The sequence below is a fragment of the Diprion similis genome, chromosome 2 (genome assembly GCF_021155765.1).
Source record: "Diprion similis isolate iyDipSimi1 chromosome 2, iyDipSimi1.1, whole genome shotgun sequence".
NCBI classification, from domain to species: Eukaryota; Metazoa; Arthropoda; class Insecta; order Hymenoptera; family Diprionidae; genus Diprion; species Diprion similis.
The window spans coordinates 4,793,424-4,852,173 of NC_060106.1; the positions used below are offsets into that span (position 1 = coordinate 4,793,424).

The following is a 58,750-nucleotide window of genomic DNA, read 5'->3' on the forward strand; positions in this document are numbered from 1 at the left end:
AAGGAAGAAGGCGCAGGGCCAGAGTTGAGACCACCCCGTGGTCTGGCGGCTCTTTTGATCTTCCCCACCACCTCGGCCGGCTCTCGTCCGAAGGCAGATCTCTCTCGTGTTGCTCACCTGCGGGGAAGCGCCCGGCGATGTCAGAATCACACCTTCGGCGTCTATCGCCTCACTAATAATCTTATTCGAGGCCCCGTTGCCTCGTCGAACCCGAGTGAATGGATAGGAACATGCCGAGACCCGGACCCGATAATTCGTACATCTACGAGGATACGGATTTTCCCGGTGTAATTCCACCTCCCCCCTTTCCTCGCCTTTGCGGCACTGCACTGTGGGAAGGTATTCATTCTAACTATTTCTTCGCGTCACCGATTCAAGGCCACCTTATTGACTGTCATAGAAAATGCCGTCACCACTTTTAAGACACTGACTTACTATGTTTAGTTCTAATCGCCGATCATCGATGTGATCATTTTTAAACTCATATTTTTATGCTAATTATACCTTGGTGTGGAAATTTTACTCTGGACGCAAAACCGAACTACGTATTATATGTTCCTATCGTGATAAAGTTATATAGTCAAAAGATCACTCATAATCAGCAGTGTCATTGCAGCCATCTTTCTAGATTTAAATTAGGATTGGGATAAAAATTCTCATCAACTACAACGTACAATTTAATTAAAATTAAATATCAATTTTTTTTTTTGTCGACAACAACGTTTCGTGGTAAATTTCATTTCATTTACGTAAGCAATCGAATCACGATATAGGTATATTCTTTGCAATAAATTCTATGTTTAATATTTTACCTGATTTGTTTTTAACGCGCTCTTCCCGGATCTAAGGATTAATCCGACGTGAACAATTATTTTAATCTCTGAATTATTGTATAGATGCCATAAAGAAAACGAGGATTAGAATAAATAATACCTTAGATCCAGCTTCCGTATATTTTAGAATATTACAAGGCATCGAATTATGCGGGAATCTTGGATGAGCAAAGTCACCGGTAATAAGCGAAGGATTGTGGCAAACTTTCTCTCAGAACGATTTTCTATTTTTTTCTGTTTCCAAAAATTCAGGGTAGCTAAATTTCGTACGTAGGTATAAATGAAATAAAAAACTGTGATATAGTATATACTATAAAATACTCGAACACTAATAGCAAATAATGTTTAGCGGGGTTCTAATCTATGGTTTCTCAATCAACTACCACAGTTGTTCATAATCCCTATTTATCCCCAACAAATTTGGGTTTTGACTGCTTCTAAAGTTTCGATCATACAGCTTCGTCGATAGAAAAATAAACTTTCCATTCAGCATCTTACTGGTAATTTTGTGCTCGTTGGTTCTCATCAGAATTCTTAATTATGTATATGAATAATAAAATCGCAGGTCTTGAAAGGTCAACTAAATTTTATCTTTCTTTTTTTTCGTTCGCGTTAATATCCTCGGCTACCGCTAACGACCTGCCGCAATTGACATAAACAAACTACGGATGTTTTTTACACTTTTTGAATGGTAAGCCAGATCTAATAGCTCGTTTCGATTTTTACAAACGACGAACATATCCGTGCCTATTTAGCATCAGAGACCGAAGGTTAGGCAGCGTTAATGAACGCAGTTAAGCATAGTTTTTAAAATCTCGTATATGTCAAATCAATCGGTTAAACGACTCTTTATTGATGATTTGTGATAATCTCGCAATAATGTTCATTTAAAGTTCACCAAAAGTGTATTATACATATGTGTACGCATAAATTCAGTGGGCAGTTAAATCGCACGCGGTCTAAACGAGCCGATTATCGACTGGCACTGGAGTAGAAAATAGGCAGAAAATAGCTGCGGTGAAGAGATTTTTAATTGAGCATAAAAGACGGCTTGACAGCGGAGTGACACTCGTGTACTGTATATTATATCCAGTGAAGCGATTATTTCGTAATCTCAGCGTCAACATAATGCTCCTCCAATTAGCGCTGTCCGTCTAAGGTGTTCCTCGTTTCTCGCCGCGTCGACATTATAAAGCGAACCGCGCGCGCTGATGATTTTCTAGATGGAAATTGCTTCTCCTCGGAAGGCAGAATCTGTCGCTTGAACTTTTACCTCGAATCACGCGAGTCCTCTCTCCCTCGACGATCATTCGATAAGTGGAAGGATCACTTGACGGACCTTGACCGGCAATAAACGTCGTGAAATTATCACACGAACAGTCGATCGCTCACGCTTCCACATTTCTCGCTGGTCGCATCATTGAGCCAGATTTTTGGATCCATCAGAAAGATCAGGCCCTTTTCCTGGGTCCAGGGGACAGCGAGAAGCAGACGTTTGATAGGTGTGTTGCAAGGGCCGAGGATTCGAAGGCGCTACTTAATTATCCCGTACCCTCTAATCTGCGGCAGCCGACACACACGCCATCCACCTTCGTCCCCTGTGCCGCGCCTAACCTCAGCCAACTCTGCAGCCTGACTCAACCCAAACTAAGCCTAAGTCCGGGCTAAACTTGAGTCCAACGGAAAACTCCTCCTTAGGTACACCTACATGCATGTTGCAAGCACGACTTTTTACTACGCGGTGATTCATTTGCGATTATAGGTATGGATTACTCTTTGGGTATTGGTACTGTAATCGAAATTCAGGAGCTTCAAACTCCTTTTGCGAAGGACTCGAGTTTAGGTGCACCAGTTTCAACAATAAGTTGAGATTACTAATGAAACTTTATGATATTGGTGAAGGTTATTTGCAAGTGAATCCATTTCAGTATAACTTCAACACTTCGGATGGTATGATATTCTGTTACAAGTGCGAAAAGTGGGCGACAGTGTGAGTCCTGTAACGACACGCGTCAGATATCACGCAAGACACAGTATAGTTTTTCCATCACCTGTAAAGGAAAGTTTGATTTGAGGAGCAAACGAATGTAACAGAATAATTTAAAAGAGGTAGATGAAAAACAGTGAAGTGGAAACTTAATCTAAACACGTTAACTTCAGGTAGAACTCACGATCAGTCGAACGATGTCGCTGGCGATGCGCAAAGTTCGTGCGTAAAATTAAGTCACCGCGAGGTGCGCATGCGCCAAGAAAGCCCTAGTGTGTAAAATTGAGAATTTCTGTTGCGCGCATCCTCCAGCGTCTTACAACCAGGGCACTTTGCGCACTGAACTTAACAGGATGCGGAAATCTAACTCACCCAGCACGTGCTGGAGAAACTATATCAACGGTTTGATATGAATCTTTTCTCCACATTCCCGGTGTCTCGTCTCTCCATTGCGCGAACTTTACATTCGTTACTGTTTTTAGTCACTGTAATTCTTGAGTTTACAGGTCAATTTTTGCTAATCGTATCTGAACAATCAAATTTACGTTCAACGAATTCATTTCTAACGTGAAAGCTAATTCGTAAAGCGTTTGAAAATGATCACGTCACTGAATTTGATTTATAACTAAGATCTGCGTAGAATAGTGGAGCACAGAAGAAGCTTTTTTACTTTTATTGTTAGTAATGTTGTGACGTGCCGTTAATTGACACTAAAAAAAATCTTACAAATAACTAGACTCTTTTTCAATCGGGTCATAACTAGCTTTCTCCATTCTCTCCAAAGTATCAGTGATGCAATCCCGTAGGAAAATTTCTACTGATTCTGAAGAAAATTTCATTATGCTAGAGTTGCCAAGAAATAATAGTAAAATGAGTATCATTGCAGTGGCAGGCTGAAAATATTGGTTCAATTACAAAAAATGCGATGCAAGTAACTTTTTGATGCATATTACTATAGTTGTCAATATCGAATTTCCTGGTAATTAAAATAATAATTCTTGGTCTGTTGAGTTGACTAAATTTTTTCCGTTTCTTTGGTTCTTAACGTTAATATTTATTCTTGCTCCAACATCAAATATTATTCACCACACCGTAATAAACAAGAAATTATGATACGAATGATATAGATATGCAAACAGAATATATAATCGTAATACGTTCTAGATTTTCTAGAGTTGCAAAATTCATTTTCATTGTGCATACCCGGAATAATGTTTACCAAATATGCTAAGAATTAAAAATAATTAAATATCGTAGATAGTTATATTGAGAAATGCCCAAAATCAGTATTAAAAATCCCAAGAACTTCCGACGAACCTAATTTTATGCGGTAAACGTTAAAACGGGACTGATTTTTATTCGCTGTTGAAATGTTAGAAGACCAAGAATGGTATAATTTTCTATCGAAACGAAGCACTATCGTCTGGGTCTCGAGCCCGTAACTAACCTAAGCTAACCAGCTATCCCTATAAGCGAGGTTGAGGCTAATATACCCGGAGGACTTGTACGTATAGGAGCTCGAAAAGAAGGAGAGTAAAAAAATAAGGATAAAGGAGAAATGGAAGCAGGTAAAAAAAAGGAAGGAAAGAAAAAAAAGCACTCTTCCTTCAGAATCCGCGCTCGTAAAACGACTAGAGGGGGAAAGAGGGTGAACGCGGTGTGACTCGGGAGGTCTAATCGTCGGCGCACGTTTTCAGAAGAATCGTTATTCCCCGCGTTATTCGATGGTCGTGGGTATACCGAATTGCGAGGTGGACCCTGAATTTTTCCGGCCGTTCATAACGCCGACTAATCAGGCCGCAGCTCTCTGCGTGTCCCGGTCGCGGGGCCTAATGACACCTGCGACCGGGTCGCGATGATATACAAGACAGAGGCGCTAACTAACGAAGACCAGTTACACACCGACATCGCGACACAAGGAAGCGACAAGCCCTAATACCCGTCCAGCGGCAGACCGCGAGCCTGGCTAATATACCGCGGTGACGTCACCGTAGAACGGGCCCCGAGCTAGGCTAATGGTGAAGAGGCGCGGGTCCCGCGAGCGGCTCCGGGGCCTGATTACAGGCCCCGAGATCCCCTGTAGACTCTCGCGCGTCGAGGGTATATAACGAAAGACAGGGCGTACCGTGCGCTATAGATTATAGAAAATTTTTCAGTATACCAGCTGTACCGGGTTTCGAAGGAGGTGTTGCAACTCGCGCGTAGCCGGAGCTGCTTCTCACCGCGGATGCTGGGAGACTCGTCCTCCGGGCATTCCTCTTTTCAAAGAAATTTATTGCCAAAGATGGCGTTCCGATTGCCTCTGTTCCGCGCTCGTCTCATCCGGGACTTTCGCATGGCATGGGATCGGAGTCAGACACCTTTTATACTAGTTCCGGTGTTGGAATATGGGTTTAAAACGGGGAGGGCCTTTTTCGCAAATTTCTTGCCATTCCATACGTAACACTTCACCTACAATACACTTATGACGAAGGGCATGTGGATACTAGCTGACATCTTTCGGGAAATGAGGGTGAGATAATAGTTAACTTTTTTTTCGTGTTCTTCGACTCGTTAGGAGAAGTGAAAAAATGTATGAAAAACTAGAATACCACCAGTAACGAATATTTACCTACCTGTTTAAAAAGATCCAATGGTTGGTGGAAACAAGCGATAGCGAAATCTACTAATTAACGTTGAGATCCTGATCTCAGCGTGTGTAATTAGATCATGCATGTATGTATATGTATAGCCGCATCTACTTATGCGCGTTATACGCATAAATTGAATCGTGAAGTGAATGAGGAGGGAAGGGAACGAATTAGGTCGACGTGTAGTTACCGCCTTGCAGCGAGTGATCCGAACGACTACTTAGCCCTGAAGCACCACCGGGTCTTGTCATGTGCCTGAGAAATGGCGAACTACCAGGTACACGATCGAGAGAGGCTAAAGCAACGGGTCATCGACCATATGGTGTTAATCGAAACGTTGTTGCCGCTTGCTGGTGTTAAGCTGCTACGAACAACGTCAAATGGCTGTGTCGCCTCGAGGTATAAATTCAAAATTCAACGAACAATTTTAAAAATACAATTCACACTCGCTGGCTATCTCGGGTCTGTCTGTAATTTGCGGTTCAGATAGATTTGTGTATTGTTATTTCGCTTTGAATACCGGCCAACATTACACGGAGAAACTTTCGGAATTAATGTTTCCTTCATTGCTTATCCATAATTACAATGTACGAATTTACTGGTAATCAAAGCAGAGGTACAAGAAGTTCAAAAATTCAAAGTTCTGGAAGAAGATCATGAAAAATTAGGTACGTATGGACTTTGAAGCGTATTCAAACCGTTAATTGGCGGCTTAAGCTCAGGAATTCAGTCCTTTACACCAATATACAAGTCGGTTCGGTATCGGACCACACCTGTTCACAAATTAGCCACCCAGAATGTCCGACATTAACCTAATTCTACACCTATACTAATTTCACCGTTTGCCTGCGTGTTGGTGCTGTGAAGGACGAAGCCATCGACGCGTTTGTGTTGCGGGTAGCTGACTGGGTGTGTAATAAGCGCTGGTGCAGGGTGTTCGACACTGATCTATGCGCATTTCCGTTCGCGACCCTACACCACGAACCACATCGGTGGGTGAGTGAAATTGTGTTTTGTGGTGACACCCCAAATCCAGCTCAGCCGACTGTGAAACGATTTTATAACTCCGTGAAAAGCTGGCTTTCCAATAGCAAAGTAGTGGAGGGTTGCGGCAATTCGCTTTCAGACTCTTCACGCGTTTCTCACTCTTTTTATATACTTCTGTCTTCTTCATCCTCCATGCAGTTATTATACGGTTCCGCAACCTGCCTTCTTGATTGAATTCTAAGCTCTATTAGAAATCTAGAATGAACAACTTAAAATTTTTCCTGCTCATCGTATACTTACATTGAACTCAATCTAATTCGTCCATCTGTATAATAATTTTCTAATCGCCCCGAACTCGATTTGAATCTACGTATACCACGGTGGAAAAACTGAAGAGAATGAAATTGTTAAAAAAGTAAAATTGAATTTACTAATGAGGTTTCAATCGCGAAAGTTAGTGAAATTATTTCCCCGTGAGCAATTTTTCGCTAATCAAGTACCGACAAAAACAATTAAAACTGGACAAATGACCCGCGCGTGTATTATAATCGCAATAATAAACTTTTGCCCATTAAGTGGAAGCGATGCACCAGCTACTTGTCGAAGGTGAATAAAATTATATACATATCTTGGATTGGTGATTCGGCGGTAGGAAGAAAGAGAGAGTGAGTGAGAGAGAGAGAGAGATGGACGTAAAAGTAGCCACCACGTGTATTGGCGATCCCGCAGGAGACACGGGACCGGTTGCTATTGGCGTATCGAAGAATACGACGAGGGAATTGGGCCCGATCATCATCACCATTATATGGTTTCTTTATTTGGATGCAGCAGCCTTCGAATTACAGGGCGGCATGGGCTACCTTGCTTACTGTTTCATAATACCCGTTCTGCCCCTCGGGATTAATCGGTCGCAACTCCACTTTCGGCCGACCGACGTCGAGGGTTTTGCTTTGACGGAGGCATGGCTGAGAGAGAAGCCAACGAAGGAGGGAGAGAAGAGGTTAAACCCTTGAAGGCGAACGCTTCAAGGTGTTCCGCGCCTTTATCGACCGCTGACAACTGACAATCACCGAATTTAATCCAAATCCTATCCAAGAAATGGACCAGGATTATGGCCTGCATATAATTTTATCTACTGTGGACGTTGGTTCGAATCGCGCGCAGGATAGAGACAACTTATAAAATGAGATTTATTGAGGTAATGAATTTCTGTACTTTGTGCTATTAACAAAAATATATTAGCCTAACGAAGATAAATAAGGATTGAAAATTCCGCAGCATCAGCTTTTGTTTGACACAACAGAAATAGCAAAAACTGATTTTCGAAAGGATAAAACTAACGATCCTGAGATCAGATTCAATCGAGTTTCTAAAGTTGGAAAAATTTTGCACGAATGACAATCCGAACTGTCCAGGTTAGATAACCATGACATTGATTAAATTCACCTATCAGGAATTAAATATACACACACGCGAGTTTCGTGAAAACCCCGAAGTGACAGTCCACGAGGTGTTATTAATCATCCCGTGAGACCTCCTCGTATTAATTATACCGTTAAGTGTCACTCGCAAGCGTAAATCGTGTATACACAGCCGTCATTCGATAAAAGTATAACGTAAATGTAAGCATGCAATGGCAAAGCGATGAAAATTGAACTCACCTTTGCGATAAGCTACTCTCTCAGGTATTTTTCAGGTGGACATCCATTGGTTTCTTCGCGGTGTTAATTCCTGTATCACTCTAAATTGTCAAGTTAGACCATATGCTAGGGCTCGGAAATTACTGTAATTACATGTTGTAATTATCCCGTCTAAAGACTGTTTCGTGTCGCGGATAAGTGACACATGACTTGTAAGTTTGACTACGGTAATAACCAGTCCGATCGTTAATGTTATGCAAGCAACGATACGCGCAGTACCCAGACCTATGTGAGTGCAAATTCATTCAGTATGTATCGACTGAATCATGCGTCCATTAATGTTACAAACAAACATGCCTAACAACCAACGAATGTCACGAATGTAGAACAGACGTTTCCGGATTAGATAGCTCAGAAGTGTAGTCGGTAGAAGCACTGCGATTTAAATTGGAAAGCATCGAATGCGTTCGGCACTTTTCTCACTACTTTTTGTACACGTCCGAAAAAAATCGCACTTCTCAAGAAAGAACAATATATTTCAACAGAGAAACAAGAATCTCAGAGAGGTTTAAAATTGTTTAGTATCAAAAGCCCGGACGCGTCTTTCCCGACGACTGGGACAGCGGATGGGCAAAGAGAGGGTGTGAAACTGCGTTAGCTCGTTGTTATGTTTGGGTATGACGATACCCAGACTTCACGCGAATGGACTCTATACAGAAAGGAGTTCATCTTTAGTTAATAAATTATGTCGTTGAGTAAGCATCCCGGTATAGGGAACGACTTCAAAAAGATGTTTCCACGAATCGGTAACCCGTTATAGGTTATATTATGTTATATTACAAGTATACGTGCGTCGTCGTTACTGCATACACTGTGAAAATTGTCCATCGTAATCCAACGCGCGATACTCGAATTTTACAGTACTTTACGTGGATACTTTTCACGTTATACTAATGAATTCACGTCAAGTAAATAGCTTGTTACAGAAGATGACACTTTTCCAGATACATGTTACGCTTGTCAGATTATAATTAAGGAAGAATTTCACATTTTCGCTATAATTCTTCTCGGCTAATTGAACATCGGATAAAATTGATCCGGAGACGTTAAACCAGTTTAACACCGTAACTAAATTCTTTTTCGCCTCATTTTCATTAAGAGACTCGCTAAATAACAGGAAAAGAGTTATCTTGCTGGTCTGTCAAGTAATGGTAAATTTTTCCGCCTAAAAAAAAATATTTGCAGGCATAACATATTCCAGGAAAACGCATAACCAACGTGAAAGATCCAGCGTTCATTCGCGTAATACAATTTGCAGAGTGGCTAGCGGCTTAACTCGAGCATAATAGGCGCGATTAATCAATGCATGCTTGGCACGGCCTACACGATTGCTCCAGTAATTAACGACGGCAACGAGATCAGGGCTTAACGAATGATTATCAAGATAGACTTGTCTAGTTCACGTAGCGTTATCTCATCTTCAACAACGCGAGTTTAAGTAGGTAAGATTGAAAGATGTGTGTATGCGTGTGTGTGTAATTATTGATTAAACATACGTTCGTACACACCGGTAATTTAAAAAATGCGAAGGTATGTTATAAAAATACGTATCATTGCGCAGAAAAAAATAATACTTCAACGACGAATTTATCATTAAATTTTTAAGCATATATTTTATTTATACTATTATATGTATATATGTATATATATATGCTAAATTTATTTACATATCTCCTTCGTTTATAGATAAATATAGACAGACGCGTCGATTCGATCATATAATTCATTATTAATTTATTCCCCAGTTATTATAATTCGGCTTGCACGTTAAAAGAAGAGAAAAAAAAAGAAGCAAAATAAAAATTGAAAAATGAAGCAAGTAATAATAATAACACGTGTAAAAGAAAAGTAACATTTCTACTGGTAAAATATCAACGTATATTGCAAAGTCCCATCTTTTCACATTATAGGTCTAGGTATACACATTATTAATAACTGTATCGATCGACTGATAATTTAATAGGTATGTATATTATATAATATATATATATAATAATCAATATAGATACGGTAATAAGAATTATTATATTTATCTAACGGCAATTTTCATCTAACAAAAAAAAAAATATATATATATATAATATTTACAAATTATTTACAAATCAGAGCTTCACGGTAGCTCATAAGTTAAGATATTATATATATACTGTTAATCATAATAATAATAATAATAATTTAATCTTCCAAACGAGGAACTTTCCTCATTCTTATATTCTCCCTCGTATTAATCGTACTTCTTCTGTTGTCTTTTTTTTTTTTTTTTTTTCTTTTTTACTTATTTTCTTTTAATAAATTATACATTATGATACAATTTCCTGCTCTTCAACATCCTGCACGTATGCTTCACGCAAAATTGCATGCTGTCTGCGTCACTTTCGACGGGTAGCTATGCTGATTCCAGCGTGTATCTATTATACAGGGGATCGCGCAAGCTCTATCATATTTCATATTACCAATGCCACAGTTCCTGTTTCCGCAATGCAATTGCGTCTTAAGTTATTATTTATCGCTCTGCATGCCGCGTGTTGCGCAATATTTACACACACTATCAGCTCTCGTCTGCGGACACTCGCGGACATTACGACTGTACACATTACACACATATAATATCTATATGTTATAATTCAAAATACTTTTAGTGATACAGGTTACAATGGTCTGACAAAAATTAAAACCGAAATCAGAACTGCGTTCAAAGTAATGCACCCAGCTTCCGCTGTAAGGCCGCTTCTCCTTGTCGACCGGACTTCAGTCGCTTCCCCTACAGCCCCGCGATCGGCCTTATAACGGGAATCGCCCGTAGAGCCGCTGATCATCGGCTTAAAGCCGTTTAATATCTGTTTCAAATACCATCGCGACGTTATGCGGGAAATTTACAACTTCTTAAGACTTGTCGTCCATCGAGTTTGGCAGCGGCCTCTTCTTCAGGATACCCAAGTCTTGGACGTTTTCTAAGAATGTCTTGTGATGCTGGGCGACCAGGAGCGGGTTCACCGTTTGCACGTCCTTCTTGAGTTCCTCCATATCGCGCTTAAGCTTTGCCCTTCTGTTCTGGAACCAGGTGATCACCTGAGCATTGCTGAGACCGAGCTGAGCCGCGATCTCGTCTCTGTCGGCTGGGCTCAAGTACTTCTGGTACAAAAATCTCTTCTCCAATTCGAATATCTGCTGATTCGTGAACGCGGTTCGAGACTTTCGTTTCTTTTTAGGCTGCTGACGGTTGTTGAACAGGTTCAAGTGATTCGCTTGCTCTGCAACGTAAAAGAAAGACAAAAATTAATCATAACGCAATTATTTCGTTATTTGAGAGAATATTTCTTTTCTTTTTTTTTTTTCTTTGAATAACTCTGGCTACTCGCAGCATCATTACTGCAAAAATAACAAAACTAAGAATCGATTCAGCCGAGGTCACACTCGCCGAAATTACATCTGACGGACGTATTGCGGCTTTCGATTTAAGACTCTGTTCCGCACAAAGTCGTAGTTGCATTTCCGTAAATTTGTCTGCACGACTGGTTCGCCAGTCGGCATCAGCTTCATTGCGAAATACTGCAGACGAGGCGGCGGTAAATCCGCGAGCATCAAACGAATTAAGAGTCTCTCGCCGGAGACTCCGAAGAGTCGACCGCAGAAACTAATATCTCCTCGCCTCTGACCGGCCGGGCCGTAGGAATCGTCCGCCTGTTTGTCCGTTCGTTTCTACTTTAGTTTCTCGGTTCGTGTTTCTCCTTTATATACAAGTATAAATATAAGTATATATATATGCACACTTCTTTCGTATAGATTTTCTAATAGATGCGGCGAAACGGCAGCCGTGGTCTAAAACGACGCGGAATTTTGGCTCAAAGATTATTCTCTTCGTGAATATATAGCCTATAAAATATATGGATATTTTATAATTGACATGGTTGTGCCGGAAATTGGCGAATTCCAATTTAAGGCGATAATTCTCTGGTACATTCCGTTCATTTTTCGTTTCTTAACTAACTAAGATACAAATTGCGGTCCTAAAAAAATTAAAGGAAAATAAAGGTCAATACATTTCCGCGAATAGAAATTGCAGAAAATCTGATTTTTAATATATATTTGCACTCGGATTTTCTTCCAAATGATCAAATATTCAAATTTAAAATTTTTTTCAACGTGTTAGTTTGCTTTGCTTGTAGGGAATAGTTGGCGAAGAAACGTATTTCACTCGTTTTCACGGAGTTTATAAGCTATACGTTACAATTTCAGACTCTATACACAGTTGAAAATTTTCATTTGGATTTCGTCTATAAATTACAAGATAAATCTGATTCCAGACTCATACTATCACTCCAATGAAAAAAATTTGCAAAAATTAGTGCGAATTTTGCACAACTACGTATCGCCTCGATTCGACTCGAGAAAATTTCGAATATTGCACCAGAACTTTTGAAATTCGAGATAAAAACGGCTACAAATATTGAAAAGTTTAATCACGGTACATTATTTACGCGAGCTTCTTACACGTCAAATTACAGATAAAGGAGCAACGATATCGAATATTTGAGCTGATATACATACGCGGCTTCCACAATGCCTAAGTGATCGAAATTGTTCTTATAAGCAGCCGGGATTAATCGATGGGAGGGTGGTAATTGGATTTTGAAGAGGAAGACCGAAACGACCTCGTGAGACTTTGTTCTCGCTTTTTCCTCGATTTGGCAAACGATTGCATCGATAACGTCGAGATTTAAAAAGAAGAGGGCGTCTCTACCAAGGCGATCGCGACGTATGCGGTATTCCATCATACGAGAGGTTAGCTGACCGAGTCGATGCAACTTTTAAATCGGAATGTACTGCGGCTGCGCAGGTGTGACCGATGCGGTGCCCTTTGATGTACGTGATGTCGGCACTACTTTGTCCGCAGCGTTACGAGAATCGAGCCCCGTTGTTAGCGCTCCGGCGTTTATCTCGAAAAGCGTCAAACGGGCGCGAAAACATGTCCGAACCTTTTAGCGAGATTAAAATTCGCCCCTTAATCTCCCACCAACCGGATAAAAATCGGTCAACCCGTTACGGAGATATGCGGAGCCCAAAATGTTCGGATTGACTCTCTTAGCTCTCTCTCTCGGATCTCGAGATCAGAGGTCTGGAACGAATTTGTAATACGACTTTTATGGAGAAATTCTTTCGGCGTTGGCCGAGATGTGTGCGCATCTGATTTGTGGCTTGCGGCTGTCTCGGACGCGGGATTCGTTTTTTCTTCCCTCCCCCTCCGCCACCTTTTTTCACGGATTTTGCGATCCCTCGCAGTTCCTTTTTGCTTTACGTTTATTTATTATCATTTTTTTTCTTTTTTTTTTTTTTTGTCTCAGTTTCTTATCTCGTGCAAAATCATACCTATCACTAACGCTTTTCTTTCCGGTACCGTAAAATCTAACTTAAACCTCTGTGAGCAGTGCATTTTATGTTTTGAAAAAATATGAAACCCGTTTAAATTTTCATATTCTTATACGCCTTTGCAATTCGGAATATATTTGACTGATCCATAAAGACGTATTCTCGTCCAACCTGATGTCTGAAAGGTGAAAACAGGAAAAAGGAAAGAGAAAAACAAAATACGAACACATCACCTGCCATCTTTCCCAGGTAATTTTCAAGTTACGAGTGCAACTCCTAGGCAGTTAACCTCTTTCCGTCGTGCGGTGAGAATCAATGCGCTACGCAACGAGAGCGGAGGCGTGTATGCATATATCTACACATGCATGGATGCATGCACATGCACGTATGTATATATATACATATAACTATGTAGCGTGCACCGCGTTCAGGGTGGGGTGTACGTTTGCACGGAGGATGTAAGAAGAGAGGGCGAAGAGGAAAAGCTGGAACGCGGGGTAATAAGGTGACGGTGTCAGCCATCTTGGTTCCGCTCGGACAATGCCCGCTCGAGGAGAACGGAAACGGGCAAAGCGCGGGTAAAAGGCGCGACGATCTTGAAACGATCTTTAAAACGTTAATAGATTATTTGGTAACAGTTTCTTGTTAACCGAATTTTACGGTCAAACAGTAAATACCTGTGTGTACATACAATACATGTACCTATATAATATGTATGTACGTATAGAATCTCACACACATTGAAACACAGGTCTCCACACAAATCTATCACGTCGCCGTTTCATGCAATTGAAAACGCTCCCCGCGAAAAAAAAAAAGCTCTGCAATCCAATTGACGATCCTGTACTATTAATTGACCGCAGGCTTGTCGTAGGCTTCCCTTACATTCGTACAATACGAGTATATTAGTAAGAAACGTGAAACGAAATTTGAGCTAAGTTTTTATTTTGTAAAAGAAATTTTTGCCTACGGATTGAATTGAGGCACATTATAGATACAGGACATTCAGGAATCTAATAAGTAATATTCAATTTCACACGTCACACATTCGACAGATTACTTACAATTTTTTCGTCAATATCGTAATAACAACGTAGTAAATCAGTATATTTCTGTGAGTTTTGAAACCGCATCATCTGCAGGAGCACCGAAACGAATTTTCTAACAAGTCATTTAGCCACAGAGAGAAGCCACAACGACAGACCGCGTCGCGTATATTAAACACGGGAAAGAAATTTGAAAAATTTTGTAAAATCAGCGGGTGGAAGAAAAAAAGAACGGAGGAGCAGGGGGGGGGGGGAGGGGATGCAAAAAAAATTTGAAGGCAAAGCGAAGACCCGGCAATTTTGAACGCGCTCAACCGTAGAGAGAGTCGACAGTCATTTGTCTTCCCTCGACCCAGCAGCAAAGCTCGGGCCCAAGACTGGCCCTCGGGTCTTTGGCCACATGTCAACGATATATTTTCTGCCAGCCTACAAATCGTTTAGTGGGTAATTTTGAAATTGGAACACTTATTTAGACGTTTAGACGCGAGGGGATATATCCGAGAGCGAACCGAGGTTCAAAAAGATTTACGGCATCTCGAATACCGCTTATATAGCTATATACTCAGCTGCAACCGCTTTATATATGTATATATATATATATATATATATATACATACGTCACTAAACTTGATTCGCTCATTCAAGCAATTATGCACGTTCCGGTAATTTCGGTCATCTCGGACCACGCTTGAAATTATAATTCGCAAAAAACCAATTAGAAGAAATGTTGAGGAAAAAAAAGAATTCACGACAAATTAGTGCGCTCATTTTGTTTCTTTTTCCGTCTGTGATTAGCCTGGTTAATCGTTGGTCAATTCTTTAATCGTCATTGCAGATGTCGAAGCGAGATTTTTGGAGAAGAGAGGATCCTGCAGCAAAATGACCAGAGAAAAAGGTAGAGAAAAAGAAAAAACATCCGACTAGTCAACGCCGTAATTGTACAAGCGATTAGCGAAAGGCGTTGAGTCGACAGATTGACGGACGACCGGATAATTGTTCACGTCTCTACTGCAGGGGATATAGCCAAGTGTTTTCCTCCCACTAAAATCCTTGTAATATTGCGGTGATTTTTACTTCACTCGAAAATTGAACTTAATAGTTGTCCGTTTACGCAGGGAAAAAAAACGAGAACACTTTTTGTCGTTGCGGAAAAAAATCGTACAAAACAGTAGATACACACGTTATACAGGGATAAAATTTTTGAACATTAATTATTATCCTACGATTAATGTAAAAAGTGTTATCGTGAGTTATTCACAGCGCCATTGACAGTAGAGTGAGAAAAAGTTAGACGAATTTAAATGTTAGGTGAATTGTAAATACGACCAAGATTTTAATCTTAATTATTCATACGTTTGCACTGTAATTACGAGAAAACATTGCCATTCCACGAGTGTGTCTATATTTTTGTTTTACATTGTTTCGTTCTCTTTTCAATTAAAGGTTAGGTTAGCTGAAATAAAGTAACGTAGCGAATTGAAAAAGGAAAAAGCCGCATTTTATGAATTTCGGAGATGGTTTCAAACAAAGGCGGAGGAAAAGTCTTGGCAAGATTGAAAGCACAAAAAGCTGAAAAGAAAACAGACGTAACGACTGAACAAGAGTGACATAAAAAGGTGCGATGCTCGTTTGTTTCTCGTTCAAAAAGCCCATTGGCAACTTTTTCTTTTTCTTGTCGTGTGGTTTTTTACACCCGCGTTAGTGCGCCCGGGGTTATTTATTCGTTGCCGTCACTGGTCTGTCAGAATTATCAATTAAGCAAGCCTGCAACCGGGCGGCCGTGTTGGGTTTATTAACATAATAGGTCAAAACAGTGCGATATTATTCCAGCATGAGCACATTACGTGTACGTGTGAGTGAAATTTCTCCTTCCTCGATCTTATCTAGGATCGACAGAGACAAAAAACGGCTGTCAAATTAATTCGGCAGTACCTACGGACAGGAAATAGATTCAGCCGCCATTTTGTGTGAGATTTGTCTTCATTAGGGTTTCCTGCGGCGCCTCTAATGCGCCACCTGGCGCTCGTGCCAACTTACCAGGGAAAGGTGTTAACCGGCTGCAGCAAGATTCGGGCATCATGGGACGTTCTTACGATTCTTCCCTCTTTTGAAACGATTTTCATGATTATACGTCCGGGTTGTACGGGTGGTCCGACACCTTCGATCAAAGCGTCCGATGCGAGGAACCGGTTGGAAATCGCTACCATTCCATCCACTACGCGTCGAGGGAAAGTTCGCTCGTTTTCTCATACGCAGATCCATTCATTCATTTTTGCACATCAGTGCTGACGATTGCGAAGACCCCAACATAGCTCGTGAATGGATTAATCGATATGCATGTAGGTAGTACGTGTGTGTACAGCTTACGCTCTGCACTCGACGTCGTTTTTTAGATCGCAACACCACCGAGAATTCTTCGAGTCGTTGAGCTCTTACGGATTCGCGCTTCGCTAGCTATTAGAGGACTTTATCGTGACACAACTTGATCAATTCACATACTGTATCAAGATGTAAAACCTGTCGCTTGAAAGTGGCGAATGGAGCAGATTGATTCTGAAATAAGTCTTAACGATTAACGCTCTCTTGCACCAAGTCTGATCGGCGATGAAAATTAACCGCGTTGCGTTTGTTTTCGAGAAACTGCTACTTTTAGTTAATAAATTCAAGTGATTTGCGAGGATTAGTTTCAAGTAAAGATGTATTCGGAATATAGTTTGGTCAGTCAATTCATCTTTGGAATCTTCCCATCAGATTTTCGGAACAAAGCTGAACGAACTTTGGCTCGAGGTAAATAGACCGATTAAATCTAGAGCCGGGGGTCCTAAGACCCGGTTGGAACTCGCAGCTCAAGTAAAACTCTGGAATCGAAGCACGTACGTTCCGAGTTGATCCGACGGCCCGCGTGAATAATCGGGATGTCCAACAACGAGAGTCGTTATCGGATCCATGGGAGATGGACAATGGCTTTTTATAAGACGATGTCTGCGATACGGTGTGTAAAACACGTGAAGACGTTGAAAATAAAGTTCCGATTTCAACGTACCTATAAGCGGCGTATCTATTTTTAACATAAATTTTTACCGCAGCGACTAAACTAATTTACGATCCTAAAATTTATCTGCGGTCTGGTGAACCGTGGTCCCCGTCGAGAAGCTGAAAGGACGAATAGTCCTGGTCCAGGACAGCTGAGTATCGGGTGCCAAGCCACGTGCGGAACCGCGACAAATAAATGCCTCGAACAATGCGATCGGCACAAAGGTGACTACAGCCAGAGCATTCTCAGAGTAAAAGAAATCGCCTCGTCGGCTAGTCCGAGAACATATTAATTCCCATTTACGAGAACAGGATGTGCGGGCGTCTCGGCTCGTCCGCACCTCGTCCGCATCGCAGGAACCGCGTCCCAAACCGCAGCCCGCAGGAACGCCTGGAGCGTCGTCGCGACGAGTGACGGGACGTCGTCTCCCGGTCATTAGTCAGCTCGTCGTCACTTCTGCAATTAGAAGCTCACAACCGACGGTCATGTTTCCCTGTAGGTCCGGAATTTTCCTCCGCGGGAAAATTACGCAGGGAATTACGGGACGCGATTCCCTCGGGATCATCAGAGAGCTTTGCTCTAGGTTTCCCTTCGAGATTCGTGAGCACCGAAGGAGTTCCTGGAAGTTGAAGTTCGAGTCAGGAAGTTTCGCGGGCTGCGCAGAGAGAGAGGGAGGGAGGGAGTGAGAGTGGAGAAGGGCAGCAAAGATCGAGGGAGAAACCTTCTCGTCCTTATTTTCTTCTGCCTTTCTTTGTTAGTGTCGAACCTTCCAGGTATATAGATGAACTGCAAACAGCAGCTCAGCGCACCCCGTTCAATTTCCCTTAAGCGTTTTTCTAATGATTACAATAATTACAGGCACGTGCAAGAGGATGAGAGGCGAGGACCCCCTTAAGATTATTATTGAAGGCGAAGAGCAAAGGACGCTGGGACGTCGGAAATAGACGCTTAAGTGACGCAAGGAACGCCGAGAGACTCGCGGAGACAGAGAATTAGAGAGAGACAGAGATAGCTGGGAGGCTGCAGCTATCCCGGTGGTGGTGGTGGTGGTGGCTCTTCTCGGCAAGCAAATCGGGGCTAATAGGATCACAGGAACGTTGCAAACGGCCCATGATACCGCTCCGGCTTAAGCGGCTGCAGTCTGCCCCGGAAAAAGAGGAGAAAATAAATAAACAGAAAATACTGCACGGTGGCAAAAGGGGAATCTCCATTCCATTAGAAAGACTCGCGTGTACGTGCGGCGTCCATCTGCATGAAGATCTGGGCCCACCGTGCAGGGAACTGCTGCTTCGGGGAAACCGGAGGCTAATTCAAACCCGTGTGAAAAAACTTCGGATTATAATGACGTGATTCGTCTCGATTCTGGTTTATATACTGTTATACATACTCTTCACCGATCGAAATTTCGTCCAGTCGAAGTAGGAATGCGTAAAATATGTTTTTGCCGTACGGATGCGTAAAATAGGATTTTACGTACCGTTTTGCGGGTGTAAAATACCGTTTTACGCACTGGTATGTGTAAAATAAAAAAGCACCTAGATTCCCCAAATTGTTGTTCCCCGCAGTCATATGATAGTTGAGATTGGATTGATTCTGCGAATTGTCAGTGTAATTCATAAGAGTTGGGCAACGCCTCTTTGTTTACTATTTGCCGAACTCGGACGTCCCCGAATTGTCTCACTCTCATACGGAGCTCTCATTCTGTTATTCGTAATCCAGGAGTATGAGAGTACAAGTTTGTATACGCACATTAGTCGTCAGTCAGAAGCTCAAGAGTGAACACGCGTGTGCTGTGAAATTTGGATTTGAGTTTTTTTTTTTCATACTCTACCGTGGACAGTGATCTTTGTGATGAAGAATTCTTACCACAAGAGTCAACCGCTGGTAAATATAAATAATATAGTATTGTTGTTTTATTTAATTATTGGCTCAGCCCCCCCCCCTCCCCCCCCGGCGGGTTTTCGACCCCTTCACCACCACCAGAGCAATTCAATTTTCGTACAATGTTTTCTAAGTTTACGGCTTATACGGCGAAAAACATTGTTTGTATCACGTGCGTAACGATTTACACCATCGTGCGATCTCGCTAAGCACTCGGGGCGTAAAACCGTGTTTTACACACTGGATACGAAAGGTACTATATCGAGTAAGTTTAAAGTTTTTACAACGTCGTTGAAAGTGACGGCAAAGATTTTTTAACCCTTATGCTGCATACCTTTTGTGCGTAACACTGGTGTCACAACGAGGTCACGGAGGCTTTACACAAACACCATTGCGCAGAAAGGGAGATATCGATTTTAATGACTTGAAAAAAATTCTGGAATACTCTGTTACTATTATTTTCAAAGTACATTAGTCAGCGATGCTAAAATAAGATTTTGAATATGAAGAAAAAAATATAACTCAAATAATCAATGACAAAAACGAATGAATTAACGATATTCACGATATTTCATTATTCATCTTGCATCAAATCAATTTATTTTGGACGTTTTTCACATTGAATATACGGTGAACATGTAGTTGGGTCATTATGGCTCTGGTGTGCAGCGTAAGGGTTAAGAAAAATTCTCGTTGACTTATTTTGATGAATAACGAGTTGATCTGGAAGTTTCATGAATTTTAGAGGATTCGTTTGAGAAAAGCGTCAATTCTAAGCTCCTTCATAAAAATTATTTACGCAGTATTCTGAAAGTTTCGGTAACCTCAACACAAGTTCCTTGAATTGTTTGAAATTCTCACCGATATTTGTTGCAATTTCTTCGAGATATTTATAACCATTTGTTTCTCCAGCCCATTAATTGAATTGATCATCTCAATGAAAAAATATCAACTAGATGGTTAGAGACTTCTATAAAATATACAATCTCATGCATCACGTTAAGAATTTCTGTTCAACATTGAAATAAACAATGAATTACGAAAGTCGGAGATAAACAATTCAACACCTAAGACCATTTAAAAAATTAATCCATTCTTCAAATCCAAGTCCTTTCTATCCAACGATGCTCTAAATTACTGTCTACGCATATATGACTGTAATCTGATATTTACAACGGTGATAAATGAACGCGGTTTCTGTTATCCAACACGCAAATATATAGATACCGACAGCCATTTTCAGTCCGGAACAACAATTCGGGAGCGGACACGGAGTAATTAATCTTTCGTACTTTGAGGGACTAATTACCTCAGGCTAGCTAATCGAAGGATGAAGACAACGGCGTTGTAATACCGTGGGAAACAAGAGGGAGAAGGATGGAATAACAGGGAAGTGAAATGAGGAAGATTGAGACACGGGGGCGGGGAATGGGAAAGAGAAAGAGTAAAGTGCCGTGGTGGGGATGAGTGGGTGGGTTTTGTTACGTTGCTAATGACACACGTAGAAATAATTTTCAGCCCACATCCTGTGCTTCCTCCCCCGCCTTCGTCACCCTCCAGAACCAACACTTAACAGCACAGAGCTGCGGTGTAAAATTCGGCACACAGTCAGGGACGTTGTCTGTACGTGTAACAAATCGAGAACAACAAAAACATACCTACATATATATATATATTGATACATATATGTGTGCATGTGTACGTACCTAATGCCTACAATCGGTCGGATTCGATTCGGTAAAATTAATTTGTTCGGGTTGCTCGAAGCGCGGGGTGTTTTGTAGTCATCGACGCTTCTTGCCCAGCGAACCAGTAACAATTTTCGGGAAACGCTACGCGTCACGTGACAGAAAATAAATAACAAATAGGTGCATGCGCGCACCGGTCCTACAAAATAATAGAGCCTATCGCACCACGGCGTTCTCCCTAATTTTATGGGGCCTCAGGGGTGCGACAGCCTCGTGTCTCACACATGGGACACCTTAGGCTCTTTTCTACACACACACACATTCCCAGTGGATGAAATCGTGCCCCGTGCCGGAGCCTCGACTTGTGTTATGGTGTCCGTGTCTGCATGATTCCTGCAGGCTCGGAGGGCAGGGCGAAATGTCTGTCCATGGTGACATATTAATTACACGAAACAGTCGACCCAGAAAATTGATACTCTTGAATCGATCCCGTTCACTGCACCTGTCACCTACGAATGCAGGTTTTTCCGTTTTATTTCCTCCTGAATAGAACCATCTTTTGGCACGGTAAGTCTGTTCTTGTACTCTGATTGATGCATGTTTTTAAAACCGCCCCATAAGTGGCTCGAGATATCCGTAAATGAAATTTAAAGAATATTGTAGCAATAAATTAGCAACTTTGGGAGGAATTAACGATCACGTGTAAAGAAATAGATCGATTTCTGTAGATGGAATAATTTTTCTCATGTACAGAGCGCGTTACATCCCAGCCTTTGTTCGGACCAACAAAAAAAAAAAAAAAAGAAGGAAAGATAAAACGGATGCGTCCGTCATTCGTTGTGATTGAAAAAATTACGTTTCACAAAAAATGATTCAATTTTTCAAATTTAACTGATATCTAGCGGCTGCTTTGATTGAAATGCGTTAAGCGGTAGAATTTTACTCTATATGCTCACGCGCAGTGTATATTGTATAACAGACGAAGCTGTTAATTGAGAGGTTTAAATCTGGTCTTGAGCATTTTTAGTTTTCCGAACGAAACAGCAGCCAGTCTGGACCGCTCGCGCCGCATCTCGACATCCGAAGAGTTTTCAGTGTGTATGTGTTATGGGTGTTCCTAAATAATACTGAAACCGGTCTCCTCTCCCCATGCGGGCGGCGTGCGCGCGTTCTTGGAGCAATTATATCTCTCATCGTCAGGCATTTGTCTCCGTGTTCCCAAAATTAAAACGCGGAGACAGCTGAACCCGGGCTTTATAAGCTTCATGCATCGTGTACTGGGCGCAAGGTACCTACAAGGGTTGCATGGGGCACCTTACCGCGGTAATTTGCTGTCAAATGTCAAGTATCATACTCTGCGTCACTGGAGCGTGTAATAACTCTATCCGTGAAATTCACATCGCGTATATGAAAACGGTTTGAAGAACGTTATTATCGTTGGAAATAACTCTTTCGCGAGAAACGGTAAATTTCTTATTTACAACGAATTCACGTTTTTCGAGCTGTTAACGGTTTGTTATAAAATTCTAATAACGATATAAACTCCACGATATATGCACGCGAACTCTTCCATATTTACAATCGTACAATTATACGATTATAACAGTAGCCACATATATATATATATATATATATACATATTTATTGTTTCTTCATTACGAATAGAATTTATTTTCTCAAATCGATATTTCATCGTTTGATTTCGAAACGCAGCGCGCGAATGAAAGATTCTAAAACCAATATCCAAGCATGAAAGTGTGTAAATTTGATCACGACTAAATGTCACATCAGTTTTCGATATGATTCTTAGAGTTCATCGCTGATCTTGACTAACTAAATGATTATGTTGTCAAGAGCGTGGCGCAGGATCCTCGAAGTGTTCCAAGATCCGTGAAAAGGGAGAAAATATAAGAATGGAAGGAAAAGACTGGCTCAACTTCGATCGGCCGGTTTTGGGTATGGCCGAAAAAATTTAGGGAACCATTCAGACTTAGGAGGCCAACGTTCATTGAAGAAGAAAGAACATGAGAAGAAGAAGTAGAAAAAAAAAAAAAAAAAGAGAACGAAGTCGATCGGCGCTCAAGTTTTTAATTTCCTGTTCGATTGTACTCGATTATATCCTTTTTCTCGGATCGTCTGCATCGTTTCGATTTGCTTTAACGGCCGTTTAACGCCGTTGATACCTTCCCAGTTCCCCCGATCCACAGAAGCGGCAAAATTAGCCGCAGCACGATCCTCCACAGTGACTATGGGGAAAACTGCCGAAGGGGATTTCGAAACGTCTTATACATGAAGCCAATTCAATTACTGCCTATCAACAAAGAAAGTTTTAAACTCTGTGTCGAATCTGATTGACCGGTACCTTATGCTCCTATACATTATATATACACGTAATCGCAGGTCTTCCACTGATCCCGACACACTTTCGTACCCAGATGTTAAAGGTACATCCTTGTATCGTCTGATAGGCGATTTCTTCACATCTCGGTTGTTACCACTGTTGTATTTAGCGGAGAGAAACTGATCTCTAATTCTTTTCAATCATCTTTGCATTTGTTCAATTTATACGGACAACCAATTATTTTCTACATATGGTGTTTAACGGGTTTTATTGTTGACACCTTGTTCAAGGAGCTCAAACTGATATCGGTAACTGACTAAAGTTATACAAAGGCAGAGAAAATTCTGGAACGTCTATAGAAGTGGAAAGAAGCGTGTCAGAATGGCGAAAAGACCTCGTGGAATACGCAGCATGCACGAATACCATGGACAGGAATAAAACGCGAACATACAACGAGTAGTACGTACTTTTATTGACTCACCGACCAACTATGAAGGCTTGAAGTTACAAACGACATAATTGATACTTGTCGCCGCGAGGTTCCCGCGTATTACTAATAAGCGTATTCATATATACGATCAGTCGTGTCAAATTATTCTGCAAGATACCGCTTCGTGCATGGGGAAATCTATAACAACTGTACGAGCAGCGGCCTTGTAAATTACGGAAATTTTTCGATTCGGATTCATACTTTTCGGAACAGCAATTACAGCGAGAGTATGTAGTACATCAGAAATTATGAATAATATACGTAACAGGCGATCGGATCGTGAACAAAACCGCGTCTAATGCAAACTTATTAATCGATAAACAAATTGGCTGGTATATCGAGGTATTATTTGAACGGTGTCTGAACTAAATACCTTGCACTAATATTCAAATTCGTTCTACGTATAAAATCGATGCCCAATTTTGCATAATAATTCAGCATTCAGAATTATGTGCTTAGAACGACCGGTAGAGTTAGTTTTCTAAGTGAGGTTTTCAACTGAGTTATAGCAAAGAGAACTGGAATATTACAGCGAAGCAGTTTCACCTTTCACGGTTTTTGAAGATTTCAAACTAACTGTGCTTCGACTTCGATTTAGAACGATCCTTCCGCAACTTTTCGCCATACCTGGATCACCCCGTATGGGTCGGATGGTGTTTAATCGTAAGCTGTCCGCGGTCCCCTGCGCGGTGATCCCGGGGGGTAAAAAGCCAGCTGTACCAACAGGCATTAGTTAAATGAAATTGTGATTTCGTTTACATTTCCGGTCCGTGACGCGGCGACAAAGGACGCGATCACTACCGATCTCGACGATCCTTTATCGCCGGTTAGTTCCTGTAACTTTACGCTTCTGCGCCTGTCACCCCGTTGCGTTAAATAATATATACACACACGATCTGCAGCACTTACACAACTAAGCCTAAAGTGATTTTCGCCAAAGCCGTTGAGGCCAACTCGTTTTCCTCCATTCTTTAACCCCCGGTATAAAACTAGGAGCTGATCGGTTTCAGCGATGTTCTTTTCTCTCTTCTCCCCCTTGGCACTGCTTATGGGGTGTAGATGTGAGGAGGAGGACTGGAGTCTCCGTGTGTAGAAAGTATATCCGTAAAATAGAGAAAAATTGAAATCGCGTTGCTGTAGCAAAAGTTCTACGTTTAAAAGAAATCGCCGATCGGTTTGAACCCTGATTGCTTGTTGGCGCCATTCTGGTGACATGTTGAAACTATTTCAGTTGAAAACCCATATGAGATACTTCTTCTTACTGGGGTTTCCATTGGGTCTTCTACATGGGAATGTACGGTGATTGTAGTGAGAGATGCGATGCCCATTAGTAGGCATAATATGGTCGTTCGGAATATGGTCGTTCGGACGCCTCGCTGGGCCCGGGATCAACCGGCGGTTCGCATCGGTTCCAAAACCTTTGATCTTAAAATGGCGCATTATCTGACGAGGCTACTTACGCTCTTGAAAAATTTGATACCAGTCCGCGATGCAATTAGCTGCGGTAAAGAGGCGGCGCTGTGCCGTGCCGTGTCGTGTCGTGTCGTGCCGTGCAGCCGTGCACCAGCCGTGCAGCAACGAGAGGCCGAAACCGGGAATGCGACAAAGGAGAAGACGGAGGATAATCGGGAGGAGGAGGAAACAAGAAGTAGCCAGAGGTGTACAACGATCGGGATGATGGTAACACCGACCAATGCCAATCAGCTGCGTGGTTTCAATACGCACGCGGACACGTGCGTGTACCTGCATCGCATTTATTTTCGTTTCACACTTTCCTTTTTATCTCGCACGATGCGACTTATTGTGCATCTGAGAAAGCAGCGAAATTTCACGTCAAGATTCGGCAAAATGTTATACGCGATATACCTAAAGTGACCAGCCTTTGGCAAAGAATCAACGAAAATTTCACATCTTATTTTTTATTTTATAAAATTGCACCTCATTATTCTCGCCATTATATACCAGCTGGGTTGAAAATCCAAGAAAATAAAGCAACGGAGACAGCTAAATCCAAGTTGCAGTTTTCGAGTAAATGTTTACTGAAATTCATGACGTTTCTCATTTTTACTAACGCGTTTGTCAACATCAATTAAATATATTGAATTATCATTAAGTTAATAAGAAATATCTTGAAAATTGAAGATTTATTTGCCTCCGAAACTCAATTTTTCCAGATCTTACCACTGCAAACGTATCGACTACCGAACCTTTACGCAGACGATTATTATTCGTCGTAAAATTGGAACGATTATGATATGATTTCATTCGATATACGTAACGTAATATAAAAAGGAGGGCATGCAGGCGTTCGGAACGCGGGTTTTAATTCCTTGGCTCAGAGCCACGATATTTCGTTTTATGTTTTATGTTTTACGTAAGCCTCGTTCACCGCAGCCCTGTCATCGATCTAATCCCGGCATAAAGAGGCCATTAACTAAATGACCAGCCAACATACGCGCGTTATGGTCGCACATAAGCTCAAACGTGCTCCGGGGTTCGTACCACTAATAACGTTATTAACACTACACCCCCCTCTTGGGGTGGAGAGCGAGCGAGTAGGGTGACTAAATTAAAACTAACGAAAACAACCGAAAATCGTAAACGGCGCAAAGCTGAGAAAGTGGAAGCTAAAAAGCTCACCACGAGTTCGACGACGGAATGCTGTAAGTTTCAACTAAAATTCTTTGCGGCCTCGCTCGGAAATAAAGCTCTCCGGTTATTTACGCCTCTACATAAGCTTGAGCGAACCACGCACGTTATTCGAGAACCTTATACCAATATTCTCCGTTCACCGAATGCTCACAAGTTTTCCTTACAGGTATAGTATATGGATACAAGGTGGGCCAAAAAAAAACGGACTGATTTAAAACGTGAACAAAGTCCAAACGCGTAGGCCGATTTTGAAAAACTATTGTCCGCTCGATACTGGAAGAGTAAACAATTCGTTTCGCGTGTGAAAATCAGAAAAATTATCATTTCTTGCTGGGATGCATGCTCTTGAAAAACTGGTTTTGCAAAACTCGGTCTGGGGATGAACTAAATTAATATTAAAGAATATTCAACTTGACGTGACTTCCGTTTCATTTCTACTATTTTTTCGATCACTTCCGTAATCTGGATTATTTTGAAATATGAAAAATAAGAAAATTAAGAGAAAAACATACGTTGTTATAATTTTTTTGTCATCCATACAACAAAAATAAATTAGTCTTTAAATCATAATTTAAGATGGTGATTAAGGGGAACATTCTTTGATGATAATTTTCATCATCCTCCCATCAAGTTTTTCAAGAGCGTACTTCTCGGCAAGAAATAAAGGTTTATTTGAATTTCCAAACGCAAAACGAAAGATTTGTTCTTCTATCTTCGAGCAAAAAAAGTATGTGAAAATCAAAACGTGAGAAAGCAAAATATATATCTCTTAAATAATTGACCATTTTCAACATCTTGTGTCTGCACTTTGGCAGTGAAGGAGAAGCCTCGCGTTTAGAAATGTAAATATTTTTTAACACTACTGTCAGAAATTATTTTTATTCCATGAATTCATGATAATGATGCAATTAAACGACATGCGATTTTGATTATTGAAATAAGTTGATTAAAAAATAAGGTCTGAAAGAATAATCAACTGACGCAGCTTTTGGATTTTTCTGCAGGTAATCGTCAAGGTAACCATCGATTTTTTTTTGGTTGATTATTGACTTTAATCATTTCAGTAAAAAGTCGACAAATACTGTAAGCCTACCTCCACGTATCTGACGGTTGAGATTGTTTCTGTTCATCTATAAAAATAAGAGGGACCATAAAGTATACGACCATGGTATCAACGGATTTTCATCCGTGGACGAATCCGTCAGGAATTCGAATACCTTGTGAATCCGTTTATAGAAATATATTTTTTACGATTATTTATTTTTCGCGACCAGTGCAGCGTGAATTGTGGTTTACATGATGGGTCGAACCCACAAATTTGCAAAACCATAAAATTTCACAGCCTGACTCGACCGTTGCAATAAAGATCTCCGCGATAATGACTCTGACCTTGTGGTCCAGAAACCTGAAAAATCTGCTCTTACACTTGTCACATACATGTTTCTGCTCTACGTGATCAACCATATTGCCAAAATCAAATCCACCATGACGCGTACAAGAATTACAGGTATTGATTAGGAACAATTACACTGGTACCAACTACGATGTAATCCGTGGATGAGACCACCGTCGATACCTAGGTGACGAATAATTCCAATCCATGAGGCGACGTTACCTTCTAAATTGTAAGGCAAAGCGGTATAAGCGTGCAGACGATGATGACGAGTTGTACAATTGAAACCGCCTTTCACTTTCGCCCTGCAACCTATGAATGCAAGAATACATTGTAACGGCGAGTCTTTTGAGCCATGGTATACCATTGCTACCAGCCATTACAGTCCATATATTCAATACTTAGATGTAGGTACCCATGCACCGACTGGTATTATGAGGTATAAGGAAAGCCCATCGTTCGTATCTAAATTAGCTACTAAATTAGACATCAATGGCTGTCTCAGGCGTGGGTAGGCCTTATAGCCAATGGGATAACAGTGATAGACATGTGGGAGAAAGGACCTTATAGCTGAGACGAGAAATTAAGATAAGCCTCAAAAGAACCGCGCCGGTCAGACGGACCTATCAGTGATTAGAACCAGAACCCCCAAGTTTCTCGAATACGAAACCTGGCGATCGTCTCCTGCTTTTTCTCGCTCTCTTCCACTCTCTTTCTCTCTCTCTTTACTCTCTCTTTTTACCTCTTCGGTCGAATAAAATGGCGCCAAATTGCCGCGTAGGTACCTTGGAGGAACGCGTCTTTTCTTCTGCCAACGCTTTTCAGACATGCCTATGGAGGGAGGGAAACGCCTCCCTGATCCATGGACTCTCTCCCTAAAACCATCAGACCCGGACACCTGCACTTGCGGGCGTGACAAACTGGCTTATTGTTTTCGCACCTACAAAACTTACGCTAGATTAACTCCTACCCTTCAGAAATGGAATTAGCAGGTGTGGCCTGTTTCCAAAAGGCTTCACACAGCGATACGTTTTCGTACTGCACACTCTGCAACGCTCTCTCTCTCTCTTCACACGCGTGTTTAACGTGTTCATCCCTCGTGCCACGGTACTGTGACCAATTGATGTTTGCTCTTGATCGTTAGGACTGCTCGTCTGACCAGGCAAGGAAGAAACGCGGGATTGTAAATATCTGCCTGAATTTATGTAGGTAGTTGTTTCATCGGTGAAGTTTTTTCTCCTTATACTTCGAAGTTGCTCAAGGCTTCAATGGTAAATATGTCAAAGAGACCTCCATTTTGCACGTCCATGAATCGAACCTTCTCTCGCAACGTCGATTATTTTAATAAGCCAATAAAGAAGTCCTGTTTATTGTACCTACATGTTGAAAATGGCGGAATATCTTCGTTTTTTTTTTTTTTCTTGACAAATGAAATAAAATCATTACACAATTTTGACGACATTATTCGGGATATCGGAACTTCTATTGGCGTATTCGGTAATTAAGGTCAGTGAATGAAGTCATGAATTATGAAGGACCAAATACTTGCTGCAGGGTTTGTCGAACAGCGTAACGGCAAATATGCGGAGTGATGATCCGGATCAAATCAGCTTTAAGGAAAATTACTGCAGTCGGTTCTCCCGCTGATGAACACAAGCCGGAGCTCAAACCCTCGCAAACGACAGATTGCTGCCTTAATCGGGCGTGACGAGAGCAAAACGTTTTCTGTGATTATACGCTCGGGAGGAGGTTATAATATTGTCTACCCTGATTTCATCACCTCAAGATATCCCCAACTATAAAGCGATGGCGTATAAAATCAGGCAAGTCGACCAGAAGTGATCTACAAAAACTGTCCGGCGATTGCATGTAAAGAGAACAATTTACATATTTTCGGATGAATACAATAGAATCTTTATAGCTTTGCTATAAAACATTTTTCAAATTATCGCAATTTTCATTTCTAAAATCTTCATTAAATTATTCTTATTTTTTACTGTAAACGAAAAACCCGGTTCTGGACAAAACATAAAAATAAATTTTCTATCTGTGACCAGAAATTTGAATATCCACTTTTTTTTTTTTCACTACAGTCATTCATGTTGAAATAATTTTATGTTGCTACAGTAATAAATTTATTTTAGGGCCTTATCTAACTGAACAAATGTGGTAAACTAAAAACAAATTATATATTCAACGTCATTTTTTTCAACACGTACTAAAATTTTTTATCAATCATATCAACGAGAGTCGATTCAGCAGACGTACAATAAACACATCGAAACATAGAACAAGATGATAAAATAGAATAAAATTCTTTCACTTGGTCAATTTTTACCGGGCAACATTACGTAACTGAAATAAAGCCTCAGTCCCTTTTGCGGCAATCCTCCCCCCACTAATGGGGCATATTTCAGTCACGGTAGAGGCTCGTCGGGTCGTCACCACCTGCTACAACGAAGACAATTCGCCACGGTCGCATAACTTGGCTCCAAGGATGCGCGAGATAGTTCTGATTTAGGGAGCTCATGGGAGCGTAAGAGGGGGAAGAAGAGAGGAAGAGAAAGAGAGAGAGAGAGGGATAGAGAGAGGGATGAGCGCAAAGAGGGCGTCGGACGGGGGCGCTTAATTATTCTCTGGGAATTTAGCAATTTTCCGTTTTACCGAGTTCGTATACCGTTAGCGAGTCTCTGCCCTTCTAGAAGGGACGGGGCTCGAGGGGTGGAGAGTCTGCTGCCACCCTGGGTACTTGACGAGTGGCGTATTACGTTCTGGGGTGAAACGAATGCGCTGCGAAGACACGGGAGAAACTTGTAATGCGCGAGCGCCTGCGCATCTCCGTCAAAAATGGTTCAGGGGAAGATCAGGACCAGGATCCTTCGTCCATAAAGTAAATCGACCGATTTACGACTGCACCCCCTTCTTAAAAGCACGGTGAATAAAGTCTTCGGTATGCCGCGATACACACTTTATCCTTGATAGGGACGATATTTTTCGGAGACATTGCCTCTCCGCGAATCACAGCACTCCTTTTGATCGACGTACCGAACAGACTAGCTGCTGGAAATTTTGGTCTTGAACCTTGACCATTTTTTTTTCTTTTTTACATTTTTTATTCCGGTGGGGACAAAAATTCGTTGACACCGACGATTAGGGTCTGTAACTGTGTCTTCCAAATTTCTTTCCACCATCTACGAGGAAATTTCACTGAAATTCTATTTCCTCGGAATAAATTGAACGGTGAACGGAATTGAGGAATACATGTCAGGCAGTTCAAGGTACTTGTTATATACGAAACACACGGAGAGAAATATTGTTGTTTCTTTTTTTATTTAGATGCTGAAACAGGATGTAGCATCTGATTCGACACGATTCCAGTTTTTCCACCACTCCAGATTTTTATTGACTCAAAATTGACGTGCAAACAAGTTTTTTCCAAATTTTTTACACGATATTATACGTGCGGCAATTCCTCGGTTGGTCACCGTATTTCAATATGAACATTCACGTGTCAATTCAATCAATCTCTGTTCAATATAACGAGAAGATATTTCGAAACGACGCGATCGTATTTGCATTGTCGACACAGTCATTCTGACACTCGTTTTATTTTACTTCGATATTGAATAAGAGACGTAAGAAAACCTGTCACTGCCTATATTGGATAAAAAATTAGCGGGTCGTTGGTCGATCGTACGATAGTAAAATGTTATTTTAAATTCGGAGATCGGTTGTTAATATTATGCAATATCTTAAATATCGAATGTAATTTGATTTGCACGGTTTATCCATTTTTTTGCAGAAGCAAATTGACTAAACTCCATGTTTATAGTTTATTCATTCCATGCTGAATTATGATTTTGAAAGTGTAAAATTTGATTTAATCGTTTTCAAACTATTTTCTTTTCTCTTTTTCCCAAATTATTCTCCGCGTATAATTGAACGATTCACCTCTGCTCGAATTACTCTATTCAAAATGACGACGCGAGAACTTGAGGATCGAATGCACCGCATCGATCGTCCGCAATTATAGTTCATTACTAATTGCGAGTGCCTCTATATTCTATAACGAGCATTGGCGAGCTGGCGAGTTGGCGAGTTGGCAGTGTTTCAAAGTAATTTCACGGTTGCCTTTATACACAGCGTGGTTAAAAAAATTTCTTATATAAGCTGTCCAAGTGAGACATTTTAAAAGAATTTATTAATATAAATTCATCACTCATGCAGGATATCTGCGGGCTAAGGATCGAAAAGAATCCGATTGTACTGTCTGCTAAAATCTGAACAAAAGACGTACGTAGTGTCCTAAGTTTAGCACGACATTCGCCGAAATTCAAAGTGTTGCGAATAGTTTGACGATGGAGTGGCGAATTAGTACCGAATGAATAATCAACGATAAGAACAACGATCACCGATATGCACCTGCATCGGGTCTTCATTGTTGCATGCGAAATGTTCCTCGGCTTTGTATCGAGTCCTGCATACTTCGTTGTAATAAATTTATGCACCAACTGTCTATATTTTCTTCCGTGCTTCTGTTGCACGTTTAAGTGCAGCAGAACCACCTCGTCTATAATATCAGGTCTCCTTCGCATGTGCCCACATCGGTGAAATATTAAACCGTTTGAACCACCTCGAAGGATCGATCAGACGCGGAGAATTTTCTCCGTTTGAATAGCGGCACGGAATAAAAAGGTGCTAAGACGGAAAAAAGTCTCGCTTATAAGGTATGCGAGAAATCGAAAAGTCGAAATCGGTGCCGCTCGTCATTGTGAATAAACTGTACTGTTTGCGAAGTGTTTGAAACGAAGTCGGATTGACGTTTTTGTGGAAAATATCGATCGTCCAAACTTTCCTTAGACACGATGGCGATTGCCCGTTTTAAATGACTGTGCAAACCCCGAGGTAAGGTTAACGAGGACTCGACTTTATCGCATTATTATAACGAGGTATCGAACAAGCAGTCGGAGATCAAATTTCACCCTTAAGGACGCGCGCGGTATCCGGATGGCTCGAATCCGAGCTCATCCGCATCCATTCAACGGCAACAAGCGCATGGCGCATGCATGGACCTCATTACAGAGTTCGTAATTATTACCGACTATGCGCCACATAGTTCAACCCTCGTCATCCCTGTGATCTTATATAGCATCGCGTCGGTGCGTTGATTAAGTTGCATGTAGCGACGGGGTTGAAATTCCGAAGTTGAAAAGTTGCGAAAGCGCTAAATTCCGATTTTTTTTTGGTGCTGAAACTTGAAGTAAAGAAATGAAACTTTGAAGAAACATCAAACTTTCGAATCGTTCGAAACCTGAGGCGCAAAGTCTCGAAAGGAGAAAATGCCGAAAGAGCGTAACTACGATAAGTTAAAGTTCCGAAAGTGCGAAAATGAGAAAGTTTTAAAATCACTTATCGAACCTTTATTTTTCGGAACTTTGATACGTCGAGTTACCGACCATTCGAAACTTTGTTGTTTCGTAAAAGTTTGATTTCTTTACTTCAAGCTTCGCTACCAAATAATTCGGAATTAGGCGCCTTTGAAACTTTTCAAATTCGGGCTTCAACGCCGCTCCTGAATGTAAAACAAACCGTAACGTGTTCTTAGATCATAAAATTTCGATGGTGTGAAAATCCAGAATATTCGAAGTTCGAAGTGGAAAGTTTTGTGATTCAGTTAAACGTCCAATTTGAATTTCACTTTCATACGCAGATGCCAAAAATCAATTGTATATTTTTCAATTGAACGATGTTTATAGTAATACATATCTAACCAATTAGGTTTCTACTGAAAATTCTGTTTGTTTCTTACTCTTTCGCTCGAAAAAACGTCCCATTCCACAAGGGTATAATAAATTGAAAATCAAACGATGATAAAAAGCGAACTTTGCAGAGCACGTGATTAAAACATAAAGAACAAATCTTTTCAGTCGGCCTTTCCTTCCGTATCACTAAATCGAACTCCAAGCTTTCAATTGATTTCGTAATGTTTAGGATTATTCTACTTCGCGAAATATTAGCAACATTGTTTCAACGATTTTATGGAATTCCTAAGTTGGGTTTACACTCGAGAACCACCCAAAAATTAGAAGTTAGTTTTCTCTGTGAAAAAGGTAAAAAGAATGAAAGAAATCCTCTGGCTACTTTTGCTCCGCTTTCTAATTCTTTTGACCATTCATCCCAAAGCGTCAAAACTTTTCTTTTACAGCCTGAGTATCGCAGAGTGAAATATCCGGCTACCCCCCGCGGTTGGACACGTGCTTGTGTCATTGGCAAAAAATCACGGACTCATTTTTTCACTGGGACCGTTCCATTCGAGAAATGCAGATAGCATGTAGAATGTATTTATCAAAGGTTGTCGATTCTAAAGAAGAAATATTGCGATTCTGATTAAGGTGTCGGCAAGCCAAATTTTGATACTTTTTATTAATTTTACAGTTAGGATGTCGCACATCGAGTATTTATGAAGTTATTGTATTCATGAGTTACGATGACTTCTTCAGAATAGAAAGTAGAAAACACAGGAATTTTAAAACAGGCGCTAATGGTATTTATTGTTAATTTCAAATCTCTTCAAAATTTATAAAAATCTAGTGGATTTGTTCGATTTCACTCTTAGAGGATGCTAAACAAAATATTCAGAAAATATTTTTATTTCCACATATTTATTGGACAGATTTTTCCCTTTTTCAGTACACAATTTACTATTGCCATTTATTAATCATAAACAATATCGGTACAATGTTGCACAATTGAATATTCAAGATGCTAATATGATTTGAAGTACAGTGTTCTAGTGAATTTGTAGAAAATACTCTTCCGAATGAAATAAGCCATCGTAGAGTAGATTCGAACAAATTTACTAAATTTTCAACAATTTTAAAGCGATTTTCAATGATCAAGTATCAAAATATAAACCATTTTGTTTAGAATGATAAAATTTTCTACATCGTATTTCCAAACACCCGATCTTCAAAGCTTCCGAATCTAGGTTGATAAATTCTCAACGTACGATCTCGTAATAAAATAAAACTGAAACATGGAATTTTGACTCAACAACCTTTTTAAACATTAGATTCACGCGATCATGGAAAAACAGACCAAACCATAAATCGATAGAGGGGAAAATCTAGGAGGATTCGTTTCTCGCGGAATAGTAATTGCAAGAAATCGTATCGCAAATACGTATCTACAACTACAAGCTATCTATAATACCCGCGAAACCTTACACCGTCAAAATTACCGGGTGTAATATTAATTTGTCAGTAATGGGCGGTATAAGGTGTACACTATACTGCAGGGCGTTTAATGCGATGGGATATTGATCCCGGTCTCTGAGCTCGGCACAATGCGGCAGGTCTCAGCGGAAACAAACGAGGATCGAGAAGCGCTGACGTGAAAATGAGCTTTCAGTCGGGTGAAGGGACAGGGAAGGGAAAGGGAAAGGGAATGGAAAGGGGCGGGAGGCAACGGGAACACAGCGACGGGAAGGAGAGGCTCGCTATCACGGGAAATCGGGCGGAAAATAGGAATCCCGGGGTGCCGCCGGTGACAAATGGTCGATCCCGTCGAGTCCCACTCTCCCATTTTGCAGGGTTGTATGTGCGCGTTGAGCACTTTCACGGAAAACGCACGACACCAGCGCCGATCTTCGTCCCTGAAGAGACGAGATTGGCGAGCTTTCGGAATCGCGGATTTGCACGGGATAAAGTTCAGGGTTTGACCGAGCATATCGGGTTAAACTTCTGCACACGATCAGCCTTTTACACATCACGCAATACCCGCGATCTGCAACGCCTCGTTATAGTGCATGTATAGCTCGGCGATGATCGCCCGGTTGGTATCGGCAAATATTGATCAAACCTCAGCGGGTGCAGTCAGTGCTGCAGGAGCAATTCACCTCAAGATCATAACCGAGTCTGAACGAGAGGCTAATTGCTTTTTGATTTCACACCATTGTCCGGTGATGTAGTCGAGTGAGCGCGTTTCGCTCGTCAATCTTCATTTCTCTGCATATATATTCGCAGTGTTTCTATATATGTACCTGATTGCGATGACAGATGTGCAGAGGTCACGATCCAATTGCATAGATATAATGAATGGTTCGCGTTGTGTGGACCTTGTAGAGCATAATGGATGTGGAATGGAGAAAATACTTCTTCAACTTCTTCTTCAAGTTTCTACAATATATTCAATGGTATTTAACTTCATGACAGATCATCGTTGTGAACGTATGAAAGAAACCCAATGAGACGAAATTAAAAAAATGTCAGCCGACCAAGTTAACGGAGAAAAGTTGTTCAAGTGTGTGGACAAAATGTTGCAGACAAAAGACGACGGTTGATATCCGGGACGTAAAAAGCTTCGCCGATAATAAGCTGTGGAGTAATGACAGGCGGTAACATTGACAGACCGTACGGTGTCAATCTCGCTGACAAGCTGTATCATCTTTATATATGACAAACTAAAATAACGTAGATGTGATGAAAAAGAGGAGAGAGTATCAGGAGTTCATTAGGATCATCGTACAAGCTCGTTTCGAAGTTTATCTTCCGACTGACTCTGAACCAAAACCGGACGCGACGGTGTTGCAGCGCGATCGAGAGCCTCTCGGTTTAATTAAAAATTACATATTCAAGCGGGCTCAGCAGCACGGAGAGAGCGAGAGGGAGAAAGAGAGTAAGAAGTAACGGATCGGCATAAGACGGCCGCTTTGAAAAAGAGGAGATGATGATCGGCCGAGCTACCGAAACACACCGGAACCTGCCCTGCGCACCTAAATCCAGAGTCGAGCCCAAGATAATAAAGCTACTAGAACGACGGGCGTGCATAACGTGGACGTGGCATATCCAATGCATATACTTATGGGTGTAGGTATGTATGTGGATATAATACACACACAAGGGTGCACATGTTATATACGTCTAATAGAGGGAACGAAGTAGGCTAAGAAGAAGGAGAAGAAGAAGGGAACGTGGTACATAACGCAGCCTATACCTGCAGCGCAAGTGATCGCTGCACTCTCCTACACAGGTGAAGGTGCGCAGGGAGGCAGGTTGGAAGGACGAGTGTGGGTACCCATAGGAACCACAGCTGCCGGTATAAGCAACGAAAAGGTAAGTATGTACTGGCGGCCTTTGTCGGCTCCAAGTTAACCTCGTGATTAATAGATTCTCATAGTTTTTACGCGCGCGAACGTCGAAATGTCGAGAAGGAGAAAAATACTAATTTTAGTCAAGTATGGATGTGTGTTCGCGTGTAGGAAGGCAGGCAGGCAGGCGGTGTTCGGGTGTCTGCATCGAGTTTACACGCACGCTCTTGATTGCACCGACACATCGAGTGTACCTTACGGGAATTAACCCGAACTTGGAGAGAATTATGTACAATATTTACGTCCTAGCATAACCATAAGCCGGGGCAGCCATAAGCATATCGTACTCTCTATGTATATACCTGTGTATATGCTATCTATATATATATACATATATATAGAAGCTACCGAGCGGTTGTTGGGAAATATTATATACACACTAATGAATAAGACTAGTTCTTAATGAGGTGAATTCGAGAAAAGACGATAAATTTTATCCGCAGCCCCGAACGGTGCGCGTACGCGCGTGTGTGTAACGTGTAACATCGACGCACCGCATGTGCATACAGTGCAAGGGATTCTACTAAACGAGTGTACAAAATGCTCAGCACTCGACCCGTGAACGATTAGAATTATAAAAGCGGTCGTAAAGCAAACTATACTTGTATATAAGGTATACCTACGGGACCTGTGTGAAATTCATCCATTGGACAAATATGGCGTCGTTTGCGCACCTGTATAGTACGACTCGAGTCGTGATCCATACACGCAGTGTATATGTATATGTTGGTGTACCTGTGGCGTGTAATACGACTGCGGAACCGTCCGACGTGCTAATGACTACGGAATCGATTAGAGGCTATAACCGTCATTCTCGAGACTCGAATACACGAAGGCTCGGTATCATCAGAGGGGGATTGTAAAACATTAAAACGCCAATTTTAGTCCACCTTGGCTTAATGGTGGCCTTATCGTTTGTCACTGTTCGATACGCGTTGGTATCTAATTACCCACCCTTTATTCTCATACCCGCGCAGCTATCGCTCCGCACATAATGCATGCATGTATAAGTACACGATGAACGTTGTCTTATGGCTATTTAATAATTCTATGGTAAAGACGTGCGGTACTCGCCATTTCCACGTCGGAGTAGCAGGTCTATTTACGAATATATTCGAAGTAATGTCACTCCTGAGAGGCAATCATGGATATGGATACGCGTGTAAATATAGCCTTGGGTTAGGATGTGGTGTTTTACCGTACCGGGGAAAGAATATTATCATTTCATAGAAACCGTCTTTTCATCATAAATTTCAAGCGATATTCCTGCAACGTTCAATTATAGATCGTATTCACTGATATACCAACGCAAACCTTTACTCGCTTTGTATATACCGACCTTTTCCAGTTCGGTTTGCTTCAATTATATTACGTACCACCTCGTTTCAAGCATTGTGAACGTTGATCTCGTGAGGTACTGCAACATTGTGAATTTGAAAAAATGAAACTTCGCTGTGTCCAGTAATTAACAGCTCGAGTTTGCGCGATGAATACATTCGGTATAGCGATCCTGATGGAGAAAATCGTCGTTCTGTCATTCGGAAGAATGATTCAAGTGCCGAGGAATGATCAGTTGTAAACCTGGCAAATCGAATTTGAGAGTCTGAAAAGATCCGAGCGACGTTGGTTCGCGTAATAAATCATCCTGCAGCCCCACCTTGTCCTAATTTGGTACCTAATGTTCATTTGGCTGAAGTAGCATCGTGACTTCCGTGAGTCTGCTAATTGGTTGTTGTACTTATACCTACGAGTCCTACGACATTGAGCAAGGATGAGCGGGAAATTTGATTGACTGAAAATGGAACCGCGAAGTGGACATCGAAGGAAGACGTCAAAGGTTTGAGCAATGCAATTACCCCTGCAACTCATTCGTGATTTATCAAATCGTTTACTGCATCTGGTTGGTGGAGAAGTGGAAGTACAAACCGAGAGCCCGAGTCTGCTGCAGACTGTTTTTCCTTTCTGTATTCGGACAGGGTAGCGATAGGTGGACTGCAGGAGCGTTAAAGAGAAGTAAAATGGTTGGTGGTGAGGAGAAGTAAACGGGAGTGGAAGAAGCGCTCGCGGAATAGAGCCATAAACTTTTAGTGTTCGCTATTGCTATTGTTATGGTCTGAATTTCAAACTACCGTTTGAGAGATGAGACGGTGCTCGTCGACGATGAGGATGAAACCCGCAGCAAGGTGGTTTGATTTTGATAGAAGAAAAAACGACGAAGAAAAAATAGAAGCAACAACTGCTAGACACCGAGGCTCTCCATATACCTATGATATACTCATTCGAGATCCATCCCCTCCACCCCGTGCCTACGTGTACTGTGTAAAATATATTTCTTCAGTCTTTTCTTTTTCTCATGCAAATCCAAAGGGGATAGTCATCTCGCCACGAGTTTATGGCGGTGCTAATTGCTCGCTGGAAAGAAAGGTGGTAGAATATATAAGAAGTAGAAAAAAAAGCTCAAACAGAGACAGAGAGAGAGAGAGAGAGAGAGAGAGAGAAAAGAGAGAAAGAGGAAAAGAAAAACAGAATACGGAAGAAGGACAGCAAAAACAAAGAACGAATAAAGGAAAATATACAGGAATACACATACATTCACGCCTTCTCGCTGTATAATATTGAAATTGTAAAACCACGCGATACGATACGATGCGATGCGATCTTGTTTTGTCGAGGTGCGACTTCCTACAACTTGCATGGTGCAAGCCCATGGTCTATACCCATTCAATCTCTCTCACCGAACACCTTTTTACCGCCTTCCATACCTCCGACGCCATGTGCTACACTCACGATTAAAAACGTTTTTTCTTTTCCCTGCTGATACTCTAACCGCTGCACGAATCCACGAATAGCGATAAAATCAGTCGATTGAATTTATGCGCGAAAAGTTAAACCACGCTGATTCTCTCTCTCCTTCTCTCTCTCTCTCTCTCTCTCACACACTCACTAGAGATAGAAGCAGTAGGTTATATTGCGTGAAATAATTCTCAATTAGTTGCAAATCGTGGGCACTAAGTCGTATTTATGTCTCAGCCACCGCGTGGATTTATATTGGACATGGGGCAGAGATTTATGCGAGTAATTCGTCTCACTTTATCTTACGGTCCGTCCAATCATTCCCTCTCTCCCCCCTCTCCGCCTGCGGCTCCAAACACAGCATCCCTTCGGAGGCCACGTGACAATTGACTAACGTTGACACCGTCGACAAATGCTCCACCTCTGCGGGGAAGGGATCATGGGAAACCCTTGACAACAAATAGAAATAAATTTAACCCAGATTATTCTGCTGCAGGGGGGACGATCGGCTGGGTGACAGAATTTCAGTCGATCTTCTCTTGTAGTCGAGACGTAAACTGCAGGGGTCTAAATTGACCTCAGATACTGCGATTCAACTGTTCGATTAGCCCTAATTGGATGGGAGCGAACTTTGCGTAGGTATATGTAAGTCAACTTTGAACACATGTCGTTCATTCATCGGTCACATTGCTGTTTTATCACTTGCCGATTGACACACTGTACGATGCTTTCATGCAGTTTCAACCGAGTCGATAAAATTTTGAAAACACGGAAGGCAACTTTGCGGAAATAGAAGTTTTTTCAAAATTTATTTTTATCAAGAATGCAACGCGCACCTGCTCGTGATAAATTTTTGTTAATGACAGCACGTAGAAGGTGGGCAGTAATTATTCCTTGTAGCATGATTTACGACTTCCTTGATTACCGATCTTGTCGAGTGAGCCAAAGTAGCCCAAATTTGGAGAGCATGTGTCACAAGCTAAATTCTGAAATAGTGCTCTTTTTGATGCTTTCTATTCAACTCGCATTTTATTTTCTCATTTGTTACACCTCGAATACCGGAATCCACGAAATATTTTGGTACCTCGACTCACGATCGTTTTTGAAAACTAACGAAGACTCCTCTTTGTAAATTGACTCATGACTTTACCAGCTTGTTTAGAAACGACTTATGAATCCATTTGAATAACGATCTTTGGTTAGCCTCAATCGATGTTGATTTAGTAAACATATTTGTTTTCAGCAGATCGATCTAATCGATTCTAAGTAGGTTTAAAGAGGACCCGGGGAATTCCATTGGCAGTCGTCAATCCACTTGACTAATTTATGTAAAACGGTGAACCGAAGTTCATTGACGCGTCAAGTATGCGCGCGACGATGTCACCGCAGTTCCATATATGCGAGCATAATTATATTCGCGCAAGACAAGAAGCTGCAGCTTATACGCTTCGAACGGCGACGTCTGAAGAGCTACTGACGTTGTTTTACGGTGCATTAGGCACGCCCCGAAGATATCGAAGCCCAGACAGAAGATTCCCATCTCCGTGTTGGGTTCCATGGATAACCGGTGAGGTTGGATGGGTATAAGATCCGATTCTACAGCTATTTTTACGTATATGTATAACACTGGAAGTCAAACGAGAGAAAGAAAGAGAGAAAGAGGCACTGCAGTGGCCAAGCAGCGTTGCTGCATTTTTATTTCATCTCATCCAGACGGCGTTTAAGCCGCTATGGTCATGCGTTTATAATGCTATCAGGATCGAACCGAACCGCCTTCGAAACGTGAAAAATTGAATATAACTCGAGCAATTAATAATGATCGAGTTTGTCGCGGTACGTTTAGCTGTGCTTTTGTTTTTCTCGACTACTACGCAACCTGACCGGATATCAACGCCGATTCGTTAGTCTGGGATAAAACCAGCTGCACCCTTATTTGCGACAACCCTCGCATTTGATGATTTTGATTTGATTTAAAAATGTCAATGCGAAAGGAAGAACAAATCTGTTTACTCCAGAGTAGTTTGCAATGCATTGTGCAAAAAATTGTTAAAACGGTTGCGGTAGAGTGTGTAGCGGAATGTGGTCAGGCAAGACAAAAGACTATTTACTCGATACTAGAGAATTAGACGGTATTTAGTTTTTCTAGATCGAAGGAACTTGAGGTCAGACAGCCGTGGCATGCGCTGTGGTTGGCAATTCAACCTGCAACAAACTCACCGTAAGTCCCGGTGGGCGGAATAGCATTGAAGTGCAGTTCAACGACCCTTTGGTCACTAGTTTTTACAGTTCCAAAAAAGATGGCTTGCAAACGTGTACAAACTCTACCGCAGATCGGTTTTAGGTGTATGGATGGCGATTCGGTGCGCAATGCAATTAATAAAACTGAATCATTGTGAGAATTCGAGCTCAAGAGAATATGGATCATAGACTTTTCAGCACTTGAATTTGACTATTTTCAAATTTAGTATTATGACATTTTTTCTATAAATGTCAACTCTATAGGATGAATCTAGTAGTTATACTTTCTGTCAAACGTATAATTTGTTTTTAAAATTATATAACCGTAAATGTGCAGGACCCATGCATGGACTGATATTTATTTCTGGACCTTTTGACGGATAGACAAGCAGGAACGGACAACATTCGGATTTTGCTCATCCTAAATGGATAGTGTTTCGAAAACTCGTTGATTTCAACACCATTGAAACCTGGGAGTTCCTAACCAAAATTCACGTCTCATGTTAACAATCCTTGCGTCGTGGTGGGCCCGAAATTGGACCCTTTTTGAAACTGACCAAGCCTGTGTGTCCCCATTGAAAGACATATGGCCTCGTACAGAAGAAGTACGCAAGGATCGCACTTGTTTGTTGAAAAACAGTCTCAAGTCCCAAAACAGCGGGCGATCGTCGTAAAATGAGAGAAAGGAAGAGAGAAAGAGAGAGAGAGAGAGAGAGAGGTAGGGTGGATCACCTTGGTATTTTGTTTGGGCGGCAAACTGTCACAACATAGGAAGAAGAAGCAGCGGCCCTCCGAAGTGCAGGGAGGGCCTGGCACTCAGAGGGATTAAGGAGCGGTTGGCATTTGTCTTGCTTGGTGACTCCTTCGGTTGCTCGAGTGCTTTCGTAATTCATGTCAATTTTGGCCCTTCACTCTGCTTTCATACACGGTTAAGTATTTCGCAATTTCGTATTAACTCAGCCACTCATTGTTGAAGAAATTTTTTTTATTTTCGTTAAAACTTCATTTACTCAAAAATATTATTTCCTACAGAATGCTCTGAAAAAAATGATCCGTAATAGATGATTTATCATCTTTGTGATCATTCTAAATAAGTGGAAATTGTTTGTTTTAGCTATTAAAATATTTTGAATTGATCATCTTGTACCGTCGCTTTTACCAAAAAATGCTGGATATCGAACCGGTTGAAACGAGGTATATATAGATAGATTTTCGAATTTTGAAGTTGATAGTGAACATTAGTTGTAGTTGAAAATACTTTTTTTTATTTTTGGCAAAAACTTTATCAATAATTTCTCCGAGTTACTTCACCTCAAATACCACTATTGAAATCATATTTGAACTGCAAGAAAATTTATACACTAGAACTGCCGTAAAAAATGTACTGAATTAAGGGAATAAGACATTTTCTGATCATTTATGTTAATAGTTATACAACTACAGAAAGAAAGATAACAGAATTCATGTTTGTTGTTTGTTCCACAAGACTCAAAAATATCACGAACTGTTTTGATTTCTGTCCTTTTTCAATTTTTGTCAATTCCTTCGATATGAAAATGTAAATTTCAAGTATATAGTGCTTTCGGAAAATATAAAGTACCAAATAATTTCTCTACTGCCATATCATTGCACACGGATTTAAATGTTGGAACAAATCAGGTACGTCGTAGATTAAAGAACGAATGGCTGAGTTCGCATACAAAACACTAAATCCACGTACAACTGTACTTTCCCGAGACAGTCAAACTCCATAATGTGATCCGTGCAAATGATGTGAGAGCGATGAATTCTATCAAAAAAAAGGAAAAAACAATAAAAGGCAAAAAATAGAAGCTCCTCTAAAGAAAATAGAAAAAGGGAAAATCTCGACGTAACACAAGTACTTACATTTGTGCCAAGCGACATAGTTTTGCCGTGTTTTCTTGCTTTACAATTTCTTTCGTACGACTCTCTCTTTCTGTCTTTCGGTACAGTAGAGCCGTTTGTGAAGTGAATAAACTATGGATGGAAATTAGTTGGGTACCGAGTTAACTGATTAGAATATCCTCAAACAGAACATGACGGGCTATAACACACGTTATAACGAATGACGCAACAAATTGTTACCATAAATTCTTGAAGGAAGGAATTATTTTTCCACGTTTTTATCCGGGAATATATCTAAGGGTTTATATTTCAAAAGGGACTCCTTTGTCTGCGGCTATAGTAGTCGGCGAATGGATAGATGTCCGCAAATCGATATCCGCAGACCGGTATTCGATGAGGGAGACTTCACCAGGTTCGATAGGGACAGAGAAGACACAGAATTGAGATGGAGCAGTGCGCCAGCACCGGATAAGAATGCCGCCCGGCGTAAGTATAGATACCACAATAATCAGAAGTAAATTGCAGAGGCGTGAGGCTACCGTGCTGGCCCCTGCGCATCAGGCATCCCATAATCTAATTTGAATCCTGGGAGCGCAGCGTCGAGGGTGAAGGCAGTGCCGAGTGTATATGCGTGGATCCTTCGTCCGATGGGGCACGTAGGCTTCCAATAATATTTCTCCGTCCACCAGACAATACGGTTTAATATGATTCGTAATTTATGTCGGATATCGGGACGAAGCGGTGCGCTGAATCACGTGCTTAGGTACCGATCATTGGTGCCGCGATCTTAAGCGTTGGTTATCATTTTTTCCGTCGATACCTACTTCGTTTCGCCATACAGCATCCAGGGTGGGTTATAGACCGTTACGAGGATGCATGCAGTCCGCGAGTAAAAACCAAAAATATCATGGATCAATTTGGACTCGCGAAAATATTGCGACTAGTGGTAAAGGGGGAAGAGAATGAATCGTTGAAAGGAAAGACCGCTAAGAGATATAGTGTATATATGAGAATAACGAAGTGGAGACCAACCGTTCGAGGGAAGTGCAGAGTGAACCTAATTTTAGGCCTACACAAGACTACCGCAGGAGAGTAAACGGGGAGGGGAAGAAAAGGATGGGGATACCTACGTTTACGAGGCGGAGTACATGTGTGTTATACGTAAACGGTGCGGTACCCAGCTTATGACGGACGTGCCTAAGGGCAATTCATTATTATCAGCATATGTCGCCTAATTTGCATACGTGGGCAGGAACCCGACTCGGCACGCAATACCTTAAACCCATCTACCGACTTACACTGCACTTCACTTCACTTCACTTCACTTCCGACGGCAACAGCATAAGCAGTAGCAGTACTGTCAGAAGCGCTCTGCAAAAGCAGTCTGTGAAATGTGGTAACAATGAAAATTCGCCTTTCTTTCATGCCAATAAAAACCCGCGGACCGCGTGCGTATGCTACGTCCGTCTTGTGCATTTCCCATTGAATTGAAAGGGGAGTAGTCTCACTTCTTGCTGTTACTGCTGCTGCATCGAAGGTAGAAGGTAGGTGTAAGGATACCTGGAACCAACGGACGTACGCCAAAGGCAAGCGCCACTTTGCAGAGTAAACAGAACGTGATAAAATTCGCGAGTAAATGGGAAAAATTGGCGTGATCTTAAATTGTTAACCCTGGAGGCAAACCGACGAATATAGGTACGCTCAGCTCTGTCTTTCTCTGAAATGTGCAACGTCAAGGTGCAGAGATAATAAAACGAGAATCGGGAATGCCGAGTCCCTTTGCACTTTAAAATCAAGCGCTCAATTCACACTCACTGACGAAACCTTTCAGTTTCGTTTTGAAAATTACAAGGATATGTACAACTTATGCATGCGTCGTTTTCTTAATCCTACGGGGCACAGAACGAAGATTTTCAACCTCGATCTGCAGCTCGTGTTTATCGAGGTTCAAAGATCATAAAATCCAGTTTTTCGCAATAGGGTACCGAACTGTGCACCGGTCTAATGGTAAATTACTTAAAACCGGGATTAAAATTATTAAAACCCCATTACAATTACTGTAAAAATAAAATTTTATTGCCCCGTAAGGGACTGCGAACCTAAGACCTCAAAGATTCCTCGTGATCATTCATTGTTTATTACAAGGGGACCCTAAGCGGCAAATCAGTTTATGACGTCTCTTTCATTTTGCGGAAAGGTATTATTTCTTTGCCAGTAAAATTGACTGCTATTTACTTAGGCGGTATAATGCTGTAAGGGACCTAATGTCAGCCGGTTCCATTCCGAGAAGAGTTTATATATACGATAGCCAAACTAAACTAAAACGTACACAACGGATTGCGTTTTTTTACTTCGACAACAAACCGTCGTCAGGTTTTTCATTTTCTACACTAAGCACAAATCGGTAACCTCAGCTTTGATCAAATCTCGTTTTCCGATTGCTGAAACGAACGCTTGAATTTTCCTTGAATGAGAAGTAGAACAAACGGAACAAAAATGTCTAATCACCTTGACTGTGCTCGCCGGCGTCGAAAGTTTTGCTCGTCATCTGAAACAGGGCGTCCAAAGGACTCCCTTGACCGGGACTCCGTTTGCTGTTCTGACCACCCTGGGAGTTGTGCTGCTGTGGAATTTTCCTCTTAAACTGTTGCATGTGGTGGTGAAGCCCAGGATGCATGCCGTGGTGGAGGGCGTGATGGTGGTGGGTGAGAGGATCCGGACTTCCAGAGTCTGAAACGGAGCTCCTGCCGGATGACGAGGAACTGCTGAGCGGAGGTTCACTCATGGATCCGGACATCGATGCGAGGGACATGCCGACGAGAGAGAGATCTCTGGCTCCTGAGTGATGATGGTGGTGATGGTGGCTGAGGTGGGAGTGATTCGACTCGACCGTGTCCCACGGTCTGACGATTTTCGCCTTAGGTCGATGCGACAGGATGTCCAGGATGCTGAAGGACTTGACCCCGCGTTCACTGGCGTCCCGTTCCCGTTCGTCCTCCTCATCGGATTGCTGAATCTGGACCATCTTCAGCTTCTTCAGAGGCTTGAAGTAGTCGTCGGGTCCTCCCGTCGTCGGAGCAACGATCCGGTCGTTATCCCTGAGCGTCGTGACGTCCCGTTCGAGGACGCGACTTTCGGAGAGCCTCGCTTTTGTCGACATCCTGTAATCCGCGTCCCTCGAGTATCTCTCGTCGTCCTCGATCTCGTCCTGGTAACTCCTGGGGCTCAGTCGCTCGCTGTAGTCCTCCCTCGAGGTGCTGTACCGCTCCTCGTCCTCGTTCGGAGCGACGACAACGAGGGGCAACGGACTCGGACACCCGACCGAGATCTCGTCATCGTCGTCCTGGACCTCGACCCTCCTCGGGGGACTCCGGGACGGACTTCTTCGGTGCGCGGGGGAGCTTAGACATCCAGATTTACGTCCACTCGAGGTCATCGTCGATGGTGACATGGTGCACGTCTCCGTCATCTCAGTGCTGCACATCCCACCCTCCGATCTTCGGAGCCTCGAGCGATATTTCGTTTATTCCTTTATCTCGCGAGGGATACTTTACGAGACTTAACACCGTTAATCGATCGACGGATCTGCATCCGTGGTCACCGTCATGTGAAGTATGCGGGAATTCACCACTGACACGTCGATTAACCTAGCACTGTTTGTTCAGCGGATGTAATTTACCTTTCGCCAGATCTCTATGTCACTACTGAGTATTCAACACTTGCTCGTATATAAGCTCGTATATAGTCGTCCCACCTAATCAACCGGCATGAAATGTCCACGATTATTGACAACGACTATCAATCACTAAAACATTCACAGTTCTTGATGTAGGGTCAAGTCGCGTTGAAACAGAACTTCGATCATTGACACTTCAACAGACTATCTAGCTCGTTGATTCACCAAGTAACGATTTCGAGTTCGCGTATAATAGATTTATTCATTATTATTATTATTATTATTATTATTATTATATTCACACGTCACGTAAGCCTCGAGGGGAATCATCGATGCTTCAACCTCGCAGCCATCTCAACGATTATCTTAATGACTGGGTACAACCGCGGAAAACTTTTTTCCCGAAACGTCACACTTTCGAGTCAATATACGAGTCTAACCGTAAGGAAACGCGGCACTGCCCTCGTGCGTTGGTGCAGCGCTCAAAGCCAGTGGACTCCGAATGATTCGAAGGTTCTCGGGCAGTATTTCCACTTGGAGTCGATGTGGGAGGGAGGCGACAGAGATCAAAGCTCCTAACAGAGGGGAGGGTCTCTCCTTGTGGGCGTTTACTACGGAGGCACAGCCCACCAATCGGAGCCGCCAACAACCCCTCGGCAAAATGACGCTGTTTCGTTGGAATTTTTACGAGATGTACTTAACGTCAAGCTGCTGGAACCGGGAGCGAAATGGTGCGACAGAAGCTTTTCGATTTAGCACGTTCTACTTTCCTCTCTAAAATCCATCCAAAATTCACCCTTTTTACACGGGGTTGGAATTTTTGAAATTCGGACAAGATCAAGTTTCTCTTTCTTCACAAAATTGTCGATAAATTAAAAAATTTTATACGAATTTACGAGGAAAGAATTAATTGGAGAGTTCGTATGTCAATTTTGATCAGAAATTGATTGTCAGGATCGATCGTTTATTTCGAAGATTTTTGCTTTCGATTTGAAATAACACAATTATAAAAAATCTGTGGGCCTTGTATGAGAAATGAAAAGGTTTCTTATGAGTTTTTGTGGACGGATATAACAGACCGATATTCAATTTGTTTAGAAAAAAGACTGCCAAAATAAAATTGAAAGACAAAAATCTTGGTCAACTGGTTCTTTGGTTATAAATACAATCTCAACGACTTACAACATCCAAAACAACTTTAACGCGGACTTTGCTGAGGTATTGAAACGTTCAATTGTGTAAAACTTAACCAAGGAAGAGTAAATGTTAAATTTATGCAAAATTCGTTGGACTGGAATTTTCAAATAAAAAATATGGTGGCACGTGAAAATATTGAAATAATGAAATTTCGAGAAAGAAATGGTTCAAAACGATTTTAGACGTCTCAAAATTACGTACGCAACAAAAAATCACTATTAAATTTATTACATAGTGAGAAAAATTAACATTCTCATCTCCCGTAAAAACATTCAACGATATTTAAAAGTTCTAACTGCAAATCTATAACTCAAGTTAAATTCACTCTGCATAGCTTATACGGAGGCAAAAAAATATCCACCCTGCACACAGTGTTCAGTCACGAGATGACCGGTGATCATAATTAATAAATTGGTAATAACGATGAAATGTAAGGTGAGATGAAAGAACTGACCTGCAAAATAAGGGTGTATAATCTAAAATTAATCCCATAGACTCGGATGTCTAATGATTGTGCTATAAGGGTGGGTATATGTGTTATGTATATATATGTATATATAATGTACGCATGTGAAAATGTTCGGCATCTGCCTCAAATTAAGTTGAGACGATACCTACTATTTTATTGAAGGTCGAAGCGCGTCGACGGAAGGCGCATCTGCGCAGGGTCTGCAGCTACGAGCGTGCGCGTTGCTGCCTGTAAGCGTCCGAAATGAGTAAAAATCTTTTTAGAGTCCTTTTAGGCTGGATTTAGTATACTCGGCGGACTCGCCCCGTAGCCCAGAGGCCTTTTCAGACTGTCGGCTTTCCTATCCTGATACAAAGGGCGCTAGTTCCCAAATTATTATGATAGGTCCGCCACTGGATGCTGGCGGCATCTTTGATCTCTCGTCGTTTAGCATGATTCCACCGAAACGCGTCGAGGGAACAGAAAAGGACGGAGAGAAACGGAAGGACAACCGCAGGGAGAGAGACACTAAACAATATACCGATCGCTCCGATGCTCGGATTAAACGGTTTAAACGAAATTCAATTTTACGCGTTTTCCTCTAAATTTTCTACCCGCTATACCCCTTTCACTTCACCCTCTCAATACCGGGTAGTTCTTCGTTTTCTCGTTTAAATTAATCGATATCGTTCAACGACGAGTTCTGGGTATTAACAATTAACCGATACCTTGTCAACAATAATATAAAATATTAACCACGCGTTTAATACACTATTCTTCAAATTTGCTGCAACTTGTCAAAGACTGAATGATGAACGACCATCGAGTATATCGGGTCACGTCATGCTGATCACGATCTCCACTCACAGATCCTAAACACTTTGACTTATGCTTCAATTACACCACGCTCAAATTATTAATTAATCGTTTAATATGAGTGATTAAGGTCAACCCGACTGCATGTATCCGTACGCATTTAATGCAATCTTACCCATTTCTTACCTCATGCAATTCTTTCCGCTTATTCATGATGAATGATTGCGTCTGAGTAGGAAACGAAAATATGACATGATTAATTTATTGCTCGGAAAGGTTATAGAAAAAGTTTCAGTACGAAAAGAGTAACCGATTTCTGTATTAAATCTTCAAGAATAATCACAGAGCAGAATTAATGGCTGTTTAGACTCTTGAAATTCGTGAAAATATACTTACAAAGTCCATAAAGTACGAAGAATTAATATCTGCGAAAGAGTAGGAGTATCAGATACGAAAGAATTTTTTAACGAATATGGGCAACCATTAATAAGCTGCTACCATCTCTCAAGTTGAACTTAGTTGCACTTGGACACCGCAAGTGTCACCGATCGGCCAACTTTTCAATTAATCAAACTTGCAATCTGAGAAATCTTTACTGATGAAATTGTGGTCTATAATAAACTTGAAGAAGTATTTTCGGTGTAAGTAGTCAAGAGTGTAACTGTGATTCAGTACTTTTGAACACTGACTTCGTCGGTTAGGTCCAACCAGTAATCAATCCGAGTCGAGTCGATATGTACCTATAAAAATGGGTATTCTCTGAAGTAACGTAGGTACCGTCACCTCATCACTCCTTAACGCGACTGGACATCGTCGTGTTCTTTTAGATGCGGCTTTGCCGATGCATAATTAACGACCCGACATTACGAAAGCAAGTGCCTACCGTCTTGGATGGGTTAGGTTGGGTCAGACAAGGTAACGCGAGGTACGAGGTACGAGGTACGAGGTACGAGTTACGTTGGCACACGACGAGGGAATGAATATATCTAGTCTTCCATCATGTCTGCAGATCCATGTCCTCTATATATAAAGCACGATAGGTGTACTTACAATAATTGACGAGTACACGTCGCGGGCATGGAGTTTGAGACACGCGAGGAGAATTCAGCCTTCGATGGTATATCGCCGTTGCAGGTCGTACAGTTCGATGTCACATCGCATCGGCGGGAATCGAACCCCATGAAAATCCGAACGTGAGAATTGTTGGGTTACGATCGTCCGGCGTATCGTTTTACGCTTCCGACTGTACTTTCCGAGGCCCGGCCCACCGGCCCTTGATTGGCCGGATTCCGGAAGCTCCGCCTCCGTTTCCTACGCTCGCCCGGCACTCCCGGGTAAATATATTCACCGCGATTTTTCGTCATTCCACTCGCCTTGCGGAAAATTAACGCTCAACTGCGAAGGGTTCGGAAACGACCGTGGTTTTCCAGCAGTGATTTACGGACGACTTTACCTCCCTTCGTCTACTGTAGTAGGTAGGTACGCGATTTACAGGGGATTCGATTTAATTACTAACCCGAAGCTCGGTTTTTCAAATTTTTATCTCTAACTGCGTGTGCACAGCTCCGCCTAGTTGATAACCACCCACACAATCACGTTTATACAAAATCATCGAAGAAAATCTAAAAACTAAAGAGCAGCTTATTGACACACGTGCAGGGATGGTGAAAAATCTATCCATAATTACTTTCGCATAATTACAATTAATTGAAGAAATTTTTAGCAAGTGAATATAATGTTTCAACTTTTTAAACTATACCTATGTACATAGGTAAATAGGTACGTAACTATTTGGCACGTAACACGCTGCGGGAAATCCTTGCATCAACATCGACGGTAAATATAAACAGACATAGAACGACCTTTTTGGGCAAACATAGAGAGGTGTTAACTAACTGACAATGAACCACCATGCCGCCTCGGCTGACTTTCAAATTAAGGACTTGAATTAAGGTGATCACCCCGTAAGGCTTGCCTCCCACTCTCAGGGTTCGTTTAAAGCCGTTTGGCACGCGGTACGAAGCAATACGTTTCCGTTACAAGGAGCCAAACTTGGGAATAATTTTTTACGGACGTTGGTGTCGGAGGATCGTTGCCACTGCTTTGAACCTCCTCCCCGCAGCCGTCAACCTCTCTAATTCTACCTTCCAACATCAAACTCTAGTTAGCCGAGGAACGGGCTTTGGCCACCCTGAGAGGCTGTTAGCTCTCTTTTGTTGGTCGGCGGTGAAGAAACAGTCGAAGCACGATTTTTCAAAAATTGAACAATGCTCGTCGATAGCCGAGACCAATCGGACAAACGATTGGCTTTTGTGGACCGGACCTGAAGCGCAGAGGTGTCAGTTACTATTCCGCTATTAGCCACGCGTCGCCCTACGATGTGCCGCTTCGGGACGAAACGAGAAGTCCAGAAGATAGGTCGATATAGAAATAGGAAACAATACGAGGCAGAAAACGGAAAGGTATATACCGTCCGGTCGTTGTTGGAAAATTTCAAAGGGTTCCGGAGCCCTTTGAGCGAAACTGCATCCCGAAAAACCGCAAGGATCTAGAGTCGGAACCAAAACGAGCAAATTTTTTATGCATGACCTGCATTCTATTCGTTGTACCCAATTCATCTTCGGTCTTAGCAGTGATTCCCCGACAATATTTGATGCTAAAGTTTATTTAGAAAATCCACCAACTCGAGAACTTTTACGCAAATTCCAAATTGGGTATAATGTTTCAAAGATCGAATCTACGTCACTGGAAATCTTTTTGAATCTTCAATAACTGTACCGAAAACGAAGATAAATGAAATGAAATATATTATCCTTCGCACTTTGAACATTGTTAGGAATCGTTGCTACACACAGTCGATGAAGGTCATTCCCGAAATGACTGCAAAGATTTTTTTCTAACAATTGATACAATGTGCGAAATTGATCTTCTCAACTTTGTCCTCGAAAGTTCGATGAATACCGCAAACCGAATACCGAAAATAACCATCGTTACTTCAACGGTCTCGGATAATGCATCGCCCTGAAGAATGAATAAAATCTACTCGATCACCATCGACGGAAATCAAAGTTTGAAACGTGGTCCATAGAAGGGAGGAAAATATGAAGAATACGATGAGTTTTCCTAGTACATCAGTGTTATTTTCTCACGCGAGATAAGGTTATCGTTTTTGATTTGAAAACTTTTAAAGTATACTATGTATTACAAGAAAAACCCAACCGGATGTTGAAACGATTTGTCACTATATTTTTCGTGTAAAAAAAGATTTTATTGAGCGTCAACTGCATTTCCGTTCGATTGAACAGCGATTCACTTATGTATTATATTATACACACGTAGGTATACGTATACAAAACCATGTTAGAATTTCTTCCCGCCCTGAATGATCTCGGCGTGCGATCAGGTGGAACAGACTCCATAATTGAATTCCGTTTAGACACAGTCGCAGGCTTCTCTGGCTCACCCTTAAAATTTTTCAAGCGACTTCTACGAGAGCGATTCCTTCGATAGTTCTCCTATGAACCGAGAATCCCAGCTTCTGTGTCACGACGCGTTTAATACCTTGTACATACTCTCTTCGTAAAACGGTAGCCAACTCGCGGAGAAATGTTCCCGAGGGAGAGAGCCTACCGGTAAATCGATTCCCAATTTGTTACACTGGCTAACCAGCTTACACGCGCTTCGCGTCATTGTTTTGATTACAAAATTCAATTATTCATAGCCACCATGTTTTTATCCAACGACGGTCACTTGGGTTAGACGTGTATACCGCCACTAAGGTAGGCACTACATGGTCTCTTGATACGCACGAACGCCATTGTCGACAGCCCGGGTTATACACGTTATACGTGTAGGTACCTACATGCCAGGATTAGAATTAGTGTGCTTTTTCCTCTTTAATTCGTTCTTTCTCTTCTTCTTCTTCTTCTTCATCTCTTTCAGTCTAGTCAACGACAAGGTTTTTATCAATAAACGCTTCACAACCGTTCCTAGACTCGAGTAGAATATACAGACGTCCAGGAAATACTAGAAAACTTTGAATCGTAGCTACGGTCTATAACGTGCTGAATTAATTAAAAAAGAACAAACTCAACTGTGCAACTTCGGGCTTAGAAACAAGTTGATCTACTCAGTAGGTACTTCAAACAACCCGTTTTATCACACTCTCGAGGTCAATGGATAAACTGACGATTTTTGTAATGGAATTGCGGTTGGTTCGATGAAAGAAAAGGAGAAATGACGATGATACAATTACCTGAAAATATTTTACGCGGAGTAATTTCCCTCCGTCATCCCTTGGGTATACTTCTGCGGAGCAGTTATAAACTTGCGCAGGATATAGAAAGAAGAAAACCTGATCGATTTCATCGAGCAACATGAAGCGGCTTAACGTTTGTACATTATATATGAAGGAAAAGCGAGACCGCGTTTGTGTTGAACAGGAAAATCAAGCCAATCAGCATCTCTATTCTACGTAAAATCTCATATATACGTGAACATTTGTACATATATATGGGTGTGAAAGCCCGCATGCGACGCAGGAAGGTTTCCATTTCGAATCCCTATTATATCTTCATTCGAATTCTAGTGTATATTTATTTAGCAGGTAAGCCATGGCGAATCTCCAGACATCCTTATACCACGTGAAATCTCGATTGTGGTGAATTGATTTCAAATAATAGATTTGACAGAGACTTTGTGCCTCAGTGCAGCGCGCCCTTTCCTCCCGATATACAGGGACTCTATAAAATTTCGACACGCTTCTCTATTGTACTAGTTAGTTTCTGTTATTTGTAACGTAGCTGCAGAGGTCCTCGATCCAGCTGGAACGACCGGGACCCAGGGTCTTTATTTATGGGCCTTGTTGTGGGGCTAATCGATTTGCGATAACAAAAATTCCAGAACGCCTACAGCCAAGACTTCTTCGACTTCCATTCATTTGCATTCGAAGACAAGATTTGTGAGAAAAATCGTCGTCGATTTCAAGCGGAACAATTTTGTGAAAAATCATCGAGATTTCCGGGACAGATGAAGGAACTTGTGACGACTGTTTGCCGAGCAAAGATCAAGATTTTTCGCTTCAGCGATCGTCAAAGCAACCGCATTGAAGATACGCATATGCGACGGAAGCCGATATCTCGTCGCCTGTAAGGAAACGTGTACCTCATATACCACGACGTCGACGACCATCATGCATGCGTGATGCTTCGCGGCACAAAACAATTGCGGGTTCAAAAACACATCCGCTGGTTACGCAAACGAGTGGTTTGAATTCCTGAATACAGATCGGAATCTCGAGATAACGATGTAATACTAGACCGGTATGTAATGAAATGAAGGACCACGGTGCCCTAATGGGCCGAATTAAAACCCTGTTAGCGCTGTTAGCAGCAAACATCTGCTATTTGGCCTGGAGGTTCCTTTCGCCGTAGCTCAAATGATTTCAATTTTTTGCTTTTACTTTGTTTTTCCATCTTCGTTTCAAACGCTTTCAAATTTCCATATACCTAAATCGTTATTCGGGTGCAGCAGGCAGGGTAAAAAGACATCTTCCGTCCCACGGACCGAGAAACGTATCCATACATCGAGCCAATTCACTTCCATATACATGTACATACGTAACAACGTCAATATAGTTTTGCCACAACTTTCCTTGAAAAGAATTACTCGTACGAGTATAGAATTAGCGATCAAGTATAACCGTCAGGTAACCATACCGCACATTACATACGGGCACATCATCAGGCCAATGCTAATCTAGAAACTTTTGCAATAAATGCAACGAGATACGCTCACCTCCATGTAAATAAGCGCAACTACTTGCCCCCACGTTGCAGTTATTAAACCGTCACGCCGGAATGACTTTGCGATGCGGAAGATGTCAGGTCGTAACACAGGGCTAATATATTAACATGATAATACGAGATGGGTGGTTGTGTCGTCACGTTACGTCGTCTCGATTGCATGTATGCCTCACACCTACTGCACAAGCCATGTACACTCATGTTGTACAAACACTCTGTCAAACAGCTCATTCGTGAACGCACCATATACGTAGTGCGGTGCGCACACAGTTTATTAAGTTAGGTACGAAGACAAGCTGCACTCGATACATTTTTTTTTCTTTTTCCTCTCAATCTTCTTTGGTGGGGTGCAGTTAGAGCGGGGAGCTTTCATCCCCTGCATATTACGAAGTCACCCCTTCGGTACGATGCGTGATTTGTCGTGACAATTAACGCATCTATTCACGTAAAAGATTTATAGCCATGGTGCGTTTATGGGTGCCGACACAGTTCGCGGAGCTAGTTTGACGTCGTGACATCTGACTATATCCGTACACGTCTAATTGCAACATGGAGGATGAGATTATTTCCAAGCTTTCATAAAAGCAGCGTAAAGTTTTTCTCATACGCGGTAATTTCACTTCGAGCGATAAGTGCTGTGGGATTTAGTAGTTGTAAATCCCTGCGCTATTCAAGGTCCATTAAGTTTACATCACTTTTTGCAAGTCGGTAGCTAATCAAACAGTTTCAACGAAATTCTATTTTCACGGGGATCTGCAGGAGGCTAGAGTGAGGCGATGGCGGGGGAAAAGGCAGAAATTCCTTTCAGGCTTGCTCGGCTCTTCATGAATTTTGTAGCGTGTGCCGATCTCAATTTGCCACACCGTGTCGTCCGCCCGGTTGGCAACAATGAAAGCTGGCCTGAAAACTGTGATGGAGGGTACACGAATTTCTCCGTCTACGAGCCTGGTGACACCGTCACGTCACCACCCGGAAGATTCGTCACGGACAGGGCGTGTTGGAGGCTGTATACATTCGGCTCAATACACCATGATTTCATATTGTTGAGGTTAGGGGATTCTCTCTAATGGTCACACTGCAGTCGTTTCACCATTATGTCCGCGCGCATACCCACTTGAGCTTGTCCCCCTATTTTGCCCCAGCCATATACCAACTTTCTGGATGACTTTGTTACTCCCTTAAATCGGCGGGAATCACGGCTTCATTATAAGTGGTAACATCACGATGTACCTACTTCGGGTACGTCGCTGCTTCCACCGATTTCTTTAACGTGATCTTACTTTGACTTCGTTATAGGTAGGTACATATGCACTAATAATACCACTCGACAAAGTTTCACACGTGTTTGCAGTGTGATAAAAATTGGGAAAATGTGCCCGCACGCAGAAGTACCTAGTAGAAGATCGTGTTATTTATTCTCCTTCTGCCGAGTCACTGTATGATATTGAATTGTATGGTAGAGTGACATTTAGCTCTGCTGATGGATCATGACGTTCCCAAAGCCAACGATGATCGTGGCAACCGTTTCTTTTCCTTTTAAGAAACTAGAGTGTATAATGAATCGAAAATGGACAAGAGTATTCGCATAAACGGGGTGATTGAGTGTTACGAACTCGGTGTGTGACGCGATATTGTCTCTCCAGGAAATAGACCGTCTTACGAAATGAATAATCGAGCAAAGAGAAAAGAAGCTTTCTACTCAATAATTTGGCGGCTTTTGGTTCATCGTTATGAATTTTCGAACTGTTACTGGTAATTTTTACAATACAAGCGGAATATAAGTTCCTTATAGGGATCCAACTAATTTTAGATTTCCTACCGAATGAGTGTCTGACGATGTCGAGTATTCTCATCGGTATCAGTCGATTCTAAAGAATGCACGTAAATTCCACTTTCTCTGGCATAATTTTCAGTTCAATGTAACATGAAAGTGAAGCTAACTCGAGGACGCGAAGGGGACGTTGTTTTATAACGGAAATACGTAAGTCCGTAAAGAGTCGAAGAATACGTAACAATAGGCATAATAAGTGCATTGCATGCGTACATGCGTGTGACTGTATGAATCTAATTGAACGTAAATAAACGTCATGAGTTAAACTGCAGCCGCATAATTTACCTGCCGGGTCAAGACTATAATACTTAGAGGTAAAAAGACGTAATAAAATACGTAAAAATCTTGAAAATTGAAACACGCGTGGCGCGTGGCGTTATTCTGGACCCTTTCAATGGAATGCTTCCATGACAAGTTGCAGAGTAATGGTTGAGGACGCGTTTTATGCACGGGCCGAAGAGAGTGTGACTACGGTAACATGCTTTACCTACACGAGACTTACGGAACGTATATTACAGCGCAGAAAATATGACTTGGGTCGTAGCATGGCGCTCGGGGTGCGCACTATACGTACAACGTAAAAGCGTAATGGGCGATCGCATGGGGAGGAAGAGGAGGAAGAGGAGGAAGAGGAGGAAGAGGAGGAAGAGGAGGAGGCGGAGGAGAAGGAGGAAGAGGAGGTAAAGAAACCCCCACCATCGTGGCGCGGCGGAACATCAAAGGGAACCGACTACTGCCGCGCGAGCCCAAGAACAGGCTATACTATCTCCGGGCCACACACGAATTGCTTTTATATTTTACGCTCCATACCTGTAAAGTGTGATACCTTGATGAGCTAGCGCGCGACTAGGCTATATTATATTGTATGAATGTACAACGCATGCGGTATGCATGTGCAGGATAT

At 41.8% G+C, this 58,750-nt stretch overlaps 1 protein-coding gene across 1 annotated transcript; it reads right to left on the reverse strand.

The window, feature by feature from the left end:
- Positions 1–10,960: 10,960 nt before the first annotated feature.
- LOC124416087 lies at positions 10,961–48,236 on the reverse strand. The gene is made up of 2 exons (XM_046896952.1): positions 46,583–48,236; positions 10,961–11,388 (listed from the first exon to the last, which is right to left on the reverse strand). The coding sequence occupies exons 1-2, from the start codon at positions 47,556–47,558 to the stop codon at positions 11,021–11,023; spliced, it is 1,344 nt and encodes a 447-aa protein (XP_046752908.1). The 5' UTR covers positions 47,559–48,236; the 3' UTR covers positions 10,961–11,020.
- Between the last annotated feature and the right edge of the window lie 10,514 nt (positions 48,237–58,750).

Coding starts and splice junctions, on each gene's coding strand:
- LOC124416087 (XM_046896952.1), bottom strand. CDS start 47,558: ATGTGCAGCACTGAGATGACGGAGACGTGCACCATGTCACCATCGACG. Junction 11,389..46,582: donor CGCCGGCGAGCACAGTCAAG/GTGATTAGACAT, acceptor TTTACGTTGCAG/AGCAAGCGAATCACTTGAAC.